General features: G+C 43.4%; 8 protein-coding genes across 15 annotated transcripts in view; 2 read left to right on the forward strand and 6 right to left on the reverse strand.

Moving 5' to 3' along the window:
* GLIS1 (GLIS family zinc finger 1) overlaps positions 1-6,596 on the reverse strand; it is a 189,512-nt gene extending 182,916 nt beyond the window's left edge. The window contains exons 1-2 of one of the 3 annotated variants that reach the window (XM_035333436.1): positions 6,412-6,596; positions 5,747-5,954 (exon numbers count right to left, since the gene is read on the reverse strand). In XM_035333436.1, coding sequence (XP_035189327.1) covers positions 5,747-5,954 — 208 coding nt within the window. In that variant the 5' untranslated portion in view covers positions 6,412-6,596. Of the gene's footprint in view, positions 1-5,746; positions 6,141-6,411 lie in introns of those variants that run through there. The other 2 variants (XM_035333435.1, XM_035333434.1) reach the window with 2 other exon arrangements.
* A 9,146-nt stretch (positions 6,597-15,742) lies between these two features.
* NDC1 (NDC1 transmembrane nucleoporin) lies at positions 15,743-33,611 on the reverse strand. Its single transcript, XM_035333437.1, has 18 exons — positions 33,468-33,611; positions 33,267-33,387; positions 32,169-32,270; positions 31,573-31,747; positions 30,948-31,086; positions 29,444-29,552; positions 27,907-27,958; positions 27,157-27,289; positions 25,242-25,334; positions 24,129-24,210; positions 23,083-23,238; positions 21,729-21,983; positions 21,479-21,597; positions 21,182-21,232; positions 19,816-19,879; positions 18,728-18,828; positions 17,598-17,758; positions 15,743-16,518 (listed from the first exon to the last, which is right to left on the reverse strand). The coding sequence occupies exons 1-18, from the start codon at positions 33,516-33,518 to the stop codon at positions 16,455-16,457; spliced, it is 2,028 nt and encodes a 675-aa protein (XP_035189328.1). The 5' UTR covers positions 33,519-33,611; the 3' UTR covers positions 15,743-16,454.
* A 298-nt stretch (positions 33,612-33,909) lies between these two features.
* YIPF1 (Yip1 domain family member 1) lies at positions 33,910-39,036 on the reverse strand. 2 transcript variants are annotated; one of them, XM_035333582.1, is made up of 9 exons: positions 38,897-39,036; positions 38,615-38,778; positions 38,004-38,084; positions 37,804-37,891; positions 37,584-37,700; positions 36,389-36,555; positions 35,760-35,942; positions 34,718-34,809; positions 33,910-34,158 (listed from the first exon to the last, which is right to left on the reverse strand). In XM_035333582.1, the coding sequence occupies exons 1-8, from the start codon at positions 38,925-38,927 to the stop codon at positions 34,723-34,725; spliced, it is 918 nt and encodes a 305-aa protein (XP_035189473.1). In that variant the 5' UTR covers positions 38,928-39,036; the 3' UTR covers positions 33,910-34,158; positions 34,718-34,722. The 2 variants fall into 2 exon arrangements, with proteins under 2 accessions (XP_035189473.1, XP_035189472.1); XM_035333581.1 differs by having other exon boundaries at positions 33,910-34,214.
* A 1,158-nt stretch (positions 39,037-40,194) lies between these two features.
* On the forward strand, positions 40,195-44,179 carry DIO1 (iodothyronine deiodinase 1). Its single transcript, XM_035333337.1, has 4 exons — positions 40,195-40,537; positions 42,032-42,175; positions 43,342-43,541; positions 44,020-44,179. Exons 1-4 carry the CDS (start codon positions 40,207-40,209, stop codon positions 44,083-44,085), a joined length of 741 nt encoding a protein of 246 aa, XP_035189228.1. The 5' UTR covers positions 40,195-40,206; the 3' UTR covers positions 44,086-44,179.
* A 1,191-nt stretch (positions 44,180-45,370) lies between these two features.
* On the reverse strand, positions 45,371-49,637 carry HSPB11 (heat shock protein family B (small) member 11). 3 transcript variants are annotated; one of them, XM_035333339.1, is made up of 5 exons: positions 49,507-49,637; positions 48,214-48,320; positions 47,475-47,543; positions 46,114-46,157; positions 45,371-45,589 (listed from the first exon to the last, which is right to left on the reverse strand). In XM_035333339.1, the coding sequence occupies exons 2-5, from the start codon at positions 48,287-48,289 to the stop codon at positions 45,482-45,484; spliced, it is 297 nt and encodes a 98-aa protein (XP_035189230.1). In that variant the 5' UTR covers positions 48,290-48,320; positions 49,507-49,637; the 3' UTR covers positions 45,371-45,481. The 3 variants fall into 3 exon arrangements, with proteins under 3 accessions (XP_035189230.1, XP_035189231.1, XP_035189229.1); XM_035333340.1 differs by lacking the exon at positions 49,507-49,637 and adding an exon at positions 49,154-49,178; XM_035333338.1 differs by lacking the exon at positions 49,507-49,637 and adding an exon at positions 48,531-48,759.
* On the forward strand, positions 48,791-55,383 carry LRRC42 (leucine rich repeat containing 42). 2 transcript variants are annotated; one of them, XM_035333336.1, is made up of 8 exons: positions 48,791-48,965; positions 49,529-50,016; positions 52,210-52,341; positions 53,431-53,549; positions 53,965-54,053; positions 54,134-54,247; positions 54,408-54,492; positions 54,894-55,383. In XM_035333336.1, the coding sequence occupies exons 2-8, from the start codon at positions 49,544-49,546 to the stop codon at positions 55,148-55,150; spliced, it is 1,269 nt and encodes a 422-aa protein (XP_035189227.1). In that variant the 5' UTR covers positions 48,791-48,965; positions 49,529-49,543; the 3' UTR covers positions 55,151-55,383. The 2 variants fall into 2 exon arrangements, with proteins under 2 accessions (XP_035189227.1, XP_035189226.1); XM_035333335.1 differs by having other exon boundaries at positions 48,825-48,961.
* Positions 55,384-58,675: 3,292 nt separating this feature from the next.
* On the reverse strand, positions 58,676-62,620 carry LDLRAD1 (low density lipoprotein receptor class A domain containing 1). Its single transcript, XM_035333102.1, has 6 exons — positions 62,343-62,620; positions 61,859-61,913; positions 60,547-60,681; positions 60,089-60,226; positions 59,791-59,919; positions 58,676-58,931 (listed from the first exon to the last, which is right to left on the reverse strand). Exons 1-6 carry the CDS (start codon positions 62,361-62,363, stop codon positions 58,786-58,788), a joined length of 624 nt encoding a protein of 207 aa, XP_035188993.1. The 5' UTR covers positions 62,364-62,620; the 3' UTR covers positions 58,676-58,785.
* A 1,777-nt stretch (positions 62,621-64,397) lies between these two features.
* TMEM59 (transmembrane protein 59) overlaps positions 64,398-68,565 on the reverse strand; it is a 9,672-nt gene continuing 5,504 nt past the window's right edge. The window contains exons 6-8 of one of the 2 annotated variants that reach the window (XM_035333100.1): positions 68,327-68,408; positions 67,450-67,558; positions 64,398-66,737 (exon numbers count right to left, since the gene is read on the reverse strand). In XM_035333100.1, the coding sequence (XP_035188991.1) occupies positions 66,582-66,737; positions 67,450-67,558; positions 68,327-68,408 (347 nt within the window). In that variant the 3' untranslated portion in view covers positions 64,398-66,581. Of the gene's footprint in view, positions 66,738-67,449; positions 67,559-68,326; positions 68,412-68,565 lie in introns of both variants that reach the window. The other variant, XM_035333099.1, reaches the window with a different exon arrangement.

Consider the following 68,565-nt stretch of genomic DNA (forward strand, 5'->3'; position numbering starts at 1 on the left):
CAGGCACTGTGAAAATAATTACTAGACTGCATGCCTTGTTCAAGCCTGTTGACATATAATGATAGAAACCTGGAGTACAGAGCGGAGCGGTTTACGTCCATATTCCCTCTCCAATTACCCGGCCATCAACATCTTCAGCGTTCTCAGATCACTGAACGGCAGAGCTTTGCATTTCTGGAATAATGCTAATCATGGTGCCAAACAAGGAAATTATATTCACAATAATTCCAAATTTCCCTTCATACATAGCCCATACATTATTCTGCTTCAGAGCTTACAGATGGATTTAATACAAGCTTATTATTTGTTCTACAAGCTTTGCCCTGTACACAGGATAAAGGACTTCTGTAATATCAGGATTGAAATACTGACCCAGCTGAAGTTCGTGGCAAGACTCCTGTTGGTTTTCATCATTTGAAGTAAAATTTTGTCCCTCCTATTCAACACACTGAGCATCTTTGCTCACTGAAAGTGAAATAAAGCTCTGTTGCCATAAGGAAGTGCCATCTCCCAGAAGACACTCACTTTACATTTAGCAGCTTTGCTAAATCGAATCTCCCAGCACCTCCAGAAAGTAACTTCAAATCTGCTAAAACCCCTTAGCGTATGCTTCAACAGCTTATGTGCTTACAGGGCTGAACTCTAGCACACAAGCAATCATTTAGATATAGCTGAATAGATCATTGAGAATGTTTGGAGTCCCAAGTATTTGTAGAAGATAAGGCTACTGACAGGAACACAGGAACACAGATTTGAGTTTTAAGCTTTTTCTTCCTACAAAAGAAGAAAGGAAAAGATCTTTTTCATTCTCATCTCTTTTAGCAGAGTACATAATAAGCCACATTTTTATTCCATTTTAAAGCCAGAGTTAGTAATTTCTTATTTACTTTTATTTCATCAAGTAAAACTCAAGAAATTACAAAATCCCTTCCACAGATCAGACTCATTTCCTGTAATCTGACATTATTTACTAATTCTACACAGTATTAAGATAGATGCAATATTTATTATCTTCCTCTTTCCAAGAGCTTTTTTTTTTCCCTGAAGCAGAAGGGTTTTCTTGCTTTAACAAGTACTGAACGTCTTTATCCAGTAGGTCTATCATTAGATCTCCTGCTTTGTATTCACTAAACGTTCTCTGCTAACAATCCCTAAATGACAGAGATTTTAATTACTAGATGCAACTAAACCTCTTTTAAATTAATCCCATGAAAGGGTCATCTTCAATTCAGTGACTCTGATTTTGCAACACAAATCACTAGAAGAACCGTCAGCAGCAAGTAACCGAAAGTTATTTTCCTGTTCAAAATGAGTAAGCATTTTAGCCAGTTTAACAGAGGAGGGGACAGTCACAATATAACCCAAATGGATTTTCAGCACACATGCTCCAATTTGAAGCTTCCTCCCCTTTCTCCCCCTGAAAAGCAGGGAAATCAGAAAAAAAAAAAAAAAAAGACAAAAAGGAGTTGTGTAACTGCGAGTTCAGTTCCAATAAACCTTTAAATTCCTTTTTGTAGGGGAGAATGCAAATGCATAATACAACAAGCAGGCTTGTAAGTGAACTGCAGTGAAAAATAAAAAAAAAAAAAAAAAAAGTATTGCTACAGCTCTATATAAAACATAGGAAGTTTAGAGATCACTGTAGCAGTGACCACCACTCCCTGTCTCCTTATTAGCTCAGATAATATTTATCAGCCCTAGACAGTCCCATTTGCTTCAGTGGGATAATTCCGTGAACACAGACAAGGTGTACAAAAGAAAATGGCAGAATCAGGCCCAAGACCAGCCAATACACCTAATAAGTCATATAACCCAAACATATGCTTTTACTTAAGATCCCAACAGCATAAGCTGCTGCTTAGGCAAGGACTGTCCTGCTAACCAAGGGAGTAGGCACAGGCGGTTGCAGTGGCAAGATTTAATGCACCTTCTCAACAGCAGAAGAAAATTAATACCCTTATACATTGGTTGTGTGTTTGCCAAACGTGGCTACATTTTAAAAAAGAAAAGAAAAAAAAAGCTTTCTCCTTGTCTGAATAATAAATACTCTCAACAAGGAAATATCCAGCTACTGCAATCCAAACAGCTTATTGTTTTGCCCACTGAAAGTTAATATCTGAAGTGGTTACTGCAAAGGTCTGGGCCATTTGGCTGATTTCCCAGTGGCACAACCAACAGGATAAATCTCGTCATTTCTACTGAGTCATGAATTAGATACACCGAACGAAACTGGAAAAGAATGAAAAGGAGAAGTGTTTCCTGGTAACAACCATAATCAATGTTGTTTAAAAAAGAAAAAAAGAAAGAGATTTGACATCTTTATAGATTACTCTTTTGTCACCACTAAAGCTTGCTTTCCCCAAAGTTTCTTTCCTGTTGACAGTAATTATTTTGTTCTGTGTTACTTTCAAAATGGCAATGTCCTAGAACAAAATTCAATGAAACAGGATCAAACCCACACGATCACACGACAGCAGTGTAACATATACGTCATACCTCTTGGTACAATTATTCTATGCCGAGCAGACCACGAATTCCTCTAAGAAGTACTGTCTGGACGCAAATACTCTGCCTGATGACACATGGGGAAATCAATGATCAAGAAATGCCTGGCGTGTATCACAGCCAATCATACCAGAGGGGGGAGGCTGGGTGAAAACTGGGTGTTTAAAATAAACAGCTCCCAAACAGAACAAAACATGAAGTACAATTCCAAACTACTGATATTTCTGGTAAACAAACAACAGTTCCATCCTACAAAGCTCAGCACCAAACGATCTGATTCCCAGGAGTAATCCTCGCACCACCCCTCGAGTTTTTGTTTGGCTGTTGATGTAAAAAGCCTTGCTCAGGCATGGAAGCATGTTGCAGGATCCATCCGTAACACCGTGAAGCACTGGGGTAACGCCGCAGGGACATTACCCCAGCAGGATGCCTTTTCCCCAGTGACTACTTCAAAGCTGCTCACGTTATTAACAGGGCAGTGTACCATTTCTATTCGTTCTTTTTTGAAATGTATATGTTTAGAAAAATATATATTTTTACAGGCAACTATAAAAATTGTTTTTGCTCTTGTTAAAGAGAGTCTTTTCCTCTCCCTACTTGCAGCTTTCAACTGTGGATAAACCAAAAGCAGGAGGCACGTTCTGTAATCCAACCCAGATTGCAGGAGGAATTACTGGGTACGCGGTACACTGGGGCTGGAGAGCAGGATCACAGCGTGATGATCCGAAATCAAGCTGTCACCCGTTTCCTTCTCAAAACCTTTGACAGGGTAAATGTGGATACTTCCCTCATTCCCACTTCTTAGCTTTATCTTGTTATCTGACATCTACGTACAGCTGTCCTTGGCCCGCTTCTTTATCTCCTCGGCAGAACCGCTGGTGTTGGGAGATGGTTCACACCACTTCTTGAAAGAAGATCAGTGGCTCTCCTCTCCCAGCAGCGGCAGAGCTCACTTTGAGATGCACAGAGCTCTGATTTTACGGTTAGATCACAGTGAGTAATGGAGTGACTTCAGTTATTTCTGCAGCGCTGACTGCAGCACACTTGACTCAGAAGTGCTGGGTTCTGAGCAGGGGCCGGCAGCTCCCAGCATTTGGTGGGAGAGCTCCCCAGTGCCCGAGTCAATATTAAGACAATTGCTGATGTTGGGCAGCCAGGACAGCCCACACGTCTGGAATCGGAATCTAGCCCCAAATTTATTTTCCCTAGCTTCTCCTGAAAATATCTTCGGAGGAGGAAAAAAAAAAAAAAAGCAACCAAACAAACAGTACTGCCGTATTTGGAAAAATCCAATGTTATCCATCAAATCACCACGCTCAGTAAACGAACCCAGTCCTGGCCATGGGTACCTCCTACATACTCCCGTGAGTCAAGCCACGCATATGCTGAAGCAACCACAAGGTACCACCCCGGACAGAAAATGCATTAAACAACAGCAACAAAGCTTCAACACTTTTTTTTTTTCCCCAGTGGCTAAAAGGGGGAATTGATCAGTCAGACAAGGTGAATTTGCATCCTTCTCCCAGTGCCTACCTACATCTGTTTTAAGTAGTCCCAAGTCAGTGGAAATTACATTTTTCTTCTCCCCCTCCCTCCATCCCTACCCTCTGCAACAGACACAAGAGGAATATGGATGAAAAGAGGAGTAAGCAGGTCAAAAAAGGAAAAAGGAAAAAAAAGGTGGGGGGGGGAGGAGAAGGGAGAGGGGAAAAAAGTGCTTCAGCAGTCCATTTGAGTAATACAATGCACAGCTCAGGTTTTAAGCCAGTGTGAACCCAAGTGAAGTGGCAACAGTCTCACTTCTGGGACCAAAATGAACACGAACATCTCACGAGTTCCTTCTACAGGCAGCAGCAGCAGCACAGCAGTACCCGAGCTCCTAGCTGTCCCGTCATCTGTTGTGAATCCTCCTTTCCTCCATCTGTCCCCTCCAAATCTGGTTCTGTGTAACACTGCCCCAGCTCAGCCTTGCCAAACACGAAGAAACGTTGTTTTTGTTTTTTTTTTTTTTAATCAAGGAAGTGAGAATTGCAGTATTAACAAAGAGAAAATTAAAAAAGGTAATTTATGACCTGCTGCTCCACTCTGTACTCACTGGTGATGAACAACCACGTCCTACGGTTTGCAGGACAGACCTAGTACGCACTGAGGTGTTCGTTAACATAACTTCATGGCAACGAAGGGTGCCATCACCCTAGGTAACAAGATGACAAAAGAAAATGTTACTAGCCCAAGGGTGCACAATCTACTTTATTCTTCAGAATGGAAAGAAAAGGATGCACTGAAAAAATCCTAGAGGGAACTGTCTCAGCCCAACAAGGTATCAGCATCTACACGGCTACGATAAAGAATGGGAAAGGACTGAGAAGACAAAAAGAACTACCTTGTTAACACTACAGAAAACACTGCCTTAATATTAATAACTTGAGGTGCACGTAGGTCTCTGCAAGTGGCTTTGGAGCGCAAAGGAATGCTTGAATTTCCTCAGAATCCATCCAGTGACTCCTCAGAGAGATTATTCTAAAACTAAACCTTGATTAACAAATTCTAGCTCAATTAACAAGTTCTAGCTCAAAAGGGTAGCAGACATTAGCAAGCAATTCCTGACCTAACTTCAATACCGCTTCTTTAACAACGCACAGATGGAAATTGGGCATTTGTTAAACCAGCAGAACTTGACCTCACGCCATGCCTTTCAGGCACCAGGAATCCCGAGCCTGAAGATTCGCTGCCTGAATCCAACATTTGCAACACCTCCTTGAAACACAAACTATAAATCCAAGCAACCGTGGTGAAACCGTTGAATAAGAACCAGGCATTTCTTGTCAGCCAGGCACCCCCGTGAACAAACTCCCCATGCGCACACCCGGCACGGGACAGTGAGCACCGTGCTGGGCACCACCGGGGAGCCACAGGCGGCACCACGGCGCGGCCGCACCAGGCAGCGGCCACTCAGCAGGACCGGGGAAGATGCTGGGCTCAGGATTTCTTAAGGAATAATGATAAATTCTGCTGCCCGTCTGCCAAAGGCAGTCTGGTGTGTCCTGCCTGGGGAAGGTGTATGGAAGAAAAATGTTTTAAAGCTTGCAGCGTTACATAAGTAAGTCAGAAAACACCCTGAAGAGCAAAAGGAAAGACAACAAAACACACACACACAAAGGAGCTCGATAAACGTTTTTGTTGGATTGGTGGTGTTGCTTTGGTGGTGGTGGTGGTCGGGTCGTGCGTTTTTAAGACTCACCCTTCACGCTTTGATGTTTCTGCTGCTGGAAATAATCTTTGGAGCCTCTAGCGCATCGCAGCTCCTGAGCCCTGGGCAGGATCGGGATCCTCTCGAATATGCTGGGTCTTTTGGGGACGAAGTCTAGCAGAGGCGCTGACATTTCAGGGGGGCTCTGCTGAGGCTCCGCTCTCTCGCTGCCGTTGCTGACGGTTCTCTTAAAGGACATCTGAGGATTCAAGAGAGCTTTACCGGCGCCGGGACAAGTCCCTCGCGGCTGGTCCTTCGGAGGAGCTCCCTGGCATTTAGCAGTCACCTCGAAGCGGCCCGAGCTGCCTTTCTGCCCCGCTGCGAGCTCGCAGTGCATGGCCGGGGGGGCCCTCGCCGCTCTCCTGCACCGGCCGCGGCTCCCTCAGCCCCGCGGCGCCTCCCTCACACCGCTCGGGGCTCGGGGAGGGGGGCGCGCAGACCCCGGAGGGGGGGTGGGGGGGAGCTCTGAACCCTCCCGGGCTCGTCAGGGCGGCTGCCCGCCTGCCCTCCCTCCCTCCCTGCCTAGGCAACGCCGCCGGGCTCCTAGCAGCCGGGAGGGGAGGGAAGGGGGAGCCCGGCCGCCCGGGTAACGCCGCGTGTTTACCGCTCGCCGGGCGCCGTGTGAGGGACAGCCCCGGGGACAGCCGCGCTCCTACCTGGCAGGGGCCGCCCGGGGGGACGCGCTGCCCGCCGGCTCCCGCCGCCGCCCCCTTGCCCCGTCCTGCTGCCACCACAGCCGCCGCCGTGCCGGGCTCATGGGCTCAGCCGCGCCGCCCCGCCGCAGGGCCGGCTGCCTGAGTGAAGGCGGCCCGGGCCATTACACGGCGGCGGCGGCGGCGGCGGGGGCCAGCCCTCGGCTCGGGCCGGTCGGGGCGGGCAGGGGGAGGGCTGTGCCGCCGGGGCCGCCCCTCGGGGCTTTGACAGCGGGGGCCGCCCGCCCGCCCCTCGTAGGGAAGGGGAAGGGGGGCGCGGATAACAGCGGGACCCCCCCTCCGGGGGGGCTCAGGGCGAGCCCTGACGGGCCGGGACCCCTCGCCCTGGGTCACCCCCAGCGCCCCGTGCTCAGGTCGGGGAGCAGGGGAGCAGCCCCGCCAGCTCCCAGCCTTGCCAGCGGCCTGCAAGCAGATGTCAGAGGCACGCACCGCCCGGCCGTGGCACACCGTCCCCTTCCAGCCCTACAGGTGCCTGGGGCTGGCCCGCTCCAGTCGAGGCACTGAGGCTGGCTCCGAGCAAGCAGAGCACAGCAGCAGTGACATTTGCACCGGCTCCTCGTGGCCCAGCTCGGGTCTGGAAGCAATCTAGCCGGGTTTATTAGCTTGGGCCTCGTTCCAGGCGAGCGCAGGCTGAGCTACGACGCGCAGCTTTGCACCAGCGACACTTAGCAGCCCGCTGCTGGCTGCGGGGTGTCCGCGCTCCGCTGCCCTGCTTGCTGCTCTCAGCACAGGTGCAGCGACACAGGCCTGCAATACGCCTGGGCAGCTCAAAGATAGGAGTGCCTCAGACCCACACAATTTATACGGAATAAACCATTCAGATGTCTGGTTGGAAATCACTCCTGTTCACATAGCACCCAGAGGGGAGGTTTAGCACGAGGAAGAGGGACAGCTACTGAACTGGCACCTCGCTGTGTCCCTCCTGAGGAGCATCCTGCAGCTAGAGGACAGAGATCTTCATCTTGCAGCATAGTGCTTCACTCACAGTATTTTGTCCATCCCCTTAATAACATGTGCTACCCTGTGGAATAAAGAAACGGTCAAGACAGAAAGGCATGACTTTATTTTTTTGGCAAATGCTGTGCATGTTGTATATTTGGTGGGAGGGCAGCAGTTCTCCCTAACAGATGTGAGATGTAGGGGTGGAACAGGCAGTTCTGGGAGCAGCAGTGCGAAGTCTCATTTGCAGTGCCTCTCCCCCTTTCTGCCCACCACGGATGCCCTGAGGTCTACCAAACAAGGAGTTTGCCAGCCTTACCCCATGGGGGTATTTTTCTTCAGTAAGCCAGTGTCTTAAATCACCAGAATTTAATAGCTGTCTGTCAAATTTGGCTGAAAACTGGTTAGCGTCCTCAGAATATGTCAGTGGAAACAAGACATTACACAGAGGAAGAAATTCCCCCCTTACCTCTATAGGACACAAAACTAAATATCAACTAGCTGGCACAAACACTGAATTGTAATGGTGATATCCTGGGCCTTGAGAAGCAGAAAGCAAAAACGTTCAGCCTATGTTATTCTGCAGAGAGCAGCTACACCCCATTGCTGAGTGCTCTGCTAGCCTTTAGCCGTCCCCTGCCCCTCGGCCTGCGAGGCCCTCAGCACAGAGCAGCTCTTTCTCTTCTCTTTGGAAATGCTCGAGTCACCTGGCAGCACTACCAGAAACAATAATTAAGACACAAACACACTGCGGTAACAGCCTAAGCCCCAGCGACATGTGAAGAGGCAGTAAAATTTATTGAGGGAAATATTATTCCAGAACGCAGTGTAACCAGGGTAATCCCCTGCTCCCAGCGAAGGAAAAGCCTAGGGTTTGGGTAGATCTGGAACACGGCCTCGGCTTGTGCAGATTAGCTGTATCAATACAAAGTGACTGAATATCTAAAACGGAGGGTTTTTCCTGGAAAACAGGGAGCATTGGGTGTGTTGTATAACTTCCTAGGGGGGGGTTCTTTCTTGGCTAGCAGTCATCCCACGGCATGCAGGAAAAAGGACAGCGTTTAGCACCTCGCTGCTCTGACCCCATTAACCCACATCACGCTGCATTTCCTACCCGGGCCGTGCCGGCCCTGCCCCGATGTGCTGTTTTCAGATGTTTCTCTCTGCATTATCCAGAATATTCTGCACAACACCGGCAGGTGCCGCCACTGGCCCAGCAATCACACAACTGCCAGCGTTGGAAGGGCCCTCTGCAGATCTCCTAGTGCAACCCCCTGCCAGGCAGGATCACCCAGAGATCACCCCACAGAAATATTCGGGGCCCAGGCCGAGCTGCTCGGGGGACAGGAGGGGAATTTTTACACATTTTGGGCGAGGAGGTGTTGGGAGTGAAGCACATCGCAGCTCCGAGCTTCAGCAGCACCTTGCACAAGGCCCTGCATAGTGAGGTAGATTCTCCATGGCAGATCACCTCACAGAGGCAAGTCCCCGCATGCCTTAAAGCACAGTAGGGAATGAGACCCCGTGGACTCAGAACTTCACTAACACCACGATTTTCTTAGTTTCTGAGGAGAAAAGAAGGTCCGGGTGGGGATGTCCGTCCCGGAGCAAGAGAAGCAGGCAGTGGATGGACATACATCCTCCTCCAGACCTAGCTGTGCCCAGCAGAGGTTCGATGCCTTAAGCTCTTCCAAAGCAACGTCTCGGCTCCTCAGGCAGTGCCGCAGACCCAGCTGGGAGGACCAAGTGTCTGTTGAATCACCATGCTTATGAAAGAGTTAAGCGGTTCCAGTTCTCTCCCAGCTGAATCAGAGGATGCTTCACATGTCTCAGTTCTGGAACAAAGGCCAAGCAAGCATTGTAGGCTCTGATTGCTGTATGCCCTGGGTCACCATGACTTTGCTGTATGCATGAGCTGTGCAGCAATTGTGATTCACCCGATGCTGTCACTACAACCATCAACTAGATGGGGGTGTCCCCTCTGTGTCCTCATGAAAATCAGTCACTGGCCTCCCCCATTACAGCAATACCCACTAATAGAATGAGGGGGGAAGATTCTCCATATTAGCCTTCTTTGTTTCACATTCCTCATTACAGAGGACTGTGGTCATGGGTCATAGCATAAAGAGATCACAGCTATCCCAGTCATCTCTTCCCACTGTTAATGAAGTCACCATCACCGGAGCAGACCTTGCAGTTGAGGCAGATAGGACACCCTTGGTCCTAAAGCTGGTCCCTGGGATTTGCTTTATGTTGAGTCAGATGTGAAAGATGAGGTTGCAACGTGGGCTAAAACCTCCCAGGGGAGTGTAACTGCTTGCCTGAATATCTTCTCCCTAGGTTAGTGGGTAGGACACAAGTGATAAATAACCAGAGATTTGTCCATCTGCCCAATCACTCCTAATTGGTGACTAAAGAAAGAGAAGAACCCAGCCTGAGGTGAAATCTTACCTCACAAGAACCAAGAAAAAGCCAGGACACAGGCAATTGCTGGTGCAATGGCGTTGACCTGGGTCCTTGTAGCCTGATGGCACCGAAACACCAAGTTTCCATGAGACAGTTCCTTGCCCTCGTGGCTCTGGGAGATCGGTGGTGGTGAGACAAGGTGCTCACACCAAAACCAGCTGCTGGACCACACCAAGCCACAGGAACTGGGCAGCCCAACACCACCACAGCACATTAGCATAACTGGCTGAGCATCCACAAAAGGCCGTATTGCACAAGGTCCAGTTCAAAACTTAGAGAGCGGTGAGGAGAAAAGTAGCTTTAACAAGTTTGATACATCAGGTTTTCTCAGCCGATATAAGCCAAAGTCATGGCATGGCTACAATGTTGGTTTTCTAAGGCCTGCAGGTACTTTTTAGGCACCCTGCCTCTTTGCTCTGGACAGCACAAGCCCCTGTGATCCCAGCTGCAAAATCAGAGGCCGTACTGTCTTGGCTTGAGGTGTTTCCATTTGGGAACTGACCATGATTGGGACAATGAGAGAGATCATCTGTAAAAGGCAAGGGGAACAGGAGCAGGGATAGGGCATTATGTGAAGAGGATCCCAGCTCACCAAATCCATTCTTCGAAGTGTGTTCTTTACCTTCTTCAGGAGCAGATGGTTGTGACTGGACACAGAAATATGGCTAGCCACAAACCAGATCTTCCAGAAACTCATAGAAGTCGAAAACTCCAGTTTCCTGCATAGTTCCTGCATGGGAGGAGAGGAATGAAGCAGAACAGTTGTATGTAAGGTGAGCTGCGCAGAGCAAACAGAGTTGAAGAATTCATCTCTCGTTCATGTGCTTCATCTGCTTCTGCTCCAACAGGGAACAAAATTAAAGTTTTGCTTGTTTTATTTTCTTTCAAAGAGACACAATTGAAATTGTGAGGCCTTTGTGTAACTGCTCCAGCATAGACAGGGTGGGAGTTGTTACCATAAGCATTCTGTTAATATAGAGCAAAACAACCTCTCTGGTGGGAGAAATAAAAAACTTTGTTATAAATAACCTGGTTGCAAACGAGCTGTCAATTCACACACAGCAGTTTATTTACAAAGGCATGCCAAGTCCAGACTTGTTTTTGTTTTAATTTACTGCACCACAGATAATAAAAAAGAAACAACCAAACAAAAACTGAGCCAAAGGGATTGTCTCTCTGAGTATGCCCGTTTCTTAGAGATTGCCCATGTCCCTTTAAACCTTTACAGTGGTTTTAAAATGACCTCTTAAATTAAGACAGCAGGGTCAAACTGACCACACATTATCTAGTGATGTACTCAGCTGTTGCCTCATAACTTACAGATTGTTTATAGCTCTTGTAGTTACAAGGAAGATGTTCCTCAGATCAGTGTGACTTATCTTTTCAAAACAAGTCTCTTTAAAACCTATCCTATCTTGGGAAAGTCATATGGTAATCCTGAGCCCACCTTTGTCTTCCAGAGATTGCAAGAAATGATCTCCAAAAGGCACCATAAGCTGCAGATCTTTCCCTGCCTCTTGCCCCCCCAGTTAATTGGCAGATCATTCTAGAGGACATCCAGAGGAAAAAGAAAAGAAACAAAACACCTCTAAACAAAGGTTTGGTCAGCTTCCATTCAGAACATTGCTGTTTACACCTGCAATTAGCTTCCTCAAGCATTCATCTCTATTATCCCTCCCTCTGCATCAAGTCCACAAATAGATTCATCTCTCACACCGTGTGTAGGGAACACAGGCAGTAAAATAAGAAGAAAAAAAAAAAAAAAAAAAAAAAGGAAAAAAAAAAAAGCCAAACAAACAAAATAAACAGGCCATCACAACTTGAGAACATTTAGCTTGTAAAATTCCAACCCTTAGCAGCTGGGACATGCCAGAACTAGAATTTTGTACAGCTTCAGTTCACGCCTACTATAAATGAGTTATAACACTGGCTTATAACATGGCCCCACAGTCATTTTGCCCGGGGATCCATATATTCAATGCACTGAAGATAGCGATTGCTGAATGAGCAGCTAGTCACTCTTCTGTCTTCTCTTCATTGGCATAGCATCTGGACCACACATTGAATATGTTTACTGCACATCAGCCAAACCCTGCACAGAATACAGAATTACTCACTTTCTCCAGGGCATTTCTACGGTGTCCATCACTGCAGCAGCCTTCTGATTTGCTAAGACTTAGTTATCATCATCCGAGGTGAGACATTGCGGGTTTAGACTGAGCCCTCTTTTACAACAGAAGCCAAAAGCATCCCTTCGGTTTGGGTGCTAAACTTGTGACACTGACTGACTGCTCCCCTCCACCACCAGGTTATTTAGTATTTCCCATCACTGTATACGGCAGAACACGCTTCCTGCTCCATCAGTTCAACTCAGCCCTTGGTGTCCCAAATGGAGCATGGAAGTCTTGCAAACAGTGACCACCGTGAAGAGCAGAAGTACCAGACAGGATCTCTGTGATAAAGGCGAGGACAAACCATTTCTCCCTGGCAGTGTTCAGCTTGCACTAAGGACAGGGCTTTCCTCTTCCTACAACGCTCTTTGCAGTTACAGGTAAGACTTTCCCTGGGCCCAGCTGCAAGGTCAACAGCCCCCAGCTCCTGTCCTGAGCAGCTCTGTGCTCAGAACAAAACTCAAACACTGCTGTCACGGTCCATAGCCTGGCACTGCCCGAAACAACCTTTGAGCTGACACCTCTGCCAGTAAGCCTGCAGGGAACCCAGAGGTTTACAAGGCTGGTGCCCTCCCTACCCAGTCCTCACAGCTTGCCCTGAAGGTATCCACCCCCTGGCACTTACACAGAACCCATAACAACCTGGTGCTTGCAGAAGGCTACTTAATCCCCCTCCCCATTCCTCCAAAATTCACTGCAGGGCTCTCCCCGTACCTTTACAGACGAGATGCAGTTAAATACAACAGCCAGCCCCAGCACTGTTGCTTTGGTAGTCACATACAAAAGTTGGGTTATTCGAGAAGCAAAAGGCAGAGCCTGTATTTTGGCGTGTTTTTGGGCAGGGGAAGAAGGGCTCACTATTCACTCAGCACTTAGTTCCTTTGATGACTGCACGAGCACATACACACACTGTTTAGGCCAGTTTTCTCCGAAATTCATCCTACTGATTTACACTGTAGAGGATATGAGAGAGGGAGAAGAAAAAACCCTCCTGTCCCATCACCACCTATTAGAAGAATCAGCTAGTGTATCCAGCAGGCCACCCAGGGAACCAGTCCTCCTTGAGTCTGTGTTTTTGATCGTAGGGTAGACCTCTCCAGAGCTGTTCATCTAGCTCCTGTTTGACTAGCTCTACTGTAGTCCTGAGCTGAAAGGGGAGGTGCTTCCCAATTCATTTTTTGTCTTCTGATTCCAGAGAACAGTGTAGGTTTTACTCCCTTTCTCACCGCCTGTTTTTTTTTTCCAGACACAAGGGAGCTGCACAGCTTGTTTATACTACAGCTTTGTCTGAAGCTGATGCACCACCAGATGAGATTTGCTACCGCAAGTCCACAGCTGCAGTGAGGGGAATCGATATTGTGATGTGGGAACAACCCCCGGCAGCACCAGAGCTTGGCAAACCCCACTCCTCCAGGTATGGCCACAGCACCCAAGTGCATTTGATCCACACAGCAAATGCATCGCAGTGCCACAGCCAAAATCTATCAGACCACAGGGGAAGGAATGTGCATGGGTGTTGGAGGGGGGGGGGAGGCTCAACTTGCAGCATCTGTGATGTTCTTATGCAGACCCTCAGCTTTGTTCCATGGCTGGAGGAAGGTGGGGCCGGGAGTGCTCCTCGGTAGGTGGGAAGAGGGCTCCTTCGGGCCTTAAGACAGCAGGAGCAGCACACACAAAACAGCCTCTGTTCAAAGTAAGCAGCGACAGAATTGCAACCACTTCATTTCAAGGGTGCATTCAGGCCCTGAGCATAACTGGCATCAAGACAACTCTCCAAAGGGGTGAAATGAGGGAGCAAGTCCAGCAGTTCCCTCAGATACAGGAGCGTACAAGGGCTTGGGCCACTGTGTTTGCTCACTCAGAATTTTCAAAGTTGTGTCTCAGAAAACAAAGCAGGACAGGGGGTTGTTCAGATTTATATGGGACTGCTTAAGAACTAAACTCTCCAACTCATTACTCAGATGTAACAGGAAAACAGATCTGAACAATCGGCTGCCTACGTCTGCAGCTACAGTGAAAATAATTTCAGGGATTCTTGACTGCAGTTAACCTGTGGGGAGGGGCAGGTAGCTCACAAAGCTGCCAGAATAACAGTCAACCAAATGCTATCAGTTTCACTTGTGCATGCAGTAGGCAAGCCAGTAAGAAAGCACAGCTCAGCTTAGAGATGATTAAACAGATGAGAAATACCATTGGGCTTAAGGGAACAAGTTTAGCTGCAGTCACATAGAAACCAACTGTAAAAAGGCTTTATGATTTTTTTCTCATTACTCAGAATGCAGAAATGAACTCAAGAGACCTCACATACCTCACAGAAGTTTCACAGAGTGATTAGTTTTATGTTAAGACAGAAGTGTAAGGGGACTTGAAACACCAGCACAGTTTGCCAGAGGAATAAAATTATTCCCAAACCCCAACCTAGAATGAGATGTTACCCATTTGAGTTCTATAATCCAGATATTGCAACTTCAGAGGGCACCCATCATACACTTTATGTTCTTGTACATTTACATCTATGAGCACAAGACACTGTTAAAGATCCACTTTTAAGTAAAGACTTTTTTTAAAAAATAAACACTACACTACTAGAATTGTAGCTTTTAAACCACAAAGCAATCAGCTTTGGAAAGCTCTTCTGTCATACCCGGAGAATGCCATGAATCACACGCACATTAGCAGATGTCGCATGCAGATCTCTGCTGCAACACAAGGACGACAGACCTCAAGCACTTTGGCATCAAAAAGACGTCTGCATTTTAAGCCTCCTGCTGACAGCCATAACACTGTTAATTACAACTTAGAGCTTATAGTTGTGGGAGTGTTGCACAAAATACCAGAGCGATAAAAAAAAAACCACTCTGCACCTGTTTAAATGCACAGAAAATTTATTTGAAACTTTCAACCAACTTGTTTGGGTCAACAGTTAACACCTGAGGTACTAGCTGAAGCATCATTTAACTCCAGGTGCACATTGCAATACCAGCAAAAGAGCAAATTATTTAATAAACCAGAGGGGCAGAGGTTTTGACGTAAGTCAAATCTGTGGTAGAAGTTAACCTTGGGGAAAACTTCAGAAGACTTAATGTCCAACCTTAAATATAATGAAAGGCTGGCCATCCCCATATGGTGTTTGCTGTAAGCCACCCCAACCCAAATGGAATATAGTTCTAATGTCCACTACCAAGCTAACCCATACAGAGTCTGTATGTCAAAATTAAATGTCTCTGTACTGAGGAAAGCAGTATGTAGATCCCACTGTGGATCTGGGTTTTTCCTCTTCCTTACTGGTCCCTGCTAAGGAATTATTTTTACGCAACCGCTCTGTCAGCCAATTGATCCACCACACCAAGGTAACCAACATCCTGGTCATCTTTGGATCTTAGGTGCTCTGGTAAAAACACAGGGCTTTAAGCACTAAAGGGAATGGAAGAAGCATCCAAATTTTCTTTCCCCGCATCACACTAAAAGCATTTGCAAGACCATTCACACCTTACCTTACTGTAATTGCCCTGAGATACAACTACTGCAGCTACCTCTCAGCGCTCCATATTCCATACAAGTTTTGTGTAGACATCACAGTAACTGGAGTCAGTTTAAAAATGGGATTGTTCCTTTTCAAACAACTTTGTCAGGTTTGCTTATGAATACAGTTCAAAAAATGCTGTTAAAATCCTATTTCTCATCAGAAGCTACCAATAATGTATTTTTTTAAAAATATCTGAATATGTTGTCACAGTATCACTACTCAGAGTTTTACTACATAGAGTAATGTTTCCTGTATGTTTCAGGGTAGATCAGAACTTAGTTTTCTAGGTCACCTTAGAGATAAAATCCAAGCTGATAGCTTCAAGTAGTATTTGTGTGTTAACAATGCCTTCCTGCACACCCATTTCGCTCAGAAGGAATATTTCCATCTGACAGAAGAGAAGGATGTTTTATTCCTTGACACATCTGTTCCCTATCCTTAAAGTACATGCTTCATCTGCACTAAAAGTATTATCAGCTGAATTTATGAAACACTTAGGCACATTAAGCATCTATGTAAATCTCTACTCAGCCCTTTATCAGGAGAGAATAGGAAAAGAAGGCAAGGGGGGAGGAACAGTGAGGGATCCGACCGGCAAAGTAACTGATAATCTCCAACATCATAGTCTTACATGAAATAAGAACTGACACACTGACACTCTCACCTGTGATATTAAAAGAAGGCAAGATGAATTTTAAAACATTTTATTGTACAAAAGATGAACCAATCCGAAATTGAAATATTTTCTACAATTTTAAGAGTTTTATTCTGCAACTTGTGCTTCCACATGCTTTTCCAAAAAGCCACGATAAAACAGCTCAGTAGTTCCACTTCCTTCTTACCAAGAGTATTGAACAAACTGTAGCTGTATCAAAATCTGTTGTTTACTCTTTGTATTCCAAGAACTGCTGAAGTCTTTTCTTATGTTCTGGAGACACTTGCACTGCACTAAAAAACAAACACAGAACATAAGGTTTTATATTAAATGTAATGCACCACAAAATAAAGCCTCAAGCCGAAACTAAGTATACATTGAAATAAACAATTACACTTGAGCTGAAATTTAGAAAACCCAGCTGTATGAAAAACCACGTTCCAAGAAAAACACACAGAGATAGATATTAATAATTAAAAGTGTCAGTTCTTAACCTCAACAGCTTTCACTACCGAAAGACACTTGTCCCCAGAAACCTCATCTATTTCTTTACCCATGTAAATCATGCAATCATATACTCACAGGACAACCTAAATTGGAAGGGACCCACAAGGATCACTCATCTCCTGGCTCCACAAAGGACTACTTAAAATTAAACCATGCATCTGAGAATGTTGTCCAAATACTTCTTGAACTCCAGCAGGCTTGGAGCCTTTTCCAGTGCCCAAACATCCCCTTGATGAAAAACCTTTTCCTAATATCCAATATGAACTTTCCCTGATTCAGCTTCATGAGCAATTGTTTACCTTGCAAGAATCATTTAAGTAAGGAAGAATCTCTCAAAAATAATCTCTCCTGTACATCTAGTGCTTCCGAACTGAGTGACATTTCATCCCCACAGAGATGGGCAGATTCTGAAGGAAGTTTCAGTCCCACATATTCAGAGGCCAAGTGTAAGAGTCTGCCTGCTGTGACAGCAGCTGAGAGTCAGACAACCAAGGGTGGGAATTTGATTACTTGGGGGCTGCACAGGTTTCTCAGAATTCTCCCCCCACTAAACAGATATTTGTCTGTAAGCTGATTCACTTTCTTTTCAACAGTTACAATTTATTAAATGAGTGGTGTTCACAGACTGCTTCTAAAGAGTTCATGAAATATCACTGAACCCAGAAATCTTGGGTGAAGTTTCTAACAGGGACCATGTATCTATGCAGTAATTTTGTAAGGTTGACCAAGCCAAAAAATACTAAAATACCATGTTAGAATAATGTCCTAAAGGGATTCTTGCACAAATATCCATTTTTCATAGGTTCTACATTAACATTTAACTGAACTAAATTTAGCAAATAGGGAATCATGAAGAAGTTCTTACTTTAAGTGTTCCCCAAAGACAGTAGTTATCCGGTACAGCGCGGTTTTCAGAGATGCTCTAAGTGCAAATCTTAGCGTTTTGTAAGATGTGTCCACCAGACTTCCCGAAATCCTGGGAGGTTTGCTAGAAACATGAGGCAGTTTGAAATGTCTGTCTACGACCTAATTGAGGAAAAAACACAGGTGAGCTTATTTCATCTGTTTAATTACTTTATAATAGAACTAGCAACATGTCTATGTTAAATAAAGCACACAAAAAAGAAGCACAAGTTCAGAAGTTCACTCAGATATGCATCTCAGACCAAGCTTTGTATTTGAGACCTTTCATTTCTCGGCCATCAGTATGAACACAGAAACATGTTCTGTGAAATAAGGTTCTCTGATAATGAGTCTTAAAAGCTAAGCACAGCACACATCCTGCAGTACAAAACCAATTCTATTCTGTATTATGGCTTCTTTCCTTAAAAAAAAGCAGCGTGCCCCTTTGCTTCCCCTCAGTGCTGGTTCTTGGAATAGATTACTTTTACTGAAGAGCTTCAATAACCTCAAAATTCTTTCAAAGAATCTCCTCCATTAAGGAAGTATAAAATGATTATTTCAAGGAGACATGCATAGCCTTGAAAACAAATCTGATTTTTTTTTTTTTAAATACTCATTTCCAAACCTCGATAATTTGAACAGTTTGAGTAATGCCTTAGTGTTAGTAAGGAAACACCACAGGGATCTTATCTCCTGTGATTTGCAATGTCTCCAAGTGCTCCGGGTTGCACAAGGAATTGTGTACAGCAACTAAAGATGAAGCCCTAACTATGCTTCAAACATATTAAGTCTGCTGCATCCCTGAAACAAGGTTTAACTGAGCACTTAGCACCATTTATTTTTTAAGTGAATCGTTCCAGTAAAAAATGCGGCTTCTACATTTCACAGATCTAACGAGGTTTTTATTCAGCTGTTTCATAATGAACTTAGTGGCTATTAGCTGTTTTGTTTAGGTTATCTGCAGATGACAAACGGCTTATAGCAGTGACAGCTTTAACGTTATGATTGGACAGTGGTATCAAAATATAAAATTAACAAAACTCCTCCTCTAATAAACTTGTTCAGTGGTAAGGAAAAGTTAATGGTTTTCACCTCCTGAAGCGTCAGTAGAGTATTCAGGATAGCCGGCAGCGTAGTTTGAACAACTCCAAATTGGTCTTCAGTAAAGGAAGCTGCTACCAAATGAGACAGACCTTTGGGGAGGGAAAAAAAGTTTGCTATAATTACAAGATTCTCAGCTTTTGAACCATTTACATATATCACATTTTTGCCTGAAGATTCTACTAGTGTGGTGGAATTCTTAAGACTACAGGCAACTAACGGGTACCTCAGCTTTGACTTACTTCAGGACTAAATCAGACACTGGTTTGACAGCGAGATGATAAATAAAATAAATTTAAAAGAGGATTGGCTCCCTTTGCACTCCTCTGATCGGAACTGTACCTGATGTCAACCAAAAGACAAGCCTTATTTGACAATCCCAGCCATACAGAAACATTTCCAGATCATTCAACTTTTTGTTCAGCTTGTACAAGAACTTTACTACTCTGAAGGGAAATTTGGATTTAGCTTTAAACCCCTTCTTGGTTTATTAGTTTATCATATTTTTAAAATGGTACAGCCTAGCCCCTTAGCCCTGCTAAAACGCAAACAGCACTGTCTGCTCATGTGTAAAGCTGTAGGTATTATTCTCATCTCTGAACTGTATTTCTTGGCTCATCACCTTCAGTCTGGCACAGCCTGTCTTATCTGCCCATAAAACATCTAACCTAGGAAGCTGATCAATGTTTGCACAGTCTAATACTATAAAAGATTCCATAAACACTGGTGTTTGCTCTTGACTTTGAAACAAACAAGAAAATCCTGTTGTGCAACCACACACTCACTGTTATTTTAAATCTCTCTGGACTATCTCTTCCCAATTATTTTTTAATTTATTACTTAAGTGCCTCCATCACTCCATCCCTCTGCTCTCTGTGATTAACAAGAGAAAAATTCAGACTCTTTTTACAGCAGGTTTACTTCCTAAAAACATTGTAAGTTTATTACTGAAACTAATGTAAAAGAGAGACGTTGGTTCATGTTGGAGAAAAGCAACAGAAATCAAGTTCAGGAATTGCTCCCAAACCTCTATGGGACATTCTAAAGGTGCAGAAAAGCCGGGAACAGAAACCACTTACCTTCCAATGCCCAGATGTGCATTTGGGCATCAGAGAAAACAGCTTGGATGGAGGCCTCTGGATGCTGAGAAGGAATCAAAGCATTCTGAGTGCAGGTTCTAAACAGCGTCACCAACATTGCAGGTTTCAGTTAAGGTATTAGGCGTTTCACAGGGTCACATCCCTCCCCTCAGAAAATATCTGCAAGGCTAACAAATTTTAGGGAATGCATAGAAAAATCTGATCTTTTAATAAACCAAAGTTCTTTTGGGGCTGGAGCTCCCCACAAAACTATAGCTACAATTGGAACTTCCCCCAAAAAAGAAAGTATATTAGCTAACAAGCTTCCAAGGGCTAAATAAGCAATACAATCCCTCCATTCCTATTGCATGGTCTTATTTGGTTCAGTCTCCATTCCAGTCTAACTGATCAGAAAACACTGCTGTACACGTAAGTATGAGTCACTCTCACATGCACAGAAAAGATCTGCATATAAAAATATGAACTTTACTTGCAGGAAACATTTAAAACTATGAAAAACAAAGATCTACAGTAGAGGAGAGTGCTTCTGTAAAACTTAACTGAATCTTGTTCAATTATGTGAAGAGCAATGCTCAGTTGTTTTTCTGCATAAATATTATGCAAGGTTAGTTTAAGCTCTCCAGTTCACCTGAAAGGCAGTAGTTACATTAGTATGAGGATTTCAAAAGGAGAAGTTCCCAACATTCCACAAAAAGAAAATTAACTGACAAAAAGAAATTAACTGAATTGTAACTTCAACTAGAGGCTGTATCACCTATCAATGAGTATACAGAGACAACTGCATTTTTATGTTCTCACTTGTGTTTTACTACACAATACTTTAAGCAAAGTGCAGTTTACAAACAGCCTAGTTTAAACAAGTGTTTTTATTCTTTTATGTATGTATAGGATACTCCTGTTACAGTAGGAATCAGTCACAGAGCCATCCAGGTTGGAAAAGGCCTCTGAGATCGTCTAGTCCAACCTTTAACCTGCAACTGACAAGCCCACCACTAAACCATGCCCCCGTGTTCTACATCTACATGTTTCTTGCAGACCTCCAGGCACAGTGACTCAACCACTTCCCTGGGCAGCCTATTCCAGTGCCGCACAACCCCTTCAGTAAGGAAATTTCTTCTAACATCCAACCTAAACCTCCTGTGGTGCAACTTGAGGCTATTTCCTCTCGTCTTATCCCTTGGCGCTTGAACCTCACAGTAAAAACAACACCATACTTACAGAACACCTTAAATTAAAAGAAAGCATTTTATAATTGTTACTACATGTAAGAGGTACCCAGTGACACAGCAGATCCCACCTGCTCATGCATTTATAGACCATGCACAAAACATAAGATCTTAACTACCTTGCTGAAGAAATACATTATCAGCGCTCGTTTTGACAAGAAGTTTTTTATCTGAAAAGAAACAGATTAAAAATATTGCATTTATCTGAAGGTACGCACAGTTGAACCTCCTCAACTCTACTACTTTTTCCATAGTAAAAAGGAACTGGGTGTGGGGGGGAAGGTTTTTTTATTAAGTTATGTAAGATAATTGGAGAAGGAAGTGTTCATTCAAGAAAATGGAAAGTTCTTTCAGCAGAGAGAACACCTAGGCTGTGCTGGCTGTAACTTATATCTGTGCTGCAACTTTTACTCTACCTGTTCTTGCTTGTTCTGAAGCCATGTGTAAATAAAGCTGGGCTGTACTGTCTCACTGCCAACTCTTGCAACAGAGAGCACTGGGAAGGATTCGTGGTGGGAACCATTCATTTGCAGACCTACAAGAGAAATGCAGTCTCTTCAAAAAACTAGTTGTTGTCACTTTAGTCCTAAAGATACAGATCTCTACTGACATCTGTTACACCTACGACTAGAAGGCTAAGAACAAGTGTAGTGGAAAAGCGTCTACCTGAACCTGCTGTCCACAGCTTTGGTCCCCTTCTCATAACATGAGGACTTTGGACTGATCCATGCCACGGAGAGTTTAAATCCAGAATTCCCACCTTGGAGGTTAAAGCAGGTGAACTGAAAGGTGAGCCAGTATCAGCCCCAGGTGATGTCTTCGAAGGCATTAGGGGCGACTTAACCAGGGAAGACATGGAGGCTCTGTGAATGACGTTAGACCTCTGTGACTGGAATGGCATGTCTTCTGTCACTGCAGCTGCTGACAACAGAAATACACTGTGTGTAAACAGGCTGGCACGTATGAAATAGAGAGTGGGTCTGTTATTTAACTGCTATTTCAACAGCTTCTGTATTGTCAGAATTCTCATTAACAGGCATTGTTTCCACTGTGGTCTTACAAAGTAAGAAAAATCAGCATGAGTATGAAGCATTTTAAAAGTTCATCAGTTCAAGAACAAGTAAGAAGACCTGTCTGGATCTCCCCCCCTTAGCTAACTAGCATTACTATGTACTGGTATGTATCAACGTAGAGTGTACTTTTACTATTAAGTACCAGAAAACAAAGCTGCTTAAGGACAATCCCTACGTAAGAATGATTCTGCTTGGTAAGTCAGAAAGACAAGTCAGTGTCAAATTCCAAGGCACCAGCAGCACTAGAAGAAATCCACCTCTGACATGCCAACAATTCCCTGCTGTTCCCAGGACAGTATACTTGTGTCCTAGGCACTGACTGCTAAGGGATTCAGTTACCTGGCAGCCCTCATGCTAACACAGTTCTGCTGCCAGGAACGATGCCTGAGTCCGTCATGTGAAACACCCCAAATGCTTGCCAACTGCACACAGCTCACTCACGTCAAACTGCCTTTTCTTTCATTACCGGGATACTCAGTAAACTGCATGAACTTATTCAAAGTCCCTATAACAACAAAACAAAGAACAATTTTACCATCTTAAACCTAACCATAACAGCAGCCACACAAATGATAAAGCCTCTCAAGCCTCTCTTGGCAACACTTAAGTTCTCCCTGTACTAGGCTCAACCACTTACTAAAATTGTGATAGTTACTTTCCTAATTAATGCAAGTATGGAAAAATACACTGTATTGGACACATGGCACAAAGCAAACCTAGCAAGCATGCTCTTTCAAAGTTCTCCATTCATTCTGGGATTATTGCAACAAGAATAGTTGAAATGAAATCGGGGGTGGGAAGTGGTTTTTTTTTAATATAGTTTCCATTTATTTGCAGAAAAACCCACTACTAATTTTTCCATAGAATTTAATTCATGCTGATGTACCTATGAAATCTATAGGTATTTCCATGCTTTATAAACTCTTACGAGCATTTCCTCACAGTACCTGGAGTCTGTGGAGGTACTTTCATCTCTCCTGCTTGCTGTTTTGCTCTCCCATTTGCTGCTGCAGCTTCCTGCTGTGCGATCAGCCGCTGGGTCAGATCACTCAGGAGACTCAAACACTCCCTTGATATCGCGGTCCAGTTGTGTGGGTGCCCACCTAGCAGTACGCAGACAAAATGAAAAGCAGTAGGCATGTTTGATCCTGATGTTCATCACTGCATCTATTCTGACAGTGCGCATTTGCTCTCAGCTTAAGCTTCAAAGACCATAGTGCCATTCAATTTCTGAAAAGCCACAGTGTTTTCACTGCGACCGTTTATTTATACTGAAAGGAAAATGAAAACATGGACAGATTCTACCCTCTGTCAATGAGTAACTCTAAAAAAGACTTCAGCAAAACCCATTAAGCAAGTGGGAAACGCAGGCAATTTGGCCCATCAGATTTGAAATATGTTAAACAACTAAAACGAACCAAGTGATACCAATGGTGGTGGTAAACAATTCTGAAGTAGTGCAAACATCAGAATTACTGATGAGGTGCCACAAAGTTTTTGAAGTCTTCTAGGCAGTTTCACTTGCCCTTCTCTGCCGTGTCTTTGTATATAGCAAGAGGCTTGTGTACTAATTAGAATCATAGCCATTGTTTGCTTTCAAAACTCCAGTGGTGACTCATTATTTATGCTCAATTTAATCTCACGTCTGACCATTAGGCTTACATACACATCTGTTAGATTGCTCAGTTTAGACTATTTGATTGGTGATGTCAAGAGGACCCTGCTTTCAATACTTTAAGACCTGTGTTTCCTCATGGCTGTCATTTAAATCAAACAACAGGGACCAATATTTATTGACTTTAGTAGATGAAACAATAAGAATACAGGTAATTAAGCATTCTTTTGGAACAAGCAGAGGAATACTTTTACTTATGAGGTCTTCCAGCTTACATAGCATACATCACAGCATTAAAAAAAAAAAAAAGACTAGTCAAAGCATCTGACTAGCGTTAAAAAAAAAAAAGAATCATCATGAGAGGCCTTTTATAATTACCTGGCTGACTAAGGCTAAAGACTTCCTGCCGCCGAACAGGGGAATACTGGGAAAGCAACATCAAGTCTTGTAAGGCTAAGAACTGCAAAGGAAAATGTTTTAGTTCATGCAAAGTCCAAGTGTGTTCCTTAAAAGCTGTAGTTACAAAAACAAATACAATCGCTAACAGAGACTGAGTTTACAAAGACTAAAACCAGCACAGTGACAGGAAAAAAAAAGAGGTGGCAAAGGACTACGAAGTAGTTAACGTGACAGCCCAATGATAGCCGGATTTCTCTCACTATGCAATACCCAATTATAAGCTAGACACTTTAGTAACTGCTGAGATTATAAAGTAGAATGTGCTGTGCTCAATTCTTCCCCACAGATCCTTTGATAACACAAAGCTTAAAACAGAATTCAAATGAACTGCAGCTTATTATACCTTTAGTTTTATTAGAGATCCATATAATCATTAAGTATGGATCTTCCACGTGCAGAGTATTACCTTTAATTACATAATGCTTCTTATATGAGGTCAATTTTATTTAATTATAACCAATAAATTTGATTAATGTCTACTGTAGATGGACCAAAATTACTCTCCTTTACTCACAGATTTTAGTTGCTTTTGTATTATTGTCTTTTGGGGAAAAAGAATCTCAATTCCCAACATAAATATGGAAATAATTTCTATTTTGAAGAGAGATCACGTTAGAACTCAAACATAAGCAGTAGGGGCAAAACGTTAGAAGTGTACAAAGCTCTGACAAAATTCCCGTTTATTTGACAGAGACTCAAAGCTGAAAAAGTTTTAAAAAAACAAAAACACAAGTGTCATGAACCAGTTAGCACCAGTACAAACTAGAGCATTTGTTGTGGACAAATACATCTCACCTCTAATTAGTCTGTCTTCAGGCTAAAAGTAGTACAGTGTAGTGAGCACCAGCAGATGTCACTACTAACCAAGTTTTCACCACTGGGTGTAACTGCCTTGCTGAGTGTTCTGAGGAAGCTTTTCAAGGAACTAAGCACTAGCACCACAGTTAAAGTAACTGTTACACAGATGATCACTGTTTCGGAATCACCTTTCTAGCACATATCTGTCCAGGAAGATGGTGGAAGACCACTTACCTTTATAATCAGGGGAGGGTTGTTGTTTAAGATTTTAGGCAGGCACTGGTCTGTCTCCTCAGCAAAAGTTGGCTGAACAGGAAAATGATGTGTCTAAATATAAACATCAGAACTTGTGTTATTCAGAGCAAAACACAGGGAAAAAAAAATATGAAACACCATACCTGAGCTGCTACTTATTAGAGGAATGATGAAATAAAAAAGCACATACCCAATTGCTTCAACTTACTGTAAACTAGCTTGAAACTTAACAGAAACAGCAAGAAAATAAATCTCCTATCAATACCACACACAGAAACATGACAAATCTACACTACATGTCTGTCTTGAATAGCATAACCCATAAGATGAAAAACAGAGATTTCCTTTATCAAATAATGAAAGACTTTAGAATTCCTCTCTTATACTGTTTCACTGATAAACTAAGAAATTTTTAGGCAAGATATCCATGTTCTATGCTTTAACAAATTTGTTTCTGATTTTGCAGCTACATTGTTTCAAATATAAATAACAGTGCTTAATTTTTTTATTAAATATTCCATCTTTTTAACACTACTTAACATGAATTGGGCACAGATTACCCGTCTGTCCCATGTCACTGACCTTGTATTACAGACCATTGCTTTTTCTCTTCTTCCCTTTCCAACTACAAAATTGAAATTTATAATAGCAATTGCTTTCAAAGGGTTAATAAAGAGACTTTGTCTAGAACTGATTCAAGTTTACATCCTTACTGTCTTTTCAGTTAACACCCTGCAACCATTTGCAAACAGCTCTGGAAGTGTTTTCAGCTAATCAAAAATTTCAGGCGGGTCAGCTTATCTTTTGTTCAATAGTCAAAAGGGCAACATCTATTTTATACCTTCACAACTGGATGCTTCTTTTCTTTTCCATATTTTTGTAAGTGACACAATAATTCATGACTTACAATGTCCACTGGCACTTTGACTATTATCCTCTGAAACAGGCTGTTCACACATCACAGCTGCTGTTCAGCTGTCTACAGATTCTGACATCATTATAGCAGTTATGCTTGACTTGTTGTTAATCTTTTTTCCACATACAATCAAAACAAACAGAGACCTTTTTAAATTAAAGCTAACACTCCAAGAAGTACTGTGTAACCTTTCATCCCTTAAGAGTGCTTCATACCAGTACTTTGGCCAGGGATCTAAACCTCACTTGTTTTCCTACTGATACATAGTCTAAGAAAGTATTCCAAAAAAAATCCAAGTTAGATGAACACTTTTTCCTCTATTCTTACAAAGAAATACCTGGATTAGCCAAATATCAAAACTCCAATTCTCTGGTGGCAAGACTTCCTCCTCAACCGTCCACCCCCCATCACCACCTCAGATTTATTTTTAATAAGATTCATTATATATTTAAATGGTCTTTTTTTAGCCATATTAATTTGTAACAATGATTGAATGAAAAAGCAAAAATGTATTAATTCCCAGGATTGCTTAAAGTCTATTTTAATACTGCAGCCTGAATTCTATTAACGTGTCTCTACATAGGAGAACTGTGGATTTTGATGGCTTGTTGAAATTTGAAATTTCCAGAGCTTAGCTCACAGAACACTGACATCATTTTCTTCTCTTTCCTATTGAGAAATTGGATTAAGAGTTATGCATTTCCTGGATATATCATCTTCCCATGTAACCTGCAGTTGTTTGTCACAAGTCTTTGGATAGTCCCATGCTCAAATACAAAATCATTTCATGGGAACATAGGCGGAGACCAAACTGACAAGTCCTGCCAGGCGTTAAAGGGTCCTGTGCTGGCACGGCATCCTGACACCCAAAGAGGACAAAGAACAAGGTGCAGTTTCCATGAAGGACAAATACTTTTCTGAAAAAAAGTATCTGTGAAACATTGTATTATACCTTCAGCATTGTCACTGAATACTAACCTCTGTAGCATAGATCTTGAAGAGTAACCATGCAATGTACCAAGTAATCAGAAGAAATGCACCACATAACCAGGTATGGTAGAACAAGGAGAGGTCCAATAAGCCACTGAGAGTGTCAAGGGGATGCAATTTACTGCAGATAAAACATCAAGAAGATACAAGTATTTTTATTATGAAGATATCTATAGTAAGCTGTATTCTTGCAATTGATGCTATTGTAAAGTTGCCTTTTTCTTTTCCTCCACAAAACGTTTCTTAAAGATGCTATGGGATCACACTTCTTTAATTTTTCAGTTAACTGATTAAATGAAATTAAAATTACTGAAATTAAGGAAAAAATTAATACAAAATAAGTATTAATGACTATAGTCAGTTAAGGCATTAAGAGCTTCAGCTTCCCCATTTTAAGAGAAATGATAGCCTTATTTCAAATAAAAATATGCTAAAAGCCACACAATCAGATAAAACACGTGAGACTGGGAGAGATCAGCCTCTTTTAGGTTTATGAAAATAAAGGATATCAAACAGGATTTCTTAATGACCATCTATAAAATGATTCCTACTGGTGGGGGTGTTGGCTCTTGTTGATTTAGTTCAGAAGCATCCAGTGCTCCCCAAGTTCTGCGCTGGGAAGCGAGGAACAAAGTCTTACTACATGCAAAAACCAAGTCGCTAAACTGGATGACTTTAGCAAAGGGAGCTGTTGGCAATATTCTCCTGTGAGTACTGTACACACAACGTATTACCCACCTGTCTATGTGAAGATCCATCGTGGTACTTATCCATACTTTTGGGATATAACCTAGGGGAGAAAAAACACAAAACAACAAAAACAAAACACTGAAACAAGTAAAACACTGACAAATATGCACACAAACAGGCCAAAAAGAAGATCAAAGTAGAATGCATGTATAGAGACAGAATGGCCTTGTAACACACGTGCACTAGAAAACAATCTGCCTTTGGGTTTTGTTTTGTTTTTTTAAAAAAATAGGAACAAGAGAATGAGAAAAGGCTCCGGGACAGCAAATTTACAGTGAGATGTAGATCTTATTTGGAGCTTTCTTCCTAGCTTCTCAGCATTGGAATTATTTGTTTCTTCCCTGACAAAAGAGGGCTAACATTAATTAATATTAATTCTCACCACAGTTCAGGCAGCAGCAGAGTGCTTTTAAGAGAGTGGAAATTGATAGAGATTTACTATAATTGTAATCTACCCCCTAAAATAAATAAATATGGGACAATTCTAGCATACTTTTAAATTATTTAGGAGTATAACTACAACCATAAAAAAAAAAATCACTGTTTTTTAGGAAGCCCAGCCCAATCATCCCCATTAGTATAGATTATTCACTGTACTTTTAAAGAATAAGCTTTGGACTCACTCAGAAGGAAGGCATATTGCTTTTTTCTCCCAGGTCTCTCCCAGTAATAAAAAATGCATTTGGAAGGAAATCCAAAGTGCTAATTTTTGCTTTAAAATAGTAAAAACACACTAGCACTACATACACTGAAGTCATACCCACTGTCAGGTTCAGCCCTAGGGCTGTTCGCAACACCAGGCAATGGAAGGAGCAGGCCAAGGCATGGAGATGTTTATCTATGTTAAGATTTGGGAATATTTAAAGAAAATAGGGAATATAAATTATAGTTGGAAACAAATTTTTTTCATTCGCACTTTGGGATATTTTTGCGTATTTTCAGGTCTTTTTGAAACAGATCAGGATAGACATACAAACAGCAGCCCAAAGCGTCAGGTTTTCAAACGCAGACCGGTAAAATGCTCGCTGGTTAGTTTGGTAGCTCCTCCTATGTGTGAATTATTTCACAGCTGCCTGTAATGAGACTTCTTCCCTCACAGAAGAGACCAACCTGAGACAATCCTCTGTAGGAGGACCACTGTTTCAGCACAGTGTCTGAAAACACAGATTTTCAGGCTAGAAAATTATTGTTCCCTGCTGTCTTCATCCAATACTGTCATGCTCTTACAGTATTACCAACTAGATAAGAAATCCTTACAGAAGGTGCTAATCACCTTGGAGAAGAAACATTTCTCACATACCAAACAATATTCTAAGAGGCTTTGAGAATTAAGACTAGTGTATGAGCACAGCACCTTTTCTCACCATTTTAGAGAGCTGTTACATCTCTATGCTTAAATAAGTCTGTATGCCTGCAGCAAGCTACTTGAGGGGCTGAAAAATAGCATCAAATGCCTGCCTGCCTGAAATAATCCATTTTTGAAAACACAGGAATTAAAAAATTAGACAATTTCAGGAGTCCTTACCAAAAAAGTAATACGCGACACAGAAGTTTCTAACCAAATACAGCGATTCCACACAACTGTGTTTAACAAGGAGAGGCAAAGATCTTCTGAAACGTAAGTACTTGTATTGCTAAAAACAAAAACATTAGTTTAATATTCTGCATTCAAAACAAATCAATTAAATGGTAAAAAAAAATGACACTGTACTTAAAAACCTGTGGTCTAGACAAATTTTAAAAAATAGGTTAAGGCAATGCCATGTGTTGCACCTACTGCTTATTCTCCCAGGCTATTTCTGTCATATTATAATCGTCTCCAATTTTCATCCCTTACCTTGTATGAAAACGTATAGGGAAAAACTGACTGCATACAATGGGAAACGATCAAAAAAGCAGCCTAATGCAAAACAAACAACAGACATTTCATCTACGAGATTTCAGGTTAGATTAACAAGTGTTCCATTAAAACACAGGGAAAATTCAGATATATGAGAGTTATATTGTCAGTAACCCTGCAAGCAGCAACAGCAGTGTAATACTGATGCCTTTCAGTGTTAAGGCATCAGTATTAGATTAAAGAAAGGCATCAGTATTAGATTAAAGATTTCTCTGTGCAAACAAATTGCATCTTTCCAGAAGAACAAAGCAACCTGACTGACACTGTATGTAAACGAAGCAAAAGCAATTTTATTTTTTATTCAGCTAAGCTGCATTTAAAGAAAAAAATAAATAATATTTGAATAATATAATTCTAAAAAATACTAACTAGGGCATCACCAAAATGATGCTGAGTGTGCCGATAAACTTAATGGTCATAGATTGACTTAAATGTGTTCCACTAATACAACCAACCTTGTTTAAAGGCACATTTTGCCAAATTGGTTGGACTTACTAAATCTAGGAATCATGCAAAGCTAGCAGCTACCGTGAGGCTACACAAACAGAAGAAATATTTCTGAGATGACGTTTCACAAGCGCCCCTTACCACTTCTCAATTGAAAGATCTCTGCAGAACTGCTAGAGGCCCCTCTGAAGGGATTAATGCAGTTCCTGTTTCATAGCAGCACACGTGAAGTAGCTTTGGATGTTGAGTTTTAAGCAAAATTCTGTATGCTATTTAGACTTTAAAAAACGTGGTACGCCATTACAACTGACAAGCCTTTTCTCTTTTTTAAATATGCATGATTTGCAGCTTTTAGGTGACCCTTATTTTTAGCTCCTGGAGATAATGATCAGTTTGTATATGTTGTCTCCTTCCAGCAGCTTAGTTTCTGCAGTGATCCACCTTAATCAACTTCTAAAATGTAAGAGAGTTGCTTCATCAGTCTGGATTTCTATGTTCATTTGAAAGGTGCTGAGCAGGAAGGTGAACGCCACTGGCATCTGAAGCTATGTGAGTACACGCTTCATCTATTAGTGAAAGTTTGCAGACAGCTGGTACAGCCATATTCAAAAAAATAATCACAACTTTTTTTGATCAGTTTCACTTCGACACGTCTTTCCACAAAGGTGTTTAAACCTCTTACCTGCGTAATTGGAAATGACAAATAATTCATATTGTTAATAAGATACAAGAGGCTATAACTGTATCCAATGAAAGCTCCAGAAAGTAGAAAAAAGAGGTGATACTCATTCAGGCACATCTGAGGAACAGCATCTTCTAGGCTAAAATAGAGAACTTAATATTAATTCAAAGTTTAAAAAATAAGTTGTCATTCTAGTCTTTAGAAGTTTGAATCAGAAGTTCAATTTTACTCTCCTGATCAGTACCCGTGGTATCTCAGTAAGTTTTTTTTCCTAAAGTACAACTCCCACTACCTATTTTTCTAATTTATGTACGAGATGCTTCTGATATTTAGTACGTCACATCAACCAAAAGAATGAGAATCAGTTCAAATAACCGTTCTGTCATCATTCAACCTTCCATTAACAGTTCCAGCAACTCCGTTTTTCTGGCCCAGTTATCTCTGCACGCATCACAATACTTATAAAATAGGGTACTGCCTAACCTTTATTAGAGGATATTAACAAATGATTTGCTCATTTTTGATAGCACACAAATTTTAGCCTTCTGTTTAAAAAAAGGCCACCAGTAAATACATTTTACAATATAAATTCTTTGCGCAATTTATCCTTACCACTCACAATTACCTTTCTGAAGGTGTGCAGGGCACAGCAAGAAACTGGAACTTCCCTTTTGTCATAACTGCCGCGCACCAAGCAACCAGCATTCCCATTACAGCGTGAACAGCTGAATGGATAACTTGCTGAGGATGAATAATTTTTCCTATCAGCGCTAATCGGGAGCATGGTATCGATGGCACAACTGTAAATAAAAGCCAAAAGTGAATTCTCTGTTGTTACTAATAAAAACCCCCATTTGAAAAAAATGTCACTGGCACCAAAGAACTTTTCAGCTGCAATCAGTCTCTAGTAAAGAGATCAGTGAAGCAGCTCAGCTGAAGGGAGCGTTAGCCATGAGGTAGCAGGAATGCGAAATGCTTTTCCTTTGGCTGTTTGAGCTCCCCTTGGACTCACACAAGTCCACTGTTTTCATGGCTTCTCTGCATCCCTGCAGTACTGAGTAAATACAAACCGTTACCTCTACTTAGAAATAACTTCTCTCTATATTAATTTATAAAGAAATCTGTCAGTGCTAAGTACATTGAATGTAAACACAGACCCCTTAAACGGCCACCCGTTTTAAGCCAGCTTTTATAGCGAGTTCGGCAATGAGTATAACCCACCTGCATAGAATTCGACGTTGAAGATGCTTATGACTAGTAGCACCACAGACATAAGAAGGATACAAAAGATGACATATGAAGTATACAGATCATTGAAGGAATCTAAAATAAGAAAAAACAATTATTGCTCAGAAAATTGCAGTAACAAAGCAGTGACATTAACAGAGTAACAGTTAAGCCTTTAACAATAGCCCATTGAGTGCATAAATAAGAACAATGTTCAAAGGACTCTGTAATGTCAAACTACACCTGCCCAGCTGTATGATGCTTCTGGATAAAAGCACATTTAAGTTTCACTTTAAAATTATTTTATACCCTTATAACTGGTTTTCCAGTAAGTGAACACTCGGAGCTTTATTAAAAATAAATTCAACGTGAATTTAACTGTAGGTGATGTTACACAGCTTCCCTTTGTTTAAGGAAAGCTGAGACCGTATGATCACACCAGAACGATAAGAAACTCCTCACAAGATCATTGATTTTAGTTGTTTTTCAGGCCTTTATATTTTCAAAGGGGAAAAGAAATCAAGTCTCTCTGCCTTGAGCAGCTAAATGATCACAGACAGGTATCAAGCTTCCAACTAAACGCTTTCCTTAATTTTCTGTGCATACACTGGAGGGAGAGAGAGTCCACCACGTTGAGCACCCTCTTTTGGGAATTCCACTTGCGATTCAAAGCATCATGATGTGAGGAACCTGAAGTTCTTCATGGAAGGAGCAGTTGCCCATGGTGGAAATGGGAAGTGTGGCCAAGTACTCAAAGTAGAGGGCTGCCTCTATCACCTCATCTTTTTTTTTTTTTTTTTTTTCTCTGAAGGATATACTTACTTGTTATTGCTACCTAGAGAAAGCCATGGCTATGGTGGTTATAAGTAACACTGAAATTTACATTTCAAAGCCTGCACGCCACTTAGAAACGCACAAAGAAGGGAAACGCAATGCCAGGCAGCCTCTACCCATCCCGAGACCGAGCCCAATACAAAGATGGGCAAAAACCACAGAGGAGCTTTTCGTACAGACACAAAAGCACCGCGGGACACCTCACTAAACGCTGTCCTTTACACCGGGCGCTGAGGCACCGGGCTGCGGGCCACCCACCGGCGATCCAGCGCAGCGGGCGGAGCGGCTGTGCGCGGCCGAGCAGCACGAAGGCGGCGGTGCAGGCGGGCAGCAGCAGCACGGACCAGGCGACGGCGGCCGCCAGCCTCCAGCCCAGCACCTGCGGGAGGCAAAACGGCGTCAGGGGGTGGGGAGAACGGCACCGGGGGAGGAGAACGAGGGGGTCGGGGCCGCGCTCACCTGGCGGAGCAGCGCCCGCTGCCGGCACGAGGCCGCCGCCGCCGCCTCCATGGCCGGGCCCGGCCGCCCGCGCCGCCGTTCGAAGGGGCCGCCGCCCGCCGCCCCCTTCCTCTGAGGCGGCTTCCGGCGCAAGGCGCGCCGGGAAAGGAGGGCATGGGGGCGGGAGGGACTACGAGTCCCGGCGTGCACTGCGCGGGGGGGGGGGGGGGCGCGCCCCCCGAGGGGAGAAGACCCCCGCGCGGGGGGGGGGCGGCGCATCTCAGGTTGAGCCCCTGTGAGGAGTTTGAGGTCCCCGCCCACCCAAACCAGTCACGTTCTCTGAATTTCAAGGTTTTTTAAACATTTTGACAGTAACACGCATCAAAAAATGTGGTTTTGAATCCTAATAGGTACCCAGAAAGTGGCCATGCGGGAGGAAAGATTCTCACACCGATTCACGCAATTAAGATCGTGTCACAGCTTTTAATGCTCATTTTCGCCTGGCATAGGTATATATATATATATTTAAATCTAACATAACTTCTACTTAGGGAATATTCTGTTTTTTCACGTATATGCTTCAGGATGGTGTGCTCGCAGAGGCCTGGCCTTTGCTCGTTGATTTCCTGGACTCGCTCCACGTCGCCTCCTTCCCGCAGGATCCTCCCGCCGCCTGCCTCTGGCAGCACTCCCGGCTACCAGGGAGCTGAGGGTGAAACCATCCCACAGGAGGAATGCAGTCCGGATGGCTCGGGCACTGCGTCAGCCCTGCGCAGAGAGCACACCGATGGCCCCGTACGCACAGCTGCTGCTCTGAAATACCGCGTCACAGGCGTCAAGGGGGAAACACGATTTACTTCTAGCGTTAAAAGCAAAGGGGAACGCAAATATAATTGATTTTGTGCTTAAGTTTGACTTCCAGAATTAAATTCTAATAAATACTTATGAGAAAGGACTAAAGGCCATCTTTGAAATGACCTGAGGGACAGAGTACATTATCTAAATACACGTTATCTAAACATTTCTTTGTCAAGAGTAAACCTTAAATAAAAGAAAGGTAATTTGTCATTGTTCCTGTCTTTCACATTTTCATGGCTATATTTTAACATTACAACTGGAAAAAAAGCTAATAAATGGTATTTGTATGCGGATGCCGCTTGGCAGAATCCAGCTGTTAAGCCCTTTTCAGGGAAAAGTTTCAAAATATCTGTGTCCCTAACCACAGGATGTTTCCAGGTGGTTACATAAGAAATCTGAGGTTTGAATCTTACCTTATTTACTGAGTTTTTATTAATGTTGTTCCGTTGTGAGCAGGGACAATAGGTGCAGGAAACTCCACTTCAGGGGCATCAAAGAAGTAAGCCTAAGTTATTGCAGAGGAGACAAAAAGACCATTTAGAAAGAAACAGTTCTGCCTCATCAGCTCCCATTCACAGTTTCCAAATTCACTGGTCATGGGGTGCTAACACAGCACTGAAACAACAGATTTCAGTCATTTCTAAGTTTTTTTTTTAATCAGATTAGAAATATTCAAAATAGTACTCTAAATGGGACTTTTAAATATAACAGCAGCCAGCAGTTAGCTTCTCAAGGCCTTTGAAATGATCTGTACTAGAAAGGAAACGGACTGCAGAAATTTACTTGACTGTTTGCTGATTATCAGATGAAGATCCAGGCAGCCTACAGTAACAGGAACTCCTGCTGACTCCTGTGTTTTGCCCTCTTCCTGCACGCTGAGCAAACCTATCTATTCTGGAAGCTGAAGTGGGATCAGAACTAAAGCTAGTATGGTATCATTCTGCTTAGTGCAACAAGGAGACAAAAATTAATTAAAGTCCTTGACATTGTGTTCCAGTAGCACGATGGTCTTCTGCTTTCAAAACACTGATTTACTAAGTTCTGGCAAGTTTGTATTTTTATATATAAAACTCGTAAGCACGCACTATAAACTGAGCATTTAATCATTTTAAAGGATTAACTAAGCATAGCACTTGTTGGAATAAGCTGTCACTGGATACAACAAAGATTAACGCTTGGCTGACACTACGATGAATTCTAGGTAAAAATTCTGTTCTGTGAGTAATTTTGTTTTAAAGCTATCTTCATTATTGAGTTTGTTATTGGCACCGTCAGTCAGATTGGCATCCATTTTTGAAATAATGACAGATTTTCCTTTGGAGGCTTTTCAAAAATTACTCCTTGTTTCCTGATTAAAAAGATGTTCCAGCAACCAGCCAGCCCCTCCTTCCCTGCACCGTACCATGCTGCAAGCCCCAGGTAACAGCAGGTTAAAGAGGAAAGGCGGTGCTATACCAAACAGCCGATGGACAGCAGGGCGTGGAGCAGGACAATGGTCCCCACAGTTGCCAGCGCAATCCTCCGGTTGTCATCTCTGACGGCAGGCCAGAAGGTCATCACCAAAACAGACCCCGAAAGGCACAGGGAGAACATCACCAGGACCCAGCGCACCACTTTTTGTGGGATAATCCATAAAATCTGTAAGGGAGGAAAACAATCAAAGAGACTGTGTGAAACAGGGATTAATTTATTGAATGCATTGTTCTCTGACATTTCGACACTTCCAGCCAATTTGTGCACAAATTAACTCACGCTTATTTGAGGAATGAACAACGCTAATAGCAGCCACAGCAGCAAGGAGCTTTACTCCCAGGCATGACAAGTTCACGTCCCCTGAGTTATTCCTTACTTGGATTTGCTGCCTCTGGGGAAATGACCTGCCCTGGGCTTTTCTGGGACCACTTGATGCTAGACAAGCATGAACGAAAAGCTTTATTTTAGCCAAGCAAAATGAGCAAGAGACTTGTTCATATTAGTCAAAGTCTTGGGGAATGGATAATCTTGTAAGAAATAGCAATGTTTTTAAAGCAGGACCTATTTTCAGGGCATGTAACATAGGGACACACTCTTTAGGCCGTACGTACCGCTGTGGGAATATAAACGAAGAGGGAGTAGCCATACACACACACTATCTCCAGGAATGAGTACGAGACGATGTTCATAACTTTACTGTTCCTCCACATCAGAAATCCCCAGAGAGCAAGGGGAACAAGCCAAGCGTATGCAAAAATCGTTGTTGCTGCTATGGACACTGGAAATACGTCAAAAGATTTAACATTGTATTAGAATACAAGCCAGAATCAAGTGTATGAAGCATTCAGCATGGAAACTAGAAAGCTGCTTCTGAAATTACCTTCAAAATGTAAAGCATAAACTACTAATAAACTGAGAATTCGGCATTTATATCAACCTCACTCCAACTACTTTGCCAGCATTTCAAGTTATTTTAAAAGCAAAGAGTTCAGAAACTGTTCTTTTATCATTTTCCATTTCTTTATTACACTTGGGTGTAAAACGCTATCATTTTCAGTGTGAAAGGAGCCACACAGGAAAGAAAATCTTACTTAAAAGTAGAAATTCAGCTACTGACAGATACTGAAAAATGAGAGTAGAATGCAGACACGATCTAGGTTCATGCCCTAAATGCTAAATTTTGCTAAAAAAAAAAATCAGAGAATGCAGGTATGAGTGTCAAATCCAAAACTACTCAAGTAGTTTCCCAGCAGGCGTCTATGTTATTCCGCAGGGACAGCAGTCTCCTTCAAACTTTAAGAACAGACAGAGGTAATTGGCTCCTGGGTCTGACTTCACTGGAGCACGTATCAGTTGAGCATCTTTTGCTTAGTGCTGGGTTTACCAGAAGGTAACCGCTTCCAGCCCTCGGTAGGTGATCTGAGTAGAAACCTAACTCAGTCATTTCCTTTCTGAGGCCTGCAGGCTCCCACGAGTCCACGGACCCACGAAGGCATCTATAAAAGCACCACTGTGGCCACTGCTGGGCACACTCACTAAAGCTAGAAAAATAACTTCCAATTAGTCCTGTCTGCTCCGCTAAACTGTATTTTGTAACTATTTTATGCTTCCCAGGAGAGGGGTTCTGCCAGTTACAGCCCACTCTAAGGATTTCTTCTGCATGGCTAAAAATTTTAAAGAATCAATCAATCAAAAAGATTACTAGGTCAAAGCTATGGCCTGTTTATCCCATTACTGTACTAGCACATTAAAACAAGCAAGCTAACACACCAGGAACCCTCAGGACTGTGTCATACACTTACAAACCTTTTCTGAACTCCGGCACATAGTGGTAGGTCGGCTTGCCCAGGTGGAGGAAGAAGTTTGAGAGGTTGCCACTAACAGCAATGGCAAAGACAAGCGTGGTGCATATCCAAAAGGGACCTTAAAAGGAATCACAAGTTCAACAAGAAAACAAGAAGGCAGAAGAATTGTAAGACAATACAATTCCAAATGCTTAGCTCAGAAGAGAACGTCTCACACCTACCGTAGAGGTCGGGATTGCTACGGATATACAGCCTTACGAAGTTCCTCCCTGGTACGGGGAAAACAGAACCCTTGATTCGGTCCAGGACCTACGAAAACACACAGGTTTGTCTGACTGAAAACGTGAAAAAAGGAAAAGTCCTCAGTGTCTGGATAAGGCATGGCTCAGACAACAGCTTTCCCCTGAAGAGGAGTATGAACCTGGTAAGTGTCCACATCGAAGAATGTCTGGTAGTACTCAAACGTCCAGAACGGGGCACTTTTCTTCTGTCCCGCAAGCAGCTGCATGGTGCAAAAAGAAATGTGGAAAACATTACAAGGATGCAATTTATGTTACTGGGTTGTTTACACAGTAGTTAAACGATCATAAATGACATCAGTTATAGCACACGTCTTCTTCCGTGTCACAAGTTCCCTTACTGACAGCTGCACTAGCAGAGCCTGCAGACAACCTCTGGGCGTTTGAAAGCTTCCTGCTCTCCTGCCAGTGCCACCAACCCCAGAACAGACAGAGACACAGCGCTGGGCTTTCCACTACACTCATCTCCTGGCATATTCGCTTAGCTCAAAGCACCGTGATTACAGGACAACTGCCTAGGCTGCGACAGCTGAAGAGCCAGCGCACGTTCCCTTTGCCAATTCTGTGGCAGAGAAGAAGCAGGGTTTTGAATCACCCAGCACCAACCCCTGGCGTCCTCTAGACACATCCCAGCGTTGTCAGCATCCCTCGGGTACGCGCCGGTGCGGGCAGTGCGGGTGTGAGCGCGTCCCCCCGGATTTCTCGCAGCCCCCAGCTGTAGCAGGGGCATCACCTCCGTTTTATCGGAGTCATCGGTGCCCAGCAGCTCGTCGTCCTCCTCCCTGCCCGGCTCCTGCGGACGGCCATGCTGGCTCTTGGGGGCCTCGGCAGGCTCCTCGATGCTGATGGTGGTAGCGTCGGGGTTCGCCGCCAGCAAGCTGGCCGCGTCGGCGAACTCTGCGAGCAAGCACAGCGCGGGGCGGGCGGTGAGCGGCTGCCGAGGCGGCGGCGGCTGGCCCGGCCCGGCCCGGCCCCGCTCCCCAGGCCGCGGGTTCAGTTCCCGGCGCCGCCTCACCTGGGAACTGGAGCCCGTCCGCGGCCGCCATGCAGCCCCGGCACCTCCGCGGAGCCGCCGCCGACTCCCTGCCGCCGCCCGGCCCGCTCCGGCCGCTCCGCGGGCTTAAAGGGGCCGCGCGCGCCGCGTCCCGCCAGCCAATGGGCGGCTGCGCTGCTCATTTCCCCTCCCCCGCCCCTCGCGCTCCGGAGGAGCCTCGTGGCGTAGGGAAGCGCGGCGGCCAATCAGAGGCGCCGAGGCGCTTCCTCTTCCGGCTCCGCCCGCGCCGTTAAGGGGCCCGCGGCCCTGCCCCAACGGCAGGGGCTGGTGCCCAAAACGCGGGGGTTTGGGGGTTTAACATAAAAAACCTGCCCGATAGGGGCATTTTGACGTATGTATGTAAATATGTACGTATATACACAACGTAATGTGCTTGTGGAGGTGTCTTGGACATGTAGGTGTGTAAACATCTATAGTAATAGATATGTATTTAAAGTACACAATATAAACTAAATTTATATATAAAAATTTATATATAAAATACAACGTACACGTGGTATAAAATACAATGTATTTTATAGAGAGATATATAGTAAGATATGTGCATTTAAAAGTATATAAAATGCATTATACATATTATATATAAAATACATGGGTATTTTATGTCTCTAAATGTACACATACATTTTATCTATAGGAAATACATGTACATAAAATGCAAATATATAGAAAATACTTTTCATATCTATACACATATGTGTACATACATTTTATATGTTTACATATATATATATATACACACACAAAATATATATATTTACATATATATATAGAAAATACATTTCTGGGTGTCCTCCCAGCCTGCGTGGTGAGTCCCAGCGGGCCAGCAGAGCAGCACAGAGGACACAAACGCACCGCACCACCCCAGTGCCATCAGCCACGACACTTCCAAAGCCCCCATTGTAGATGTTGGTGGCTCCCGAGCCTAAACGCGTAGGTTCAAGTGCCTCAGCGCTGACAGGCCCAGCCCTCGGGCACCATTAACCTAATTCTTGCTTTCAGTCTGGGAAAACATCCCAACGTGGCCCCGCTCGTCACTAACACACACGATTTATCTGAAAAAGCCTTGCAGCTGTGCAGTCGACGTTAGAACGGAGGAGCGCAGCAGGCAGGCTCCTCGCCCCCAGACGCGTGGAGTCCATGGGGAGGTGGAAGGGGGCAAGGCCAGGCAGAAATTGGGCCAAGCACGTGAACGCCTGTCCTCCCCACCTGGCTACCTTTGCCCCTGCTGTCTCACTGTGCTCCCATCCGAAGCCCTCACCTCCAGCACGATGTTCAGCATCAGGCTGCTGCTACAGAAAGCCCTCATTCTTCTGCACGTTACTGCCAGCGTTGTTGTCGGCAAAACGCTGATGGTGCTGTTCCCCAACGCCATGAAAAGACACATCCTAAAACAAGGCGAGAAGAGCAGAATGAACCAGAACCCGAAGTTCAGCTACGAAAACTGGGGCCCGACCTTTTTCAGCTTCCAGTATTTACTCTTCGTGCTGAAGGTGAAGTGGAAGAGGCTGGAGGACGAAGCCTGCGAGGGACAGCCTGCTCCCAACACGCCAGTGGTGACTTCCCAGGGGGACGTCCGGCTCCTCTTCGACTTCATGCGAGGTCCGTAATCATCCTTGTAAACGGTTTGGGTGTGCTGAAGTGGTAGGTGAGGACAAGAAGCTGCAAGAGGACAGGGACAATCAGGGAACGTGCTGCATCTTTCTCATCAAATGAACACCGCCAGCCTGCTCTGCTGTCTCGTGCGCTCTCATGCCAGCTGTCTGCCTCTTGATTTTCTAAAATAACCTGCTTATTGTCCTGGATACACCATCCCTGCACGCCAGTAAGCTTAGCAACCTCTTGCAAAAGCTGGCTCTATCTAGAAATACCTCCTTTGGACAGCAAAAGTGGTAATTTGTTTTAGGGGGAGAAGATCCAGAGGCAGAACCGGGTGCAGTGAGTCACGACCATTGGCTGTCATTCCCTGTACATACACAAAGTCCCATGCCAGAACAGAGCCTAGAAACTCGAAAGCACACAGTGTTTTTGCAGATTTAAAGCAGCTAGAAATGAGGCAGAAGAGAAAGAAGTTGCTTTGTACTTTGTCCGCTACCTCCCACCGAGCTCTCTGTAGAACGTGGAATTAATCATTAAGCGGCAGTGTCTGTCCCCATGGGAGGCATTAAATCCCTCTCTTTCTCTCTCTGTATTTATATACAAAAGAGGGTTGCACAATTTGAGATACACAATATTCACAGAAAGGTACCCCTGCTATTAGGTTCTTTAAGATGCAAAATATGCTAGCAGCAGTTTTTTGAAGCTAAGTCCAGCCAGGAGGAAGATCTTGAACACACTTGAGATAATTTAGCATGGCCATGGACTAAAAATCCTGCAAGTTCTCTTAAACTGAAGCCCTGCAATCGATTATGCAGACGCAAACACGTGGTACATACCGTGCTAATCCGTCAGCAACTGCATAGATACTTTTGCCAGGGGCTTGTGTAACATTAGTTTAATAAATGCATAACCAGAGTTCTGTTCGGACAGGAAACTGCAGAAATACATGGAAAGCATGAGCGCCTGTGACGTATGACTGAGAAGTCTGCAGCTTCCACTCACCTCAGCTAGAGCAGACACCTCTGAAAAAAGCCAAGACGTGTCACGCCGGTTCAACAGAATTTAGAATCTGTGCTTAGATGTCCATCTCTGAATCACTGTCTGCTGAGAAACCTTACAAACGATCACGCATAGTACTTTTCAAAGTCCTTAGGATGAAAGATCTCGGGGAGGCTGCCAGGCACTACATGCTGTACTTCCATTTTAGAGCAGTTTGCTATCCCCAAATGCTGGTGACTTGAGAAATGGCTCTCATGGGGAGGACACAAGACGTGTATCTGTAGGGTACCTTCTGCCTTCGCTGGGCTTTGCACAGAAAGGACCCTCCTTGGTTAAGCTCACTATTGGATCCTCTGCTGGTCAGTGCCAGGCTAAGGAACAGAAAGCATCTTTGTGCTTGTTTTGCACAGGAACTTGGTGATACAGATGTTCTGCTGCCAATTTTCTGCTGCCTCCCTCCCACCAACTTAACCAGAGTGTCCCCTGCTTTTCTTCTAGGTAACCGACCTTTAATCCTGAATTTTGGCAGTTGCACCTGACCTTCATTTATGTTCAAATTTGATGAGTTCAACAAGCTCGTCAAAGATTTCAGCTCAATAGCAGATTTCCTAATCATCTACATCGAAGAAGCTCATGCAGCAGGTACAGTACAAACATATTAATACCCACCAGAATGTCAGATATGCAGCATTCCTTTTAGAAAGAAAAGCATTTTAGCAAAGGAGGTAACTACAAATGAGAAAGAAATCTTCCTAAAATCAAAAGTGGCAACACCAAATCCAGGCACCAGATTACATCCCTGGTTCTCCAACAATTTTACTCACACATCTGACTTTACACTGAAATACTGCTGTTGAAGATGCTTATCTCCATGAAGCAAAGCACATAGTTAAATCTTTGCAAAACTTCCTCCCAGTTGTAGTAGAGCTCCTTTTGAAAAATATGAACAAAAATGAATAGAGCGTTTCACAGAACAAAGGTTGTGTGCAATGACAGCATGTGTTAAGTGTTTTAAAATCAAAACAGTAAAGTTTTTGTAAATCATTTTTAACACGTGTCAAGGACAGGATGCAGACTTTAATTAAAAAATAGCAAACAAACTGCACACGCTCTTTTATCTACACTGGACTAAGTAACATGTTGGCAGAGATTTTTATCCCAGGGTTAAGGTGGTTTTCTAAAATGCAACGCTTACAGTTTTCAAGTTTTCTAGCATTACATCACTTACAGGTCTTGAGAAACAGACAGCCAAGCCACCAAAATCTTTTACTTGTTTCCCCTTTCCTAGGAAGTTACATGCAAATGTTTATTTGCATATTTCTAAAAAACGAGGAGGGGCCTTCTCTCTTGTACATTTCGGTTATCAGATCTAGAATTAACTTTATAGGCTTAATGAGTAGAATCAAGCTGAATGAACAACGTTGTTGCTAAGACTACTAAATGAACAGGTATCAGCTAACAGCTGATAATCAGCTTGTAATTTAAAAATCTCCTTCTCGGCACCAGTAATTTCAAAAATTTCAGCTAAAATGCATCAAGTATTTCCGAATCCAGGGCAAGGAAGAAATGCAGTTTGTTCAAACTGAAGTGGGGAAACAAACAAACACACACACCATGTGATTATTTATTTGCAAAGCTGTAGTGTTCTCCTACTCTGAAGGGGACCTTAATTTCATGGCAAGTTTTGGTGTTAGAAGTAAATTGCTATATTCTTTTAACACAGTTTTGGTACGTGACACACAGTCCACCTCCACCCCAACTGTCTATTCTAAATGTTCCTTGCTAAATACCTTTCTCATTTGTTCCAGATGGATGGGCTTTTAAAAACAATATTGTTATTAAAAATCACAGAAGCCTTGAAGATCGAAAAATTGCAGCACAATTTCTTCAGAAAAATAATCCTTTATGTCCAGTGGTTTTAGACACCATGGAAAACCTCAGCAGTTCAAAATATGCTGCACTGCCCGAAAGACTGTACCTACTTCAAGAAGGGAAGGTTATCTACAAGGTAAAACCCATCAACAATAATGGGCACAATACAATGAGATTCTCAACTTTTAAAATAAGAATGTTTTACATTTTATGCAAGTATTTCATTCTATTTCCTAGCTGCTGATTTCACAATTCACTGTAACTGTAGAAAAAAAGAAAAGGACTTGCAGTAAAACCAGTCTGGGCCTTTGCAGTGTACATATTTGATGTACACCTCAGTCCTGCTCAAATATTTATCCCATGGCTCGTTAGAAAACCTAGCTACATCTAAGCTGTGAGATCCAGGAACACTCCCCAGCTCCAGGATCCCAGCACTGGCCCTGCCCCAGCTACACAGCAGGGTGTGACCTGTGCACACACCATCTCCCATGCGACAGCTGCCAAGCAAAAGAAACCCAAGTACACCTACCCACAGCTCTGATTTAACTGCTGTGCTCTAAAGGACTTCTGCTCTGTGTATTTGAGCATTACTGTATAATTTTATTCCTTTCCAGGGAGGAGTGGGGCCTTGGAACTATCACCCCCAGGAAATACGCACCATCCTGGAAAAACTGAAATAGAAAAAGGACTTCAGAGTAAAGACTAACTGGATAAAAAAAAAAAAAAAAAAAAAACTCAATGAATAACTTTTCATGGATATAACTGTTAAAAAAAGGAATTTAAAAATAACAGAACACCTAGACAGAGAATAACAAGTGCATCTAAAGAGCATCTACAGTGTGGTTCATCACTTATTTGTCTGGAGGTTTTCAAGTCTCATTGGTACAACCTCATCTGTCGCATTGTAGTGTCTTACTGCACTTACACCACACGCAGTAACGAAGAGCAGCTGAGCTATTAGGATTGGATATCGACATTTACATTCCTAAGGCATACTGTGCAGGATAAACCTCAGGGGTGGTGACATTTGCAAAAGTCAACTGGCATGCAAAACAACCAATTTCACATTAATAAGTTTCTCTTTCTCTTGTACACATCCAATTTTCTTAAACGTTCACTTCCACAGACTTCAGAAGGCTTCTGAATAAGACAATCTCTATTAACATTTGTTTCTATTAATATTTGTTATGACAGTCATAGCTTAAAGCACAGACAGCTCTGACCTGACTTTAGAAAATATTTATAGAAACAAAGGATTGATCTGCAATTATTAAAAAACTATCAGAGCATCGTACGGCTCCAGCTTGTTTTTCCTCTCCAGTTATTTATAAGCATTAGTAGAAGTTTATATACATCCTATTATTCTTGCACAGTTTCTTTTGAGTTAAAGAGAAGGTTTCCAATTTAAGAACTTTTGAAGAACTTCCTTGACAGTAAGAAGTAATGCCTCCCGTTTAAGTACTTCACACTTTTTTGTATTCAACTCCAAATGCAAGGGAAACATCTGACGGGAAACTGGGTTTTAATTCATAAGTTAAGAAAGCCTGACCTAAACACAATGATTTAAATGGACAATGGAACCGTGATGGACTATGGACTGAATGAACTATGTTCAAGTATTCTCGGTAACACTCTAGGTTATATAAAACTAGACAGCTGTTACTATAATTAAGGACATCTAAGCACAGACTCTTAATTCTGTTAATGAACCAACTGGACATGTCTTGATTTTTTTCAGAGGTGTCCGCTCTAGCTGAGCCAAGTGGGAGCTGCAGACTTCTCAGTCGTGCACCACAGGCGTTCATGCTTTCCATGTATTTCTGCAATTTCCTGTCCAAACAGAACTCTGGTTATGTATTTATAAAACTAATGTTACACAAGCCCCTGGCAAAAGTATCTATGCAGCTGCTTACAAATTAACTGCATTACGTACATTAAACCAGTGGTGAATACACACTACATCTGTATCTTTGAAAAACACTTTAATACAAAGGTTTAATAATAAATATTCCCTGCAATATGCATATCAAAATATAATACAAAAAGGGGAAAAAAAGGTACAAACTTAAGCTGGACTTAAGTGTTTTCTGCTGTGCCCTCTGCCATCACCCTGTGCACTGATACAAAATGATCAAAGGCAGACTTGATGATGAAACGCAAGTAAGTGGCTGGGAAATCAGGAAGCTGTAGAAGGAAAAAAAAAAAAGTTATTTTAGTCTCTGTAGTAACATAACTACCAAGCTATTCGCAGAAGTTTGTTAGAAGAACCTGTGCTCCCATGGCTGTTTTCAATTTACGTATAAATCATGGTGTTTTAAAAAATTTAGCCAGCTTCAGAGATTCTTTAGAAGAGAGTAGTTAAAAACAGTTGTCCCTCCCCACTCCTGAATATCGTTTGCAGCCTTCACAACAACAATTCAGGGAGGAAAGACCACCGCTCTGCCACAACACTTCAGGGAGGAAAGACCACTCTTGTGAAAGGAGCTCTTTCACAGTTAGGAGCAGTAGTCAGATGCAACTTCATACCCCAATCTAGAGAGGAGCAGCAGGAAAATGCAATCTTATATCATGATCTATGAATTCCTGTATCTAATGTTGAGTTAGCAATAATTATAAATAAAAATGTTTTGATTTTTCATGGTTTCTACCCAATTAGTCTAAATATCCTGTTCTGTGAAGCACTGCTGCTGTATCCTGTAAATACTCACTTGGAATTCTTCCATTTGAAGCTGTCCTTCTGTGTGTTGCAAATCTAGAAAATACATATTTTCAGCAAATAATGAGAAACAGTCCACAATGCTGTGAAAAATTTTCACTGGACATCAGAGTTCATGAGAGTTTAAGAAGCATGAACTCACACAACATACAGAAATTGTTCTTTACAGGGTTATTTAAGAGAACAAATACTCTTTGCAATATCCCAGTGTAAAAATATAACTCATGACACTGCTTTAAAAAACATCACCCAAGGGGCATTAAAAAAAACAATCATGCAGGAAATGACCCTCTATTATATTATGTAAGTCTGATTTTAATTTTTTGGAACAAAAGAGAGTGTACAAGTAGTGCTCGAGCCCTTCTACATCATTTTACATCTCCAAACAGCTAATCAGAACATCAGTGTTCATAATCTTAATTAAATGTGTCTATTAAACAAATATCTAATAACATAATCATCAAGCCAGACCTGAATACTCAAAAGACACAGAGTTAAAATGACTCACTGAAAAAATACAGAGGGCACCAATGATAAAAAGGATGGTTTTATCTGTATGTCTCAATAGAACCTATATAAAATCTAAGCTCAATTTTATAAGCGTATTTTTTACACACTACACAAACTTACTGAAAGGCATAAAATTAAGAATGAACATTAGAAGAAAATGTATTGTTTCCTGGTGCATTTGTATACCATTCCATCTGAAAATGCAGTCTTCAAGTTGAGAAAATGGCTACATGACATGAAACCTGGTTATTTTCCAACATGTCCAAGTTCTCACTCAATACCCAAAGAAACCAATGGGGACCTCCAAAAATTTGATATAATTTATGCAAGAAGTGATAGCTCCCTCCAGAAGGTGCACCACTGACATTTTTCAGGTGACTATAGTCAAAATGTAAATGCCTTACTGTGAAAGTTACTCTATAGTATAATATCAAGGAATTTTTGCAGGAAAACAGGGATTCCTGTGAAATTTAAAAAACGTAACCAATACTAACTGAAATTATCAGAAGAAATCTAGGTCGCAAGGCTATACCAAAGCCTGACAATGTGCCTAGTCTTGTTTTCAGATATATGCTGGGATACAATATGCCAGGGTACACATTCTAGTATTACTAAGTTATTTTTCTAGGGGAGAAAAAATAAAAAATAAAACTTCCTAATGAAGTTTGATTTTTTTCTTAGTTATCTCTGTGTGTAGTAACAGAAAAAGTCAATTGGAATCCTTCCTAGTTTGCCTAACAAAAGCTTTGTTGTTCAAAAAAACTTTGAAATAAGTGAATCAGCAAATGCACAGCTCTACATCACTACCACAAAACCCCGTCCACTTCAGATTCACAACCTTACCTTTTTCAATGCACTGTTCAAAATCTACTGGGTCTTTAGATACGCTTCTTTCAATCCTCAAGGTCCGCACTAAAATACATAGCATTTAAAATATCAACATAAGTTCTGCATTTTATTGAAAATGATATTCATTGCATCACTTTCTATTTACAAAGCATCTTATCAGTATTAACTAATTAATTGCTCCTCTAGCTTAGGGACTAGGACTGCAATAAAACCACCACACTCCTGTTTCAGGTTGGACAAACAAGGACAAGTTTCCAGTTGTGTTGTACAGCCTCTGCTGACGGTCAAGCTCCTGTACCCACGCTCTCGCCTCAGAACAGTCCTTTTGGTCTTACAGCTCGCATTTTCCCTCAACTTTATTTTAGAAAAGAAAATTCAGAGTTGTCATACACAAATATAAAAATCAGTATTAAAAATAAATCATGAAAATAGTAAGTATTGCGGTTCTGCCCATAAAATTGTATCAGCCACACTGTACTACTTAATTATAAGATCCATACAAGGTTGCTATGAGAACGCAGTAACAACTGCAGCTGGGGCAGATTGGCCATCTTTTTTTCTGACAGATTTATGAAAAACTTTGGATATGCAAGATATGTGTTTTGTTAAGCTGTACCTTTATTAACATGCTAAAAGTGACTACTTAAAAATACGAGGCTACTGAGAGAACGTGCATGTAGGTGAGTACATTTTGAATAATCTGTACTGCACACTGCAATACACAAAGCCTTACCCAAGTAACACTGGATTGCGACTTTGCTGATTTTTACACATTTAGGAAAACCAATAATGAATTCCTGCGGGAACATTCCTGTCGTCGTCCAGAACGTTTCAGAACTTCTGTGGAGAAAGCAGGACAAAAAAAAAAGAAAACCACCCGCGGCTATTTCTAGCTGCCTTGAAAGGAAATTTAAAAATAAAGAAAGAAAGAATGCGAGGCCATTATTACTGGGGACATTTTAGTTTGTGCTGGGGAGGCAGAAAATACTTCAGCGACGTGAGGCACCGTGGTGCCAGGGGACCCCCCTCACGGCCCCGCGCCGCCCTCACCCGTCCGCCATGTTCTCGGCGGGGTGCTCCGGGTCGCTGGAGGTGGCCAGGACGAGGGCAGCGCCCGCCGAGCTCCAGCACCAGTCGGCGGCCCCCATCGCGGGCCGGGAGCGGAGGGGAAGGCCGAGCCCGGCGCTGCCGGTACCGGGCAGCGGCGACGCCTCAGAGACCGCGGCTGGGGCCGGGCGAGCCGGTGCCGCAGCGGGCGGCGGCAGCGGGACCCCGCCGGGGCGGGACCGGGGAAATGGCGGCGGTGCCTCCCCGCAGAGCCCACGCCGGGGCCGCGTCCCCTCAGCGCCCCGGTGCCAGCCCCGCTCCCCTCCCGCTGCCCGCCCCCGGCTCGGCCCCGCCTGCTGCCGCCGGCGCTGCGGGATGGGAGCGGCGAGCGCGGCCCCGGCTGACGGCGCGGCGGGGCGGCCCCGGCGGGGCAGGTAGGTGCGGGCAGCGCCCCCCGGTCCAGGGCTCCTCAGCCCCGTTCCTGCCGGGCAGGGAAGGGGTCGAGCCCCAGTCCTCCTCAGCCACCTCCGCGGCGGGCTCCGGGGCTGGGGGCATGGCGCAAAGCAGAGCCCCCCGCGGAGACCTCGGTGCCGGCTGGGGCACCCCTGCGCTGCCCACCCTTATCCCCTTCTCTGGGAGCAGGGAGGGGGGCCCTCCGGCAGGCTCTGCTGCCCGGCTGCGGTCAGCCATTTACCCCCCTCCTCCTCTTCCTCCTCCTCCTCCTCCTTCTCTTCTTTCTCCCCTTCTTGCAGCACAGCCAGGGCCCAGCTGCGCCCCCCCACACACACCCCGGCTCCCCTTCGCCATCCCTGGGTTCAGCCCCCCCCATGTCCAGTGTCTGTGGCCTGATGGCAGACAGCACACAGCCCTGCTGGAGGCGGCTCGGCCCTCCTGGCGCTGCAGGGTTACGTGACAACCTGCACTCAGGGCACCCAGGATCGCCGACAGGGCTTGGGGTCTTTCCCAAGGTGTGCTTTACCTGTTTCGGTTTGTTTTTGCAGAACTGGACGAGGGGAATGTCGTGCTGGCTCCACTCAGAAAGCTGTCTGGATACCGGGCCAATATACGTGCGTGAAAATGGGAAGCTGCACGTGGTAAACCAGGGTGCGGGTGGCATACAGAATGTCACTCCCAAAGCAAGACCTTTCAGGCTGTTCTCCAGAGGATTTTCTGTGGAGCTTTGTATGAACAGGGAGGATGATAGGGCAAGGAGGCAGAGGACTGATCATTTCATCTTCACGTACACCAAGGAGGGGAACCTCCGATACTCGGCCAAGTCCCTCTTCAGCCTAGTGCTGGGGTACATTTCTGACAACGTTGACCACATTGACTCGTTGATTGGTTTCCCAGAGCAGATTGCTGAAAAGCTCTTTTCAGCCGCAGAAGCAAGACAAAAGTTCACAGAACCAGTTACAGGACTGAGAGCTCTACAGAAGTTTACTGAAGCATATGGCAGCTTGGTGCTATGTTCATTATGTCTGCGGAATAGGTAAGTGCATTCAGTAACAAACATCTCCTAGTGCTTTTTGCTAGCATGCTTAAATTTTCCCTTATTTTCTCTCCAAAGTAACTTTTCAAAAAATTTAGGCCTTATAGCACCACCTATTTTTAGTCAACTGACTTGAGCCTTGTCTTACTCTGCTGCTGGTATCCTTTCGTACCATTCCTTTCCTAACAAGTACAGCCCACAGCTGCTGGTTTCACACTAAGATACAAGCCAATGCAGGTAATAGAATACATCCATGTTAACTAACAGAGGATTTTATTTGAAGGATTAAACTTGAAACTATTTTTTAAAAATCCTAATCAGTATTTGCATAATAGTCTGTATGTGTAATGCCATCTCAGGTATTTCTTTGGTCATTTTTGTAATTGTACTTACTAGCATTTCAACATGCTTAGCTGACTGTAGAGATAAAATACACCCTTGCAGACCATCTGGGATTATTTACTATAAGTTTTTAACTCGTTTCATTTTTTTATCCTGTTTCATTTTGGGTGCTGAGCAGAAGATACAGTCTTGTAGGTGAGAGTTAGAGCCTTTGAAGTCAGGCAGGTTTTACCTTAGTGGTAAGTGTGGTTCCTATCCCCATACTGAACATACCTTAATGAGGTTCTGATTAGAATACAGCTTTTTTTTTTTTTTTTTCCACTTTCTCAATGTTCACGTTTTATTTCTCTACAAGAGTCTGACCAAGCTTAAAACTGAACGTGCTTTTAAAGCTTTGCTGCTACTGAAGTCTTTCCAAGTAATGTAATGAGACTATTTTCCATCTATACACTTTAAAAGGGATGGTTTATCCAGTTTAAAATCAAAGTGCAGACATATTCATCTGAAGTGCTGAGGGTGTTTTGAGCACAGTAGGAATGTTTGATCAGAGGTCAATTATCCTTTGTTTTATCCCTTAAACCTACTCCCTCTTTATTTTTAGTACAGATACTTTTTATGAGCTTAATTCAGCAGTGAAGTTACCTCTGGCATAGTTTGCTATTACAGAAAGCTTAGTTAAGTATCAAGTCTTTGAAATCCAGGAAGTAAGATACTAAGGCTTTTTTTTTTGATTAATTGTATTTATGAAAGAGCCCACTCTTCACAAGCCCTCAGAGCTACAGCGCTCTTGTCGAGAGTTGTTTCACACTCTGACTGCACATACTGCCTTCCACAAAACTGAATTGCTTGGCAAAGGGATTTGGTGGGGTAGTTTGGTAGATACACCGGCACTAAGAAGGTGCTCATACTTCCATGGGTAAAAAGGCATTCACTGAGGAATGAAATTAGTAAACACACCTACTTTCAGCACTTAAGATATTATCCTTAGGGATTGTGTTGCCATGGGGCCTATGAGGTAAATTCAGGAAAGATTAGTGAATTCAGGGGTTGTATTGCTGTGGAAATAAGGCAAATGTAGGGGAGATGGGGGTAAGGTAGTAACTGCTACATGCAAGCAGGGTGTTACTGCATATTCATGCATGCCATTCTTCAGTGCATTCCTACCTCTAAACCTCCTACTGAATAGTTCCAGCACAGATGTTTGCATGGCTGCACAGTGAGTCGAATCGGGGAACCAACACAGCTCAAAAAAAAATAACCCACTGAGTAACCACTGCCTGGGGTGTAGTCACAACTCCAGTAGGAGTCCAGGGTACTGCGGGCATCCTTTTGGACTCAGTCTAGTGAGCTGGGCAACGTCTCTAGTGAAGTATTGTATTTACCCATGTGGAAAGTAAAATCTTACCATTTGGCAAGCTATGCTGATGCATTCAGAATAGATTTGAAACCCGGGTGTATGTTGGTTTGTCTCCATGCTACCTAGATACTAAGGAAGAGCAATTTGTGACTCTGATTTAAAGTAATATATTCTACATCATTCTGAAATAATACAGAAATAATCTGTAAACAGGCCCCTAATAATGATGTTTGCAAATTGAGGTTGTAATCGTTAGTCCATTATTCTGTGTGAAAGCAAAACCATGATATTTATTCAAGGAGAAGGCTGGGGATTCAGATGTGTTGTGTGCAGAATGCAGTGTAAAAAGATAATTACAACAGCTGGCCAATTTCTGTCAGTTTCCACACAGGTACATATGAGAAATAACAGTGTTATGCTTGTGACACTTGAGAATACTTGAGGACCTTTCGAATGTGCCCTGAACACTGATAGGTTTTTTTTGTTCTTTACAGATACCTGCTTATCTCTGAAAAACTCGAAGAAATTAAGTCTTTCCGGGATCTGACGTGTTTGGATCTTTCCTGTTGTAAACTCGGAGATGAACATGAACTTTTAGAACACCTCACTAAAGAGGCTCTGTCTAGGTACTAGTTGCTTGATGTGTATCTAAAGATGACACTTTCTTTTCCTATCACTGAGCAGTTCAAAGAATCAAGGTGTGACTTTAAAGAAAAATTTCACAGAAAGTAGTGTGTAAGTTTGAAGATTTTGGTTGCTGATAAAACCTGCTCTTGAGGTAAACAAAATACAGAATTTATTGTACAAAATGAACGTGCTCTAAAAGACATACTAAATTTCAAAGGTACTACAAATGTGTGAGATAATTCTCATGTATTTTTATAATTTCCATTGGGCAGGTAAAAAAAAAAAAAAAAGCATCTTCAGCATTTTTAACAACTTTACACTTTTATTTCATTCTTTAAGGGATAACTTTTATCAGACAAATTTTTAACTAAACCAATATGCCAGATGGAGATTTCTGCAAGCACTAGGTTGATACTAAGTTAATTAATACTTTGGAAAATAAATTTTATAAAGTTTGATACTGAAGATTGAAAAGTAGAAAAATGGGGAGAACAGTAGGCAGAATAGCTGTTAACTAGAGGATATGACATTAATATAAAACTTCAATATTTTGATGCATTTTGAGGCGAGATTTTGTTTTCAAAGCACTTTGAAAAATGTTGTAATGTTGTGTTTTTCCTTAGTTCATCTGTGTTAATACCTCATTGCTAAAAATCATTGCTGTATCTCTTCCCAAATCCATTACCTCTTCCATTTTGCCAAGTGTTTTTCTTTTTTCAGTTTTGAGTGAAGTTGAGATTGGCAGCCCCGATTTAAATAACTTCAACTTTTAAAGAACCTCCTTGTCTCTGTTAGCAAATGCTTGTGCTCTAGGACAAGTTTGTCACTGGAGTTTCATGAATAACTGATCAAATAAGTGCTTCTGTTGAGCTAGCAGAAGGAATATAAAAACATCTGTCAGTCCTACCAACCCAGGATTCTTTCTTGCTACTTTTTATTAATGTTAATAAAAAGTTTTTGTTAACCCTTCAGTAGGCTGAAGGGTTGGCACAAGATGAGCCCAGACTTTCTACATAGACTTTTAAGATATTTTGCAAAGCTGTCTAAGTAAAGTGACTGTAACGATTGTTTTATATTTCTCCTTCCAGTGTAAAAAGGCTTCTCTTGAAAGACAACGCTTTATCAGATGCGGGCCTTCGCAGAATGACAGCACCAGTACGAGTATTGAAAAAGGGACTTGAGAATCTCTTGGTATTAGACTTGTCTTGTAAGTGCTTCATGGTATAATGTTAGAAGCAGACTGTATCTTTTTTTTTTGATAAAGATTTTTTCCTACTTAATATTGAAGGGATACAAATAATTTAACAATTCCTGTGAGCCTAGTACCCAGCCCCAGGTTTGACCACCAACTTCCCAAAAGGCACAGGTCGTACCTGTAAGTCTCAGCTACTCGTTACTTACATACATATCTCTAATGGTATGGGAAGTAATATTGTAAAACTTGTATTTTGACCATTAGAGGAAAAATACCACATTTGACTCAATTTCCAAACATGAATCATCCTCCAAAGAACGGCCCAAAAAATCCCTTGTTGAAGTGTTAGCTTTTGGAACAACCAATTTCTTGGTATTCTATCTTCTTCCACATCTGGCAACTTAACTAACCTTACCTGACCTTACAGGTAACCCTAAAATCACAGATGTGGGAATTGGATACCTGCTTTGTTTCAAGAAGTTGAATTGTTTGGACATTTCTGGGACAGGTCTCAAGGTAAAAGAGCTTCTAAGTTTAATGGACAAGCATAACCAAATGTTCTTTCCTTCTGACCATTTTATTTCCCTTTTCACTAGGACGTTAATGCTGTCATTAAACGAATCCAAATGCAGATAGGCTTGGTTCACTCAGAAGTGCCTCTGAAAGAATTTGATCACAGTAACTGCAAAACAGAGGGATGGGCAGAGCAGGTACGGGGTTTTAAGTTTATTTTACTTTTCTAGAAATTGTTCTTATACCTATGAGGAATTGAATTGCTGAATAGGAAGTAGTAAGGGATAGAGTTGTTTCTGTTGATGTTTCTGTAAACTTTACAAGAAATATTTTTAACTCCCTCAAATCTTCTTTCAGACAGTTTTGCAGTGGGAGCAGGCAGTCATGGAGGCTGTCAAGCCGCAAGAAGACTTGAGATCCAGAACAGCAGCTCAGCACTTCTGTACGTAATTGAATAGAGACCACATTATTTAACTGTTTTCTAGGAGGAATATTTTCGTGCATTTTTGTAGTACAAATTGCATCTCAGATGTGCAATTTCAGCCATTTGTGCAACTACTTTACAATGTGGTGGGAGGTTTTTTTTGTGTATTGTATTTGTTAGACTGCTGGATAACTTAAAAATCAGCATGACAGCAGGCTTAGGGCAACATCTAATAACTGAGTTTTCTCCTTAAAATCCTGAGTCCAAAATAAAAACGTTGGTTTCCCCTGTGTATGTTTCAGCAAAACAGACAGTATTTCCAGGTTTGCTTGGCCAGAATAATTCGCAACACAAGTGTGCATTTTAAGGCATAATTCTGTTTTTCCCCAACTCTGAACTTTTTGTTTTCCCCCCTGTAGATGGCAAGACACGCAGAAGAGAAGAAGCAGTCAAATGCAAGTTGGTAGAGACAGAAACCAAAGCATCTGGAAACTTGCAGTTTTATAAGGAAAACGTTCAAAATTGCCATTCACCTTTGAAAAAGGAGGTTGCAGGCAGCCATGAATCAAAGAACAATAAAAAAAGAGCTTTGGCTGAACAAGAGAGAGAAAGGACTTCCAAACAGAAGCATCTGTGCCTCACAGTGGAGGACTGGGATTTGTTAAATACCTACTGAGTCAGAAAGAAACGAGTCTTTTGTTTGTTGTTTTCTTGCTGACAACGGATTTTGGATGTGTTCAGAGGGAGTAACAAAGCAGACCAGTATTGTTAAAGCTGGCTGCTGTGCTATGCTTGTGTTATCGTAGGCTTGGGAAGGGGAGGGCTAGAATCCAGGAGATGGGTGATGTTACTACTGTATATTTTCAATACATAATTTTTTTCAAATAAAGTTTTTGTTGTCATCCTTAACAAATTCTTCTGACATAGATATTGTTCACAAAAATACTGGTCCTGTCCCTTCTCATCTCTTGTCTCTTCAGTGGCTAGAGACTAATAACCATTGCAACTTATTGGAAGTAAAGCTGTGCTGTGCTTGTCAAGTGCAGTGGGCCTTTAACAGCGCTGCTAGTACAGAAGCCTCAGCCTGTAAAAGCAGAGGCTGTGCTGATAGAGCTCTGACAAAGGGAGGAAGCAAACAGGATAAGTACGGGCCTGGGGGAGGGAGGGAAGCAGAGAGACAGAAACCCCTCGGTAACATTGCAGAAATTCAAAGAACAGAAGTCCCCTATCTCCTTCCTTTTAACCCAGGAAATGAAAGCTGAAACTGGGTTACTGCAGAGATTAAACTCTACCGCTGTAATATTCCTTGCCTTACAAGCAAATCCTGCCTGCGCTTTGTGCTTTAAAGCCTCTTCTCAGTGTGTGTGCAAGCTTGCCATATGCTAACTGCATTTCATCTGAAACATTTAGGGAAGTGTTCGCTGAACAGCACACGTTTCCTACAAAAGGCATGGATAAAATCATTCTGTTTTGGTCTTTCTGAAGCCAGGAATACAGCTGTAACACTACAGGTTTGTTTATCATCAAAACAGGACTGGAATTCAATCAGAACTGTCTGAGGTGCACAGTGCCCACGAGCTGAACCCTGAGACCATCGTTGTGCCCTTTAAGGCCATCAACTTGGGACAGGTTTCTTCTACTAGTGCTTATTTAGATATCTTCCCTTCAGAGTTTGTCATGATTCAGTAACAAGGAAAGCAGCCCATGCTTGGAAATCACAAAGATGCCAAGAAAGGGAACTTCACCTCAAAAATGTGTAGAGATGAGAGGGAAGACCCTGCCTCTCTGTTTCTTTATTGCTGAAGTTCCTTCAACAAGGACTACAAACAAACAAAACAAGGACACTTGCATTCAAGCCCTACATTTTTTCCCAGAAACTCTAGGCTATTTATAGCTTCCACTGAAGACTACATCAGCTCTCTTCTGAGAGGAATAATGGCACAAACAGTGACTTAGCAGAGCTGCTACCAGGGAGGAAGAAGGCAGTGACGCTCGAGCACAAGCCTCCTCCTGCAGCTGGCTTTCAGTTCACCAGCCAACATGGATTTCTTTTGCTAGCTCTTCTGTGAGATCTGCTAACGTGAGCATGCAGAGGCCAGCCTCAGAGCATTGTGTACTGCGTTTCACATCAGTAAAGCAGCTGGGAGCTGACACCTCGAGACAGAAAATAGGCGCATTGTGATTTGGCGTGAACAGCCTGCCCAGGTCACAGGAGCGTCAGTAAAATAACACAGTATAGCTTCACTTTTCTAAAGAGGTATTTTAGAGCACTGTGCTTTTAACGTTCTCCACCCCTGGTAAAATTAGTCCTTTTCTTAGCTCCTCGTGCTGACCAGCAGACTTCCTCTTTTAAACACACCATTGTGTAAATTTTATCGTGAGATGACTTTGGCACATTACCACTCTGTACTCAACTCCTAATCTCTCTTCAGAGCTCTGAGGCACAAATCCTCCACTGACGGGAGCTGCTGCAGTGACTGACAAACACAGGACGGGGGAATCCAGCAACTGCCACATGGCCCAGCCTAACCCGCATCCTCTTCCCACCCACAGCAAACGTGAGAGGCTCCAGAAAGTCACGGCTGTCCCAGTATTTTTAAGGCAGAACAAGTTTCTTACTAACCATATTTGCTGGTCTCAATGCTGAGCATGATGGTTTCAAAGCCCACGAAGAAGGCAAACAGCCAGTGGCTGAACCTCATCTGAATGGCAAAGCAGCTCGTCCCCAGAAAAGAGAGAGCTGCCCCTGAACTGCCCCCCTCCTGGAGCTCCTCTGAAGAAGTGCTGCAGAACTTCCTTGTAGATTGCCCCAGGAAATGCTCTGGGGTAGTAAGAGGAGCACAGCAACTACAATAAACCAGGACATACCGACCCCAAATCAGCCCTGTTGAAAGGTTAGATGCCTTTGATTTTCTAGTAAAAACTTGCATCTCTATTTCATGTTTTGACTGAGTCTGGAAGCTTGAAAGTGAGAAATGTTTACCTAAAAAATTCTCAGTCACTCCTCTGAGCTGTAGCCCTGAGGTGATGCTTTACAGACGTGGCGAAAGCAAGGCATCCGTCCTGGCCTGGCATGGAAAAGGAGGGGTTATTAAATACAGCTCTAAGATTTCCATGGTACCTGTTCCATTATGCAGAGTTTTGCCATCTCAGTCTAGGTAAAGCATGAGTCAGAACACAGCAAAGCTATTTTTAAATGATCTGTCAGATCTATGGCTGTATCCCAGCTACAAATCAGAACAAACATTCACCATTTACACCAGCCATGGAGAGATGCCGAGTTACAGATCACAGGACAGAGAGGAAATGAGTGGACTGGGCTTTATTTTTAAAGATATGTGACCTGGGATGGCGGTGGGGAGAACAGTGCCTGATGTTTATTTTGGGCCTAGAACAGTAGGAACACTCACTGTAAATCCATGTTTTCCTCAGACTCAATGTTTTAGACACAGATGAGATTTATTTTTTTTTTTCCAAAGGAGCAGAGAAAGAACACAGCTTTCTTAAATTTCAATGGCACATCCACATCGCTATCCTGCAGACTGCTTTGAAGGCCTGGCTGGCAGAGGAGCGAACCGAGCAGATCCCGGGTCATCCCGCAGCCACCCGGCAGTGGCTGCAGCTCTTGGTTTTCTTCTGCCCACTGCTCCAAGGCTGCCATGGATCCACACACACGCCTTTTTTCCTAACTGAATGCAGTGCAATGCATCCCAGCCCAGTGGCTGCTTGTGGAGCTCCAAAACTGCTCAGCCCCAAGACAAACACACTCTGGATGTGCCCTGGTCCCCAATGAGTGCCCAGGCTGGTTGGAAAGACAGCTACACCACCACAGGAACACTGATTTTTCCCCACAAACCCCAATATATCCACTGCAGTTCCCTCACCATTACTCTCTCCATGCTGACCTCCATGGTGTGAGCATAGCACAGGAGGTGGCCCGGGTGGCGGCTCCCCTGACGTGTCACCCCAACGCCAGGCCCCACAGGAAGCATCCCAGCTGCGTCAGCGCAGAGCCTTCAAAGCAGCTGCTGAAACAACCCACAGACTTGCTTTACACACCAGCACCACCTTCTCCTGCTCACAGACATCAGGAGCGTGGAGATGTGTCAGAGGGAAGTGCTCAGGAGGACCCATGAAGGTGTCCCACAGGCGATGGCCATGAGCTAGAAGCACGGCGCTCCTGTCCCCGTGCCGTGCTGCTGCGCACCCCTCGTGCTGCTCAGGCTGGAGCTTCCAGAACAGGAAAGCAGCATGGGAGTCGACAGTGCAGGGAACTCCCCACCTCGTCCAGCGTCTCCTGGTGCTGAAGCTTCACGGCGTGCAGAGGTACTCATCGGACCAGCTGACGCAGTGCTGGACGCTGTCGCGGCACAGTGACCTGGGCACGCACGCGCAGTACTCGTACAACACAGGGCTGCAGCTCCACCACGCTGACCCGCACGGAGGGCAGGCGGCCACTGCAGGGAATGAGAAACCAGGAACAGAAATGCTGCTGCTGCACTCACCAGGAGCCTCCTCCCTAACGCTGGCAGCTACCGTTTCACCCCCAGCAGCTACTGGAAAGCCACCAGTGATGACCCTCAGTCTGTGAACCCACCAAAGAGACACTGTGATGACCTTTGTGGCAGAGATGCCACCCTGGGAAGAATGGCCAGCTGTAATTCACTTGTTTAGCAGGCTACCTTAGATAAAGCTGCTGTTATATTCAGGTCTTGCTGGAGGGTCAAAACCTCCAGGGGTGATTTAGGAAGAAAGATGGTACTCATTTTTGAGCAGAGGTGAATTTAGGTCAGAGAGGCACACTCGGTCCCCCCTTGGTCTTCAGGGCATTCCTGTCTCCTGTCTAAGGACCAAAGGCCAGTTTTGAATGATTGCTACTGCCTACAGCTGTGCATCAAGATGGAACTGCTCCATGCTCAGCAAGTCACAGTGAAGGAACATTTGGGGCTGGGACCAAAGAATCATCAAATATTTAGGTTGGGAAAGACCCTCAAGACTGTCAACTCAACCTGACCTACCAAGTCCCATCACTACACCGTGTCCTTTAGTGCCACATCCATAGAGCCATAGAACCATTCAGGCTGGAAAAGGCCTTCAAAGCATGGAGTCTCTCCCCTCTTGCTGCCTCTGGTCTTTGGCAGCTGACATGAGGGAGCCCACATGGCTCTCTCATGTCCTAGCCCAGCCATTTTGTGTCTCAGAGGACACGAGCCTCCAGGCATTCCCAGCAGCAGCAGCAAGCACCACTCCTGTAAAACCTCTTCAGTCTCTCAGCAGACCGAGCCCTTTGCTAACAGTAGCCAGAGGCAGACTTACAGCTCCCCGTCTCGTCGGAGCAGTCCCCGCAGTCGTTCATCCCGTCGCACCTCTTGTCAGCATAGACCCAGTGCGCAGGGTTACCGCAGCGGAAAACCAGGAACGCCGGGAGGCTGCGGGGCAGGTCGCCTGCAAGGGCAGAGACAGAGCCCATGCTGAGCTCTTGGGGCACAGCTGTGCCTGCTGAAACAGGGACAGGCAGCTAACGAAGTGGTTAATTTATGGCCCAGTTGGTGAGACAGGTCTTCAGAACACAGCAGGAAGACCCAGGTGGGAAGATCTCAACAAAAGTGCTCACCACAGAGTTTCTCCTGCTCATCCTCTCCGTCTCTGCAGTTGGTGGTTCTGTCACAGACCTGGCTGGCTGGGATGCAAGTCACTCTGTCGTCACACAAGAAGCCTGTCCGGTTATTGGAGGCTGCACAGAGGCGGTTCGCTGAAGGGAAAGAAAGAGACACTATTTTCTGACACTCTCATGCTCACAGATGGTATGGGGAAGAGACAAAGAAGATTTCAGAATCAAAACGGGGGGAATTCCGAAATTTGTCATCTGGATATAACCAGGGCCCAGAACCAATCTCCAGTGTCCTCATGGTGGGTGCCAGCAGCTGGAAGTTGTGCCACCCGGAGTTTCCGCAGCCGAGGAACAGTTCACAGCCACCCCTCTCAGCCCCTTTCCTTCTCCCCACCACCACTCCCCTCAGCACCGCTTTCCACCTCCCTCATGGGGCCAACGACGACCCTCACGGGACCGACCTGGTGAGCGTGATGAGAGCCCCAGTGCCACCGCCAGGCCCACGATGGCCACCGTGGCAGCCAGGAGGAGCAGCGTGGTGACACAGACACATCTCGGTGGGCAACACAGGTGGGCCCCACGCGGCCGACAGCAGCCTGTCGGGAGGCAAAGGAGAGAGGTGAGGGGCTGGGGGGGTCAGGGGGGCTCTGGGCTGGTGGGGAGATGTTGAGGTGTGTGCGTGACTCCTCTGCCACATCAGCAGTTGAGTTTTAATAGCTGGGTTCAGGCACTTCCGTCACCCAAGGGTGAATTATCAGCTCGAAATGGTGAGAACTGGCCAACAAGCAGCCTCTTTCCCTCCCTGAAGACACTGCAGGGTGCAACAGGCTGCAGCCTTCCAGGGAGCCCAGCCTTCAGAAGGTTACTGACATAAATCAAGCAAAATCAGGAAGTTAAAGGCCAAAACCACAGCCCTTGCAACACAGAGCAGCACACGTATGAGCTGACCAGCTGCCTCAACCTTGGCAACGCCAGTGCTGTGTGTCTAAACCCAGCAGTAACTTCTCTCAGATTCCTGTGTATTCCCAGACTGACAGGAAAAAATGAACGTGGTCATCTGAGAAACACTCACATTTGCGTAACTGGTCACTTAAGACAACCCTGCGTGAATAACTGGATTTTGTTGTTTCTGAACATAAAGAGCCTTGATGAAGAAGTTAGGATTTCTTAGCTGTGCCTCACACTCACTTAATTGCTGCGTGTTGTACGAAGGCAAAGACACACCCGTTGCTCAGCCACAAAGGGATCCAGGCTGCAGTAACCAAGCCCTCCATCAGGCACGAGCAGGAATCAAAGGCAGGACATCCCGGTTTAAAAGATAAGTGGTGAATTACAGCGTGTCTGTGCCTACAAGACAATGCCTTTGACCAAACAGACACGAGTATAAAATAAAGGCAGTGAGGAAATGCTGTTACAAGCCAGTCTGCAGGCTTACTGTTGATTGTATGTGATCTCACCTTCTCTTTCTTAACGTGGACAAAATTTGCTAAAGCTTAAAACATACAGAAAGCCTACAGAAATAGTTAAAAGCCTCTTCTGTAACAGAAGAATATTACATATCATGTTACTATGCCATAACATTGCCAACTGCAGGCCAACAAAAAGCAGCTGAAATCTATTAATTTTATAGTCTGGATGTTTCACTACAGAGGGGAAAAAAAATATCAGTCTCAACAGATCATAAATACTGCCTGTATTTTACATTGCCTAGATAGTTTCAGTTGATTTACAGTTCAGTAACAAAAACGTTAAGCTTGGCATTACATTCGTTACCTCTTTCTTCAGAGAAGGACTTTACTGGATCAAAAGGAGCTACATCACTGTTCCTCTAGAAGTAAAGGAACAAAACATTGCTGTCAGAAGTGGCACACTATAACCATGCAACGTATGCTTTTCTAGTTCTTGTACCATCTTAGCCAGGAATTAATACGTAAATATGGATAGACATGGCAATAAATATTCTACATACAAACAAAAATCGCCTCAGTGGAAACTTGACCCAGATTTAGCTCAGAAAGTGGTCAGATTACCTTTCAAATCTCTGTTTCCTATTTGTACAACATGCACTAACTCAATACATAAGTATTGGTATCAAGTGCTGGACTTGATACCCTTTCGTATCAAAGCAGGTAAAGCAGACACGAGTAGGAAACTCAGAAGCCATTGACAGAGAAGTTAGACAAACAACATTATCAAGATATAAGTGTATTTTAGGAAACAGTTGCACATCAGATTTTTCCAGAGCGCAGGGCCATACCTGGGGGTGAGTTTTGTTCATTCCTCCTGCAGCTACGGTCTTCACAACAGCCCAGCAGGCCACATGGAGCTCTCTGCACCCCAAAACTCAGCCATGTTACCAGCATACACCGGCTCTAACGTGAGCGATGTTACCAGGATACAAAATGCAACAGAGGGAGGAAAGCAAGGAGCGCGGTGCTGCCCAGGCGTGCATGCAGGAGAGGCCAGTGAAGGCAGGCTGAGCACTTGCTCTGGTCAGAAGCAGGGTTTGCAGCTTGCTTCTCATCCCTCCCAGCTGATAAATGACCCAGAGACTTCTGATGCCAACAACCCCACTGCTGCTCCTGACATGCATGGAAAACAAATGCTCACCCCCAGGCTGATGCAGCTTGCATTTACTTTGGTGCCAGCCAGGTACCAAAGGATGTGTGTTGAAAAGGCCCAAGAAAAGGGAGCCAGATCACCCTCACCCAGAACTCAAGCACCACCAAATTGTTGCCACCCCGCAGGATCCTCCCTCCTAAGAGCCAGTTAACCAGGGCTTCGGGGAAGTTGGCAGCCGTATTGCCTAAAAGCTGGCCCCAAGACAGTTTCACCAAGTGAATTGATGCAAACAACCAGTTCAAACCAACAAATAATGCCCAAGACAGAGTAATGACTATTGCTACTTCCCTCTCCATCCCCGAGCACACAACTCATTCGTGATTGCCTTGAGTTACAGGCTTCTTGGTAATGGCACCTGCCCACCCTGCACTCACCTGCTCGCAGACCAGCCAGAGTTAAATACAACCTTCCTCCTTCAGCGTGGCAACACCCCTTTGTCCAAAGCAGAAGATTCTCACAGAAATATATCATGGTTAAACCTTGTGCCCAAAAACTCTCCTGGTTGGAGAGGAATTTGGGGTGAGAACACCAAACCCCAATTAGCAAACAGTCCGTGACTCTAGGCACTCACCACACCATGGAAGAATGAGACTAAGGGTTAAAACCTGTGTATCAAATTCTGGATCTTCTGCTTTTTAAAGGGAATGTTTAAGTTTCTAATCAGACTTGCTACTGAAGGAACATTTTGAGCTTTCAAAAAGCTTTAGGTGATAGTGAGCTTGGTAAGAGTTCCATGTACCAGGTCAAGCAGACTCCCTGTGCACATCCCACAAACCAATCCTTAACAAAATGGTTTAAGATGTGGAGTAAAACAATTCTTAGAGACAAACATCTGTAAGAACTGCCATCTACTGCTGTTTCCTACAGCCAGATTATCAAGCTCAGCTGTAACCAAGCAGGTAGCACCAAGCAGGTAGCTGGTTTCAGATCAGTTACACCACATCAGACCATCAGTCCAAAAAATATAATTAAAAAAAAAAGACTTGATGAGAATGAGGTAGCACATAAGCAAGCTTTCTGAAGCGCAGAATACTTGCCAAAGATCAGAGTATTGAAAAGGAAATGAAGATGTATATATTGAGTATGATGTGAGGCCACCACTAATTCTATAACCCAGAACAAAAACCCTAAAACCCCCACAGAAGAGCCATGGCTGCTTCTGCTGGGGGTGCCTTGAGATGCCTTACTCATGTCAGGATGACTCTATTTAAAATCTGGTGCAAGTTCAATGGAACGCATGCCAAAAGAGAATACAGAATGCTTTCCTTCTCTGATTTCAATAATTCAAGGCCCTTCATTTAAATGGTGGTCTTGGGCAGAGATCAAACCCAAATTGCAGCCTCTGAAAATGATATGAGGAAGTTAAACATTAAAAAAAAATAAGCAGGAGAAGCCATTTTGCAAAGTCAAATGCCAAGATAGCTTAAATACTCCACTTAGACTAGAAATCTTGAGAAACAGTTCAATTATCGCAGCCTAGGCAGGATCCAATTTTACTAAAGAAAGCTGCTTTGACATGAGCTTACAAGCACAGCGCTTAACAAGTTCTTTAGGCTCTGGCTTACCTTGGAAACAGCAGTGCCAAGTGACAGATTGCTACAGGCACAGTTTCCTGTGACCTAACTGAATCACCGGCTTTACTGCACACATTATACTTAGCTGAGGTGTCGTTATTAAACAGTGAACAAGAGACAAAACACGTAAAACTTTATTTGATCAATTTGTAGAGTTTCCTCCCTTTGTTGTAGATGCATAGGCAGATACAATGCCAAATAAAAGCAGAAGTTGTTTGTTTAACTCAAACCTAGGAATGTAAGCAATAAAGTCAGACATTTTGGAACAGAAAGGAAAGTTTCACATTCATGAAATCAAGTCAACATAACAGAGGCCGTACTGTACACATTTAAAACAGGCCAATAGCTGTTCCTGAAGCTGTAACACTCGCTCTGCAACTACATGTAACAGGAAAGTAAAATACTGTTACAGACTCAAACATCTACGTGTTAATTATTAAGTTACAAAAAATGGGATTGCTAAAGTCTCTTCTGGAAAGGCAATCCAGAATAATGTAGTGCTAAGAATATGGGCAATGACTGAACCCATATTTACAGATTTCCAAACACCCGTTCGCATACATCACATCTGATAGCGCCGGACGCAGAACAATGCCATTCTGTGCTGGAGCAGGGCTGCGTACTGAGGTTTGCACTACGTGAGCAGAAACGCACATCTCAACTGAAGTACTATGGCAGAAAGTGATTTCCCATTGCTGTTACGCAGGTAGCAGTGTTCTGAAAACGACACACAACTGATTTTTAAGACAGTCTGAGGCCTTTGCATTAATGCCACCCACACACAGGTACACGCCGATGGCTGCTGACACCCAGACTTTTGGGCCACAACACTGCTCACCGACGAAAAATTTAACATCAAGAGGTACCAGTAATTTAAGACTTCAACTTACAATTTCTATACCTTAATACAAGCCTGCTTAAAACAAACCTCTCAGTGCTCTTAAGCCTCATTGAGGGAAAATCTGCTTAGATGCATCTAGGCTGTGGTTTTCAGCAGCACTGTATAGGCAACAATGCACATTCCTGCTTAATGGCCCCTGCAAGGCTGCATCATCTGCAGTTACACAACCATCAGCATCACAGCTAGATCAGGCATGGCTATTGAACCGGTTGCCACGGAAAGGGAATATATTGTATTTTCCAGAATATCAACTATTTCCACCAGAATTCAGAACCTGGAGAAATTCTGTTTCTGCATTTAAACCTGCACAGCAGTTCTGCATAACCAACAAAATACGATGAGTTGGAGACCGTGCGTTCTAGCCAGTTCTCAAATACTTACAAACAGACCTTTAAACAAATCACACATCCACGAACTGTGAATACTAAGGGAGCTAGCGACAGTCATCTCAAAGAAAAGAGCAGCAAAAAGTGTATTAGAAACGTGTTAGTGAATCACATAGCAAAATCAGGTCACACTGCCCATGAGAGGAATGCTACAGACAGGCTTTCGTGCTGAGCATACCCTAGTCAATAATCAACCGTAGCAAAAAGCTATGTAGTCAACGTTTTCTATACAGTCATTTTTATTTGTCTGTTCTCATTTCTCAGGAATCAACTTGTTTCTGTAAATGAAGTTACAAGACTAGAGTAGTTAATCAAGAGTGGAAAGCAGATTTTCTTCAGAGAACACAGGCTCTAACTTTACAAGCAATTTAAGACATAACGGATGAAGTTTGACAAAATAATTGACCACGTGTTGTGTGTGTGGAAGGATATGTCCACAAGTTTTGGCCGTTTCCATCTTTCACAGAGTTCTAGCCTACAGAACCTCACAAATGCTTTCCATCGTGGATATTGCCACACTGTAGAAAAAATATATTTATTTTTGCAGAAAGGGTTTTTGTGCATGGACATTAACAAGTACAAAAAAAATCAGATAATTTTATAATATTTTCTCTTAACTACAACAGAAAGTGCAACACTAAAAAGGCATCTCCTGCCCACTTAAAATTTCTTATACCTTTACAAAGCTAACTCTGAATGTACACATTACATCCTAGAACACACAAATAAGTTTCAAAGTGTCGTGGCAGAAGTATGGAAAGCATGCTTACAGCTTTTGTAAGCAACAGACACATAGCAAACACCAGTGGAAAGTGATCATGTCTGGAAACAAATTCAAGGTGTCTGAATCTTCACTACTACCTGAAAACAAAATCCCATGACATTTGTCGATTCTGTAACTTTATTTGCATTTAAAGACTGGCTGCTAAGCTTCTTATCTGAAGAACCACCACAAACAATCAGGAGTTTCTAGCACTGTTAGAATTAGTCTGTTCATTCCAATGGAGGCTTATTTAAATTGCTGATTGAGCCAGATTAACTTTTGTAGGAAGAGGTCCTGCTTCTTCGTGTTCCTCGGTCTTGCATCTAACCACAACAAGCGCAGAGGATGGATATCTGCTCAGTTTTTGTTCATTCATGTATTCCAGATCTCCATAGATGCTCAGCTTCTGAAATATTTAAATTACTTTAAGACAAAGGCTCTTGATACTGTGAACAAAATGCATTTCATTATACAACTACATTTTTGGTTTTGATGGCCACAACCCTTCAACACAAGGTAGCCCAGACTTTCTGCACCAGGTGCAATTCATGATAAACTATATTTGAGTCCAAATAAATGTAATAAACCTGCCAGAACAATAGCAGATGTAGTGCTTGCGTACCAGAGTCTTTAGTTTGCAAGTACTTCAAGTCTTTCTTATTTCAGAAGCACAGTAACCTCTCTGGACACTAGGCACACTAGCTCAGTTGGTTGCCCTCTGATCAGACTCTCTGCGGCGACTTCTGTTCTCATTGGTGATCTTCCTGAAGGACAGCCATACCGGGTTCCACCCACACCATCCAACCCTCAGCAGAGAAACAAACAGAGGCTGCTTTCCAATTAAAAGCAACCTCAGAGGGCAGGGCTACAAGCCAAAAGACATAGCACCTGGTCCTACAGAGCAAGGCTCAGAGCACCTATTGGCCACAGGAGTGAGCAAAAATTGTTCATATATAAAATCTTATAAACAACAAAATTTGTTTGCTAACCACATCTGCAAAATGAACTTTTTCCAACTGATCCTTCCCCCACAGATGTCTATTGGTCTGTAGAAAGCTGTAACATAAAAGCAATACCATGAATAAATTCAAAGTATTTTAAATTATAGGTAGGGTTACCTCAGATGGAACGTACTGCTCCACAGCTGTAGCTACTGTTGCACAACAAATCCAGAGCAGCACCAACACTGACAGGACAAGCGTAGTGGTTAAAATCCAACTGGAATTTCTGTGATGAAAAGAACATGACTAGATTTGATATACTGAATATCAAAAGTATAGACCTAAAAAGTTCTGCTCGGTTTTGACTATGTCCTGTAAATTCACTAGTCTCTTGTCTACTTCAGACTTCTGAGTATATGATTTAGCCTCCAATGCCTATTTAGTAGCTGACTTGAACGACACTAAGACTTGTTGGATTCAGTTTATTGGGCCCTAAGCATCCTCCTACTCAGAATTCCAAGAAAAGAGGTGCAGTTCACTGATCCTTCATATCTAAACTTTAAAGGAAAAAGTCAGTGAGTAAGGGAAGAAAGAACCAACACACTGATCTTCAGCAAAGCTTAAAGATACAGTGGGCATTTTCAGCCTAGACATGAGACACAACAGTGTCTTTCATATCAGAAAATCCCAAAACACAGCAAGTGTTTTGCCCTAAAACATAACCAGAGGTAAGGAACAGGCAAAACACACAACTGATTAAACAGTTTGCAGAACATACTCAAAAAAAAAAGTTTAGGAAATGATCAGCATTCTGCTCTACACTCAAAGCACAGGAAATTATCAACATTCTGGTCAACTGAAACGTGAAAGGGAATCAAAGTTGGCAGACTAGCTCACAGGTAACTTTGGGCTAGCACAGAAGGTAGCGATAACGGAAGGTCAGATACACAAATTTAACTGCTGTGCATCCTGAAGCATCGAGACACTGCAGGAGTGCCACCACACACAGGTAGGAGCCACCGCTACGCTCCGTACGAGGTACGGACATACATACATGGAAAGACACTTGAAAAGGCTGTCACTTCCGTGCTCTTCAAAAAGCCCTCGGTACATCTGCGAACCTCCTGGGCGTAGGTCTGCTGAAACAGATCAGCAGAAACAGCTGTCAGAAAAGCAATAGAAGTAGGAGAAGCCCCAAACTTTATACAGTTTGTCAATAACATAAAAGGATTTTAAAATGGTCCCACCTTGCATGTTTCTATTTCCAGCAGAGCCTAGTTTCTACCACAGACT

This window comes from Oxyura jamaicensis, chromosome 8 (genome assembly GCF_011077185.1).
Source record: "Oxyura jamaicensis isolate SHBP4307 breed ruddy duck chromosome 8, BPBGC_Ojam_1.0, whole genome shotgun sequence".
Lineage (NCBI taxonomy): Eukaryota > Metazoa > Chordata > Aves > Anseriformes > Anatidae > Oxyura > Oxyura jamaicensis.

Excerpts from the sequence above, each read along its gene's own strand:
- NDC1 (XM_035333437.1), bottom strand. The coding sequence starts at position 33,518 with ATGGAGGCGGCGGCGGCGGCCTCGTGCCGGCAGCGGGCGCTGCTCCGC. Across the intron at positions 23,239-24,128 it reads CTTTAGCCTTAGTCAGCCAG|GTGGGCACCCACACAACTGG; the intron begins GTAATTATAAAA and ends GCGTACTGCTAG. Across the intron at positions 18,829-19,815 it reads GCACATCTGGGCATTGGAAG|GTCTGTCTCATTTGGTAGCA; the intron begins GTAAGTGGTTTC and ends CCCTCCCCAAAG.
- LDLRAD1 (XM_035333102.1), bottom strand. The coding sequence starts at position 62,363 with ATGAACAAAACTCACCCCCAG. Across the intron at positions 60,682-61,858 it reads GTCCTTCTCTGAAGAAAGAG|GCTGCTGTCGGCCGCGTGGG; the intron begins GTAACGAATGTA and ends GCCTCCCGACAG. Across the intron at positions 60,227-60,546 it reads GCTCTCATCACGCTCACCAG|CGAACCGCCTCTGTGCAGCC; the intron begins GTCGGTCCCGTG and ends CTTTCCCTTCAG.
- YIPF1 (XM_035333582.1), bottom strand. The coding sequence starts at position 38,927 with ATGGCGGCCGCGGACGGGCTCCAGTTCCCAG. Across the intron at positions 38,779-38,896 it reads GGACGGGCTCCAGTTCCCAG|AGTTCGCCGACGCGGCCAGC; the intron begins GTGAGGCGGCGC and ends GCTTGCTCGCAG. Across the intron at positions 38,085-38,614 it reads ATGACTCCGATAAAACGGAG|CTGCTTGCGGGACAGAAGAA; the intron begins GTGATGCCCCTG and ends TGCACCATGCAG.
- HSPB11 (XM_035333338.1), bottom strand. The coding sequence starts at position 48,628 with ATGGGGGCCGCCGACTGGTGCTGGAGCTCGGCGGGCGCTGCCCTCGTC. Across the intron at positions 48,321-48,530 it reads GCCGAGAACATGGCGGACGG|AAGTTCTGAAACGTTCTGGA; the intron begins GTGAGGGCGGCG and ends CTTTCTCCACAG. Across the intron at positions 46,158-47,474 it reads TGAACAGTGCATTGAAAAAG|ATTTGCAACACACAGAAGGA; the intron begins GTAAGGTTGTGA and ends TGTATTTTCTAG.
- LRRC42 (XM_035333336.1), top strand. The coding sequence starts at position 49,544 with ATGTCGTGCTGGCTCCACTCAGAAAGCTGTCTGGATACCGGGCCAATA. Across the intron at positions 52,342-53,430 it reads ACTAAAGAGGCTCTGTCTAG|TGTAAAAAGGCTTCTCTTGA; the intron begins GTACTAGTTGCT and ends TTCTCCTTCCAG. Across the intron at positions 53,550-53,964 it reads CTTGGTATTAGACTTGTCTT|GTAACCCTAAAATCACAGAT; the intron begins GTAAGTGCTTCA and ends CTGACCTTACAG.